Genomic DNA, 72,089 nt, shown 5'->3' on the forward strand with positions numbered 1-72,089 from the left:
CGTAGTATAAAAACCAACGGCTACGTCTTTTAATTTTAATGTCGACACTTTATACCGGGTGTACGCCTACACCGGGATGTCGATGGTCGTGGCCATTTCGTAAAATGATGCCAAGGATATCCGGGACAACGGTCATTAAACCCCCCAAAGGCTTATAAGCAACAAAACTGTTTAAATGAGCCGATCATATTTAATCAATTAACCACCTAAGCGATGGAATTATATAATGCTCAATCAAGCGGTATTAATATACCGTAACCCAAGCCCATATAGGGGAAATAAGTTAAAGTATTTACCTTTGCAAGTATTAATCCTTAATTTAGATCAAGTCACCGGTAGCTTTTACTGGGGCTCCTAATCTGGAACGAAGGTTTTAATTAACCTCTTAGAATCCTAACGGTCCTTGTATTAGCCGTAGCTTAAACCGGTTGATTCCGATATATAGATATGGTTAATTCGCATGAAAAGGCGAAAACCGAGAATGGAGTATGATTTGGACCCAACAAGTTCAGTGACTTGTTTTATATGGGTTTATAGTTCATACTCTGGATTTTGGGGTTCAAATAATATAATTTGACCCATATCGGCTATTGCACGAAAACTAGTTCCATGAGCCGTACCGTGTGCGCAAATAGGCGAAACGGTTAACTATGAGAGTCGTACGCTTATTTCCTAAGTCAATGTGCCTTAAAAGTATTTTGGTATCAGTAAGATACCTTCCGTGATGCCCGTAACGAGTTTAAGTTGGTAATATGCCCCGTAGGGGCTTTTCGGTCATTTTAAAGACTTTAAAAGGGCTTTTCGAGTTCTACAGGAAATCTGAGTTTCCCGAACAGCTTATAAAGCTTAAAATACTATATTTATTATTTAAAACCAGTGGCAACTGGAATCGGGTCAAAAGACCTTGTAGAACTCCCGTTTTGTCCAAAAAGGGCATATTCGGTATTTACCGAACCGTAGCCATAACCGCAGGTTATGAGCAAGGTAAAAATTATTAAAAATCTCTAAAATTCCCAAAATATTATTTTACCACAGTGGGTAAAAGTTTTGGTGATGAAAACTTGGGTTAGATGGGCGTTATGCTAATTGCGCCGTTAATTACAAAACTTTCTTAAAAGTGCGCCTTTTAGCATAACTCTCATTCTAGGCCTCGGATTGACGTGAAACTTTAAGGACATGCTTATAATTTAACAAGCAAGGTTTTGGTCCGTTCACGTGTCCGAAATACTCGTTTTAATTTTAAAAGGTCGTTACGGTCAACTTTTAGGCGAATGACGGAAATACGTAAAAGACTCGGATAACTCATGAACCGACCACAGAGGTTTATACCAACATGTGACCTGGTCCTAAGAGAGTCCAAAGGTATATTTATACCTCACTAAAACGGGTCAGAACTGAAGTCAAAGCAAAAGTCAAACTTTTGCGACTTTCGGCCCCGAACTGGTTCCATATAGTAAATGATCGATTCAAACGAGCGCAAACATGTTTATATACTTATTATCATGTTTTATGATTGTCAAAACAGGTTCCATAACATATATATTACAGATTATGCATAAATCGCTAAAATAGCTTTCTGTTGACTTTTTAACCGCACGTTTGACTCGACATTTGACATAGTTAGAGTGGTGATCAGGGGGAACCATTTTAGAGGTTTATTACCCACATAAATACCAACTCATAACCATTTTTGATTCGTCATATGACTGAACCATTACTGATTTATTGTAAAGTCAAACCGTAGTTACGACGGTTTGGTTTTTAGCTAAAAACTAAGCATAAACTGAACTATGGATGATCAAGGTAACTTACAGAAGTTAGTACTTGAATATGAAGCAGAGAAGAATGCTTGGAGCTTCTTAGAATGATCAGATAGTGTGTTTTTGTGTTGTGTGTATGTTATGAGCCAAGCATGCTATTTATAGTGGAAATAAGCCCTCTAGCTCACTAAATAACAACCTATACTGACCATGATGGTAAGTAGATGTCCCCTGAGTGATATGGGTCGAGTAGGGGGCTCCCATACCTCATTTATTGGGGTTGATCGTTCACTATGCTCAAAAGTCAAGAAAACACAAAGTTTCTGCATCTGGGCACTTCACGCGGCCCGCATGGGAGTTCCCATGCACTTTAACGCGGGTCGCTTGAGTTTAAGAAATCAGGCGCGTATTTGAGGTGGCTCGCGGCCCGCCTCAACTTACCCGTAACCTTCACGCGGGTCGCGAGAGGTTAAGATTTCAGGATTTTCAAATCCTTTTGTAATGATTGCAGAATCCAGCCATTAATAACGAAATCTTTCGTAATGATTTACCTGACCTTTCGGGTTTGAAGGGGTAACTTTACGGTTTGGCCCTCGGTTATTTACCGATAGGGGCCTCGTGTTATTTACCCGCATTATTAAGTCCCCGGTTTATTTATTAATTATATTGGAAAGCCTTAACTTTCACTGTTGACGCTTTTAACCCTTCTTCTACGAATTCGATCGTAACTTTTCTCGTTTCATATCGAAACTTCGCGAAATTCATATATATTATTTTAGTGAGGGTATAATACCGTTACAAAGTCTTTGGAACGTTAAAGGGTCACTCAGAGGTATTATTAAACATGTTGACACAGTTAACCCCTGTAGTTTGTAATCTCTCACTTTCTTCCGCGTTTTGTTTTTGTACGATCTATAGTTTATTCATTATTTAGGGATACTATACAGTATATTTACCCTTGTTGACATTTATAACCCTCGAATTTATATACTTTCAAGGTTTGTCAAAATTAGTCCTTTATTTATTATAGATGCCACGTGTGAATAAATGACACGTGTTAACACATCATTGGACACAAAATTTCGAGGTGTTACATCCTCACCCCCTTAAAATAAATCTCGACCCGAGATTTACTCAAATAAATAGGGGTATTTTTCTTTCATTGTAGCTTCGACTTCCCACATATATTCAGGACCTCTACGAGCATCCCATTTGACTTTTACAATCGGTACGTGCTTTCTGCGAAGCTTCTTCACCTGTCGATCTTCAATCGACAAAGGTTTTTCTATGAACCTTAAGCTCTCATCTATATGCACATCTGTGTGTGGAATCACCAACGACTCGTCGGCGAAGCACTTTTTGAGATTGCAGATGTGGAACACATTGTGAATTCCATTGAGCTCTTCAGGCAAGTTTAGTTTATAGGCAACTGATCCGACACGTTCAATGACCTCAAAAGGTCCTATGTATCTCGGACTCAGTTTGCCCTTCTTGCCGAAGCGCATCACCCCCTTCCAGGGTGATACCTTAAGTAATACTTTTTCACCCACTTCGAAGTGAAAATCCTTACGCTTTGGATCAGCGTAGCTCTTCTGCCTATCGCGGGCAGCCTTGAGACGTTCCCGGATCTGGACAATCTTGTCCGTCGTCTGGAAAACAATCTCTGGTCCCGATAATTGGACCTCTCCTACTTCCGCCCAACAAACAGGCGATCTGCATTTCCTACCATATGGCGCAGCCTTTATGCTGGTGTGGTAGCTATTATTGTAGGAGAATTCGATCAGGGGTAGGTTTTTATCCCAGTTACCACCTAAATCGATCGCACATGCACGAAGCATGTCTTCTAGCGTTTGGATAGTACGCTCACTTTGACCGTCCGTCTGTGGATGGTAAGCCGTACTAAAGTTTAAACGCGTGCCCAAAGATTGCTGGAAACTCTTCCAGAAGTGAGATGTGTATCTAGTATCCCTGTCGGAGATAATAGACACAGGTATGCCGTGTAAGGCTACAATCTTATCAACATATAGTTGGGCTAACATATCGGAGCTATACGTCTCCTTGATGGGTAGAAAATGAGCTGATTTAGTCAGCCTATCGACTATGACCCATATTGTATCGTTTCCTTTCCTGGTCTTGGGTAACTTGGTTATGAAGTCCATAGTTACGCATTCCCACTTCCACTCGGGAAGTTCAGGCTGTTGTAGCAAGCCAGACGGCTTTTGGTGCTCGGCTTTGACTTGAGCACAAGTCAAGCACTTTGCTACATGGGCGGCTACAGACTTTTTCAAGCCTATCCACCAATAATTTGCCTTTAAGTCTTGGTACATCTTATCAGCACCAGGATGGACTGAGTATTTGGAACTATGGGCTTCCTGGAGAACAACATCTCGTAGTCCCCCATAAATCGGAACCCATATACGTCCGTTCAATCTAAGGATTCCATCCTTGCTAAGAGTCAACTGCTCCTCAGTTACTCCCAGCTTTTCATTAGGATAATTAGCTTCCAACACAGCCTCACGCTGCGCAGCTAATATCCTTTCCATTAAATTATTCTTAACGTCAATGCTCTTGGCATTGATTCGAATGGGTTTTACCCTTTCTTTCCTGCTCAAGGCATCGGCGACTACATTCGCCTTGCCGGGATGGTACCTGATTTCGCAGTCATAATCATTCAGGGTTTCCATCCAGCGGCGTTGCCTCATGTTCAACTCTTTCTGGTTGAACAGATGCTGGAGACTTTTGTGATCAGAATAAATCACAAATTTAATACCATAAAGGTAATGTCTCCATAACTTTAGTGCAAATACAACGGCACCCAACTCCAAATCATGGGTGGTGTAATTCTTTTCATGCACCTTTAATTGCCTTGAAGCATAGGCAATCACCTTGCCCTTCTGCATAAGCACACACCACATGCCTGTGTGTGATGCATCGCAGTAAACTACGAATTCATCTGTACCCTCAGGTAAGGTTAACACAGGTGCGTTGCTTAGCTTCTGCTTCAGTATTTCAAAGGACTCTTGCTGCTTTGGGCCCCAAATGTACTTTTCTTTCTTCTTGGTCAAGGAAGTCAAGGGCGCAGCAATCCTTGAAAAATTTTCAATAAATCTCCGGTAGTATCCTGCTAACCCCAGGAAACTACGGATTTCGGTAGGCGTCTTTGGCTCTTGCCAGTTCATGACTGCCTCTACCTTAGCGGGATCCACTTGGATACCACGCTCACTCACAACGTGTCCTAGAAACTGAACTTCTCGTAGCCAGAATTCACATTTCGAGAATTTGGCGTAGAGTTTCTCACGCTGTAGTAATTCGAGAATGCAACGGAGGTGCTTCTCGTGGTCAGCTTGGTTTTTAGAATAGATCAGGATATCGTCTATGAAGACTATGACGAATTTATCTAAATACGGCTTGCACACGCGATTCATGAGGTCCATGAACGCAGCCGATGCATTTGTGAGCCCAAAAGGCATCACTAGGAACTCGTAATGACCATAGCGAGTCCTAAATGCAGTCTTGTGTACATCTTCATCTCTGACGCTTAGTTGATGATAACCCGACCTTAAGTCGATCTTGGAGAAGTAGCTCGCTCCTTGCAGCTGATCGAATAGATCATCGATCCTTGGTAAAGGATATCTATTCTTTATGGTAACTTTATTTAGCTCTCGGTAGTCGATGCACAACCGCATCGATCCGTCCTTCTTCTTTACAAATAGGACAGGAGCTCCCCAGGGAGATGAACTAGGTCTGATAAAACCTTTCGCCAGCAGTTCATCCAACTGGGTCCTCAGTTCTTTCATTTCCGTCGGAGCTAATCTGTAGGGTGCTCTTGCTATCGGAGCTGCTCCAGGAATGATGTCAATTCTGAACTCCACTTGTCTATCTGGTGGCAAACCAGGTAGTTCTTCAGGAAAAACCTCGGGGTATTCAGAAATGACAGGAAGATCCTCGATCTTCGGCTTTGGTTCTTCAATTAACACCTGAGCCATGTAAATTACACAGCCTCTGTTTAAACACCTTGAAGCTTTCAGCATAGATACGTCTTCGGGCAATCCGTAATGCGTATCCCCTCGAATGGTAAGAAATTCACCACTCGGAGTCTTTAAAACTATCTGTCTTTTGCCGCAAATGATTTGGGCCTGATTACGAGATAACCAGTCCATGCCTAGCACAACGTCAAAACCCGCCAGTTTGAAAGGAAGTAGAGATAAAGGAAAAGAATGGTTCCTAATGGACATTTCACATCCTTCTAGAACAGTAGAGACGGTTTCTATCGTGCCGTCTGCTAACTCTACTTCGTATTTCACGTCAAGGGTTTTGATTGGCATATTTAGTAGTTGGCAAAATTTCTGGTCTACAAAGGATTTATCAGCGCCAGAATCGAACAGTACTCTTGCAAATATATTATTTACGAGAAAAGTACCTGTAAGCACATTGTCGTCCTTAACCGCTTCCTTTGCATCCAAGCGAAAAACTCTCGCATTCGACTTCTTCGTCTCTTCCGCCTTCTTGGCATACTTCGGGCAATTACTCTTTATGTGCCCCTTTTCGTTACAATTAAAGCAGGTTGCATCCTTTATCTTTTTGCACTCCACTGTCTTATGATCCTTGGACTTGCATAGCCCACAGGATGGAGTCTTTTGTTGCGACTGTGAACCAGACGCAAACCTACACTTCCCGGAGTGAGGTTTCTTGCAGACCTTGCAGTGAGGTCTTCCATCAGCTTGCCCCTCCTTCTTTGCCTCCGACCCTTTCTTGCCTTCACCGTTTCCACGGTGCTTTTTCCCAGACTTTCGTGAGGTATCATCCTCACGTTTTCGCTTTTCAGCCTCCTTGCTCCTTTGTGCCCTCAGACGGACAGCATCAAGTGTAAGAGACAAGGAGAGGTCAGTAACTGACCTGAAGGTCGTCGGCCTAGAAGCCTTCACACTGGCCTTGATCGCCGGCTCTAAGCCCCCAATGAAACGGGCAATCCTTCTAGGTTCTGGTGTCACAAGATATGGCACCAGGCGTGACATAGTGTTAAAACTTGTCAGATATGCTTGACAATCCAGGTTTGTCATCACTAGTGAGACAAAATCTACCTCAATCTTCTCAACCTCGTGCTGAGGGCAGTAGTTCTCTTTAATGAGGGTAATAAACTCCCCCCATGACATTTTGTATAAGGCAGACTTACCTGAAGCCTGCACCAGAGCTCTCCACCACGCCAGGGCCTCGCCCTTGAACGACTGGGACACAAACTTAACCACGTCCCTCTCAGCGCACCCGCTGATGTCCACAATCGTGTCCATCTCGTCCAGCCAGGTGATACAATCAACTGCACCTTTCTCCCCTGTAAATTCACGGGGCTTACATGATACAAAGTATTTGTAGGTGCAACCCTTAGCACTGGACGCATCAGTATATTCTCTATCGCGATGAACGCTGTGCTCAGTAGACGAATGTTTGTCGTCATCTTTCTTGGGTTCAGAGGGTGGTTTGGAGTGTGTCTTTGGTTTAGAGGGTGGTTTTGACACAGTTCTGCCTTGAGACTCAGTATGTTGACGATCAATAGCTGCCTGGACAGCATTGTCAATCAGAGCCTTCAGTTGTGCGCCTGTCAAATGCACTGACGCATTGTCATAGTCATCTTCGTTTGTGTGGCTGTTCTCTCCATTGGGATCCACCATTGTAACTTGAATCTGTTACAGAAGATAACAAAATTTTAATTTAGAAGATTATTATATGATTGTCTTTTATGACAATTTGTCAACCATGGTACAGAGACCATATTTGGTTAACTTTTTATTTCATTAAATATTAGGATTTGAATATATCCTATTTTAACTATATAAATAGTATTGGCGGCATAAAGCCTAATCATGATGATGTTTTATAATGTTAGCCGAGATTTCAGAGAATCAAAGGCATAGAGAGTTGAACCGTAGTTCTTTTATCTCTTTCTGACAGAGAGTCATAGACTACCACTGCCTTTTGTCTTTATAAGACAATTATTATGGCCCATAGGCACTACACCTCTAATGGATGTCTTAATATGGTTGGCCCGTAGGCACTACATCACTAATGGATGTTTTAATAATATTGGCCCGTAGGCATTACATCACTAATGGATGTTTTAATAATACTGGCCCGTAGGCACTACATCACTAATGGATGTTTTAATAATTCTGGCCCGTAGGCACTGCATCACTAATGGATGTTTTAATAATTCTGGCCCGTAGGCACTGCATCGCTAACGGATGTTTTAATAATACTGGCCCGTAGGCATTGCATCACTAATGGATGTCTTTATAATACTGGCCCGTAGGCATTGCATCACTAATGGATGTCTTTATAATATTGATCACCTTCATTGGTGATTTAACCCACGATTTATATATCATTTAGTTGGGTTTTGAAATCCTTAAAGGATTATTGTATAAGAATGACGTGCGTGATTTTAACGAATCACATCTGCCATGAATGTTAACATGCGTACAGAGGTTAACAGGGAATCAGAATCTTTTCAGTTAGGTCATACCATCTTGACTAGATCTTAAAAGACCCCAAGCTAGGTTTCACCTTTTAAGATTCTTTATTTAGGCAGATCAATGTAAAAGGAATGGTTTTGATTTATCTTTATACATATTAAAACAAAACTCATAACATACATTCCAAAATCTCAAATACAATTACATATTGCCCTAAACGGGTCTTTCAAATAGTACATACCTCCAGAGAGGTTTTAAAATAAGTGACTAGTCCACGCAGGGACTAATACAAGATAGGTGTCCATGCAAGGACTAAATATAAGTCCACGTAGGGACTGAAATATGATAAGTTGTCCACACAGGGACTTATTTTAAAGTAGAAATTACATTAGTACAACTATTAAGGGCTAATGGTCACGTTTCTTCTTTTTGCCCTTTAGTAGGTTCGCCAAGCCCTTGAGAAATCCTCGGTGGCTTTTCTTCTCTTCCTCGAACTCTCTCTCTCTCCACACGATCTAGTCGATGGAGTATTTCTTCCTGTTCAGGAGGAGAGAAACGTGGTTGTGGCGCTTGATGCGGAACTGGAGGTCTGGGAGGTATTGGATACCCATGAGCTGAGTAGTCCGGTGGTCCCATGTTTCCATGTGCTCCGTCAGGGTAGCGCGCATTATATCTAGCCGACACCACATATGGGTCGCGCTCATAGCCATAGTTGTATTGTGCTTGTGACGGTTCGAACGGATTGTAAGCCGTTGGACCCGTATAAGCAGGTATGGGTTGGTCATACCCAAATGGTGGCGAATTTCGTGCAGTTGGTGCGGAGTTCGCCTCCTGTATAGGACTTGAAGGTCCTTCTTCTTGTAGCGGCGGATAGTGGCTACTACTAGAATGTCGAGGAGTGCTGAAGTGGATACCTCCTCCTCCTCGTGTAGATATACGAGCATTTGTCCTCCTACGCCTCGGCGGATCAGGTATTACTGGTTGTGCCGGTGGCGGAGGTGGTGGCGTAACTGCCTCAAAGCGTGAATCCTCAGAGGGATCCTGTGGATGTCTCGGTTGTTGAGATGTCTGTTGAGGTGGTGTGTAGTACCACTCATGTCGGTCAAACATCGCTTGGAAACTGTCAGGTCCTTGATAGGGCGTTCCATGGAAGGATGACCCATCAGAAACTTCTATCGGATGCGTGGGCGTACCACGAGCTGGTTCAGTAGGATCCTCATCTTCCTCCATGGGATCTTCAGAAAAATGGTCTTGTGGCCCTAGTGGAACAAAACCTGAAGGTTCCTGTATGTAGTCAGCCGGATTAAACTGACCTATGTAGTATGGAGTAGGGTCGTCGTAATTTCGGTGCGAAACCGAACGTTGTAGAGGTATGAAGGAAGGTTGTGGGTTATTGGGATCATTTTCTGAATCTGGCCCAAAGGAGTGCCGGTAGGATGGCGTCGAGCTGTGCGAAGTGGAATGCCTCGCGGGTTCGTAAAGATCTCTTCGTCGTTGTGGCTCTTCGCTCCTTGTCATCGAAGGATGTCTTGTACCAGATGGTCCAGCTTCGCTATCGTGATGTGTCACGATTTCTCCTCGGCCTCTTCGTCCCCTTCCTCTTCCTCGGAATATAACAGGTGGCATTTTCCTGCTCCAAAACTCATTAAAAATCAAATCGAAAATAAGGACAAAAAGGAGTAAAAATCCGAATTTGTCCTAAGTTATTGTCTAGACTCAAGTATGTGCAATTGTGTCACTGAGATTAAACACAATAGGATAGTGTTTAATTCACTCAATGTTGGCTCTGATACCAACCTGTCACACCCCAATTTCCACGTGTCTCACCGGTGGGCCCGGTGGGGGATTACCGTGACGATGTTGGCAACAATATAGTCAAACCACACAATTATATAATGCACAGCGGAAGCATAAGATAAATATATAAATTTCAACCTCTGATTGTAATATCAAAATGTATTACAGGGTTGAATATATCCACAGTGGATCGTAAATAAGCATAAAGTATTGTTCCATCAGATACTGCAATCAAGTTTGCGAGACTTATCCCGACGCTAGGGAGCTAATACCAGCCAATTACGTTTAGGTACCTGCACTTAATCTTTTTGGGGAAAATACGTCAGTTTACACTGGTAAATACATTCAACTGACACATTTAAAAATGTTTAGTAAAATTGATTTGAATGCACAAGGCACAAACTCTTTTATAACTTGGGAAAATTCATAATGATCTTGTGAACGTTTTACATGTTCTTTTATGCGTTCAGTAGCCCGGGTCGTGCCGGGTTAAAGATTTATAGACACACCACGTTTGCGTAAAACCGTAGTATAAAAACCAACGGCTACGTCTTTTAATTTTAATGTCGACACTTTATACCGGGTGTACGCCTACACCGGGATGTCGATGGTCGTGGCCATTTCGTAAAATGATGCCAAGGATATCCGGGACAACGGTCATTAAACCCCCCAAAGGCTTATAAGCAACAAAACTGTTTAAATGAGCCGATCATATTTAATCAATTAACCACCTAAGCGATGGAATTATATAATGCTCAATCAAGCGGTATTAATATACCGTAACCCAAGCCCATATAGGGGAAATAAGTTAAAGTATTTACCTTTGCAAGTATTAATCCTTAATTTAGATCAAGTCACCGATAGCTTTTACTGGGGCTCCTAATCTGGAACGAAGGTTTTAATTAACCTCTTAGAATCCTAACGGTCCTTGTATTAGCCGTAGCTTAAACCGGTTGATTCCGATATATAGATATGGTTAATTCGCATGAAAAGGCGAAAACCGAGAATGGAGTATGATTTGGACCCAACAAGTTCAGTGACTTGTTTTATATGGGTTTATAGTTCATACTCTGGATTTTGGGGTTCAAATAATATAATTTGACCCATATCGGCTATTGCACGAAAACTAGTTCCATGAGCCGTACCGTGTGCGCAAATAGGCGAAACGGTTAACTATGAGAGTCGTACGCTTATTTGCTAAGTCAATGTGCCTTAAAAGTATTTTGGTATCAGTAAGATACCTTCCGTGATGCCCGTAACGAGTTTAAGTTGGTAATATGCCCCGTAGGGGCTTTTCGGTCATTTTAAAGACTTTAAAAGGGCTTTTCGAGTTCTACAGGAAATCTGAGTTTCCCGAACAGCTTATAAAGCTTAAAATACTATATTTATTATTTAAAACCAGTGGCAACTGGAATCGGGTCAAAAGACCTTGTAGAACTCCCGTTTTGGCCAAAAAGGGCATATTCGGTATTTACCGAACCGTAGCCATAACCGCAGGTTATGAGCAAGGTAAAAATTATTAAAAATCTCTAAAATTCCCAAAATATTATTTTACCACAGTGGGTAAAAGTTTTGGTGACGAAAACTTGGGTTAGATGGGCGTTATGCTAATTGCGCCGTTAATTACAAAACTTTCTTAAAAGTGCGCCTTTTAGCATAACTCTCATTCTAGGCCTCGGATTGACGTGAAACTTTAAGGACATGCTTATAATTTAACAAGCAAGGTTTTGGTCCGTTCACGTGTCCGAAATACTCGTTTTAATTTTAAAAGGTCGTTACGGTCAACTTTTAGGCGAATGACGGAAATACGTAAAAGACTCGGATAACTCATGAACCGACCACAGAGGTTTATACCAACATGTGACCTGGTCCTAAGAGAGTCCTAAGGTATATTTATACCTCACTAAAACGGGTCAGAACTGAAGTCAAAGCAAAAGTCAAACTTTTGCGACTTTCGGCCCCGAACTGGTTCCATATAGTAAATGATCGATTCAAACGAGCGCAAACATGTTTATATACTTATTATCATGTTTTATGATTGTCAAAACAGGTTCCATAACATATATATTACAGATTATGCATAAATCGCTAAAATAGCTTTCTGTTGACTTTTTAACCACACGTTTGACTCGACATTTGACATAGTTAGAGTGGTGATCAGGGGGAACCATTTTAGAGGTTTATTACCCACATAAATACCAACTCATAACCATTTTGATTCGTCATACGACTGAACCATTACTGATTTATTGTAAAGTCAAACCGTAGTTACGACGGTTTGGTTTTTAGCTAAAAACTAAGCATAAACTGAACTATGGATGATCAAGGTAACTTACAGAAGTTAGTACTTGAATATGAAGCAGAGAAGAATGCTTGGAGCTTCTTAGAATGATCAGATAGTGTGTTTTTGTGTTGTGTGTATGTTATGAGCCAAGCATGCTATTTATAGTGGAAATAAGCCCTCTAGCTCACTAAATAACAACCTATACTGACCATGATGGTAAGTAGATGTCCCCTGAGTGATATGGGTCGAGTAGGGGGCTCCCATACCTCATTTATTGGGGTTGATCGTTCACTATGCTCAAAAGTCAAGAAAACACAAAGTTTCTGCATCTGGGCACTTCACGCGGCCCGCATGGGAGTTCCCATGCACTTTAACGCGGGTCGCTTGAGTTTAAGAAATCAGGCGCGTATTTGAGGTGGCTCGCGGCCCGCCTCAACTTACCCGTAACCTTCACGCGGGTCGCGAGAGGTTAAGATTTCAGGATTTTCAAATCCTTTTGTAATGATTGCAGAATCCAGCCATTAATAACGAAATCTTTCGTAATGATTTACCTGACCTTTCGGGTTTGAAGGGGTAACTTTGCGGGTTGGCCCTCGGTTATTTACCGATAGGGGCCTCGTGTTATTTACCCGCATTATTAAGTCCCCGGTTTATTTATTAATTATATTGGAAAGCCTTAACTTTCACTGTTGACGCTTTTAACCCTTCTTCTACGAATTCGATCGTAACTTTTCTCGTTTCATATCGAAACTTCGCGAAATTCATATATATTATTTTAGTGAGGGTATAATACCGTTACAAAGTCCTTGGAACGTTAAAGGGTCACTCAGAGGTATTATTAAACATGTTGACACAGTTAACCCCTGTAGTTTGTAATCTCTCACTTTCTTCCGCGTTTTGTTTTTGTACGATCTATAGTTTATTCGTTTGAAGGCTTAAGCATTATTTAGGGATACTATACAGTATATTTACCCTTGTTGACATTTATAACCCTCGAATTTATATACTTTCAAGGTTTGTCAAAATTAATCCTTTATTTATTATAGATGCCACGTGTGAATAAATGACACGTGTTAACACATCATTGGACACAAAATTTCGAGGTGTTACAAGAACACATTTCTTCCACTCTTGAGGGGCTAACACCAAATTAAGAGATTAATAGTAGTAGTTAGTGGGTTAATTCCCTTATACACAATTTTTACCTAACACGTTAACCGTTAAAAGGGTTAATTATTGCGTTGACGGATTTCTATTGTAGCTATCATGTTTGTAGTGGGTTTGATCCTGACATTGCGGAGCAGTCACCTGGTTGCTTTCTTCTAGTTGTGTTAGAGTATTTATGCCCTCAAAAGGGGTCGTACTACTTTATGGCGTTAACCCCCACATATTCGCTTTCCTCATAGAACGACTTTAGGCGGTTGTCATCAGGGGTGGCTTAGTGTGAAGTGGGGGGTGCACCCGCTCCCCAATGTTTCGGTTAGAAGTGTAAAATTTCCTATTTCTGTCCAAAAATTTTAAAATTATATAGGATCGTCCCCCCAATTATTTTGCCTAAATATTTATACAATATATAAATCGGGTCCCAAAACTTTCAGCCGCTCGAAACTTTTGGTCAAGTCCCGCCACTGGTTGTCATGTAAATTGCTTGTGGCAACTTTCCAAAGAGGTGTATGATTTGGTAACCTAACCTGGAGCCATTTCTATTTCTGTATACTGATCGTTGGAAAGTCCATAACTAAACAATTAGTGTTTTCATTAAGGGGGAGTCAAACCCAAGTGATTCTTCTTGTTAAAAATTTCTAAAAGCTATCTTTTTGCTTACCTTTTATTTATACTTTTTAATTTAAAATTTTCAAAAAAATAAAAGAAGAACTCTACTTTTTGTTCGACTAAATGTTAACCGCATTCCAGTACTAAAAGCCATTGTGTTCTTGGACGATATACTACACCAACCAACGATAGGTGCATTTTCTCTAACGTGTTGTAGTGAGTGATTATATCTTATCGTGTTTACAAATTTAAGACTTGATTTTGTGTAATAACCGGCTAAAATTGACTATAAGCTTTAATAGTGGTTGCTAGGGTTTGACAGAATGGAAGACTATCATAACACCTAAGCTTTGATAGTGCGGCTAGGGTTTAATAGGCAGATTGTTTCTACTATTGTTCGGTAGAACTTGACTCTGATACCAAGATAAACCATGGAATGTAATTGTATAATGGTTGTATACTAAATAGGCTTATACTAGGTCTATATACAGAACATATTTACACATAGATACCTAGTAACTTACCTAGTAACTATAATTCATATGTGTAAATAACTAGTCTAATAAAAACTGAATCCTCATGTACCTATATAAGTGATATACTGATAGTGAAATATTTTTGGAACGTTACAGTTCACACCTTTGTAAGAGCATACGTTGTGGACTTGTGGTCTTGTGAAGGCTATTCGTGGGCTGAGGTGGCACTCATGGCCACTAGTGGAACACGACCCCCTCACTAGTGGTTGTGAAGGGCATGGTGATTTCCACGAAGGCCACGATTGAGAGTGATGATAGAAAGAATCGTTGGGGTGGGACCTACAGTGATCTTTTTGGTTTAATTTTTTTTTTGTTTTAAATCAATTTAACCAGTGATGAACCACACCCATGGATAGTGGATGTGAGAGATGGTAGATGGGGATGGCGATGTGATGTGATGCTAAGGTAGAGGATGGTGACGATGGTTCGCTAGTGAACCACACCCATAGTCTAAAACAGCTTCCAATATGGTGACCATATCTTTTTACCTATATATGGAAATTAACAAAACTGAACAACCATTCAAATGGCTGGAATTATTATATAAGAAGTTTTACAATTTTCTTTTATTCAAGGGAAATACAAGCAGAGATCATAGATGAAATTAACTTCGATGGAAGAAAAGAGTCATGGGTAACAATGGAATTATACAAAAGTAACCCCAATCACTGCTCAGATGAGATAGGTGGAGAAATGTTGAAATCAAGTCCCCACAACTCAAATTTCCCATTAACAAAGTCATAATGCCCACCCTTGATTGCCAGTGTTTTGTTCAGCAGTCCAGTCCTTACAAACGGGTAAGTCAACAGGTTTGCAAGCGATACATTCACAGCCTCCTGCATTGTCAACTCATAATTAGCACTTCCTAACACATCATTATCACTACTTCACTAATCAAATAACGATTACCTTTTCGCATGATACGCATTGATCATCAAGCGATGCACTTGCATTCCCAGCTTTCACCTTTGACTTAGCAGGTGTGCAAATTTTGACCCAGTCCTCAATGAAATCACTGTGGTATCATACATACCAGGTAATAAGTTAACCGGGTCGGTCAGATCGAAAAGAAGTACATGAAAAGGGTACTTACGTTGATGTCGGTCCTTCATCTGGGAAAGTCATCAGACCCTTGATTCCACCACAACGACTATGCCCGATTACAACTATATTCTCCACCTGTATGTTTCAGTTAGATCGAGTTTACGAGTTTGAGTTATGTAATGTAGGTTACCTTGAGATGCAGAACTGCATACTCAAGAGCGGCTCCAACTCCAGCATATTTAACCTGTAGAGTTAAATTAACTGTGATTATTCATAATTAAGTTAATGACAATGGTGGTAACTGGCAGGGGCGGACCTACGGGTCGGGGTCCTCGGACCCCAATGTTTTTAAAAAAATTACTACGTAGGAGATTCGGTATATTAAATTGTACAAGGACCCCATAAATAGAATTAGGTGGACATCATAAAAAGATATGAAAGCCTGGTGTAGTGGTAAATCCCTCTTTTTGCCAACAAGAGGTCATGGGTTCAATTCTTGTAAAGCTTGTTTTTCCTGTTTTTTTTTTAAATCTCTGTTTTTTTTTTAAATCTAGTTCAAACCTCGCTATGACCCGACCCGAAAATTTTAATGTTTTGTTATGAAAATTTTGAACACCGAAAAAAATGGACCCTATTGAAAAAAATTTCTGGGTTCGCCACTGGTAACTGGTATGTATTAATTACAACTGTGAGTTAACCTTATCAAAGGGAGGGACCATGTTGGCTATATTACGGACCACAAACGCCTCACCGGGTTGGAAATCCAACACATGTGACGGGCAAACTCGAGAGTCGGAGCATGCGAAAACCATAAACTGCATGTTGGGTAAATGTATGTATTCATCAGAAATTAAAGTTATAATACATATGTATCAAATACTTGCTGAATATGTTCAAGGATATTGTACCTTTGGGCTCTGGCCTTTGGCAAGTTCATCGTACAAAGTTGGATTTGCCCTTCATACACAATTATTAAGTACATGATTATTTATTTTCAAAAAGATGTGAATTATATTTGTAATGAGTGAGGCTAAACATACCCCTTCTATCCTTGAAAAACTCCCCTTATAAAAAAAAAGTAGAGTGATGATATGACTGATTTATTAAGAGATGTGGTACATTCAGTAAAAACATAAGAGGATACATTTAGCACAACTCGTTTGTAATGTAAGTTAAGTGTATAACGTACAAAAACTTATTGGCCTTGAAATTGGCGAACCCTGCCATGATCCTAACATCAGGGCCAACGAATGCGGGACCAATGTCGGGTTTCTGGATGTCACCTATGATCTGGTTGATTTTTGCAGCAGCCGTGGTTGCCAACTCCTTCTTTTCACTATATAACAAGAAAATCATGAGGATATGACGGATAATTTATCAATCGCATTAATAACCAGATGACCTCTTGTATGTTTTAGAAAATGATTTACCAACTCTTCTAAAGGATATTGGTGTAATATCTCATGATATTTGGACTAAATATATTTACAACACATTCATATACATATATAAAGATTTTTTTTTGTAGCTTACTTCTAAAAGATATTGGTGTATATTTGAACTAAATATATTTACAACACCTTCATATACATATATAAAGACTTTTTTTTTGTAGCTTAAAAGATTTACAAGCTTTAATTTGTCAACTATTCTATAAAGATATTAATGTTTCATTTCTAGGCAAATAAACTTAATACCCAAATATTTAATTCTTTTTTTTTTCATTCGTTTTTCTTTGTTTTTTCCTAAGAAACCAATACATTTCTTTTAGTTTTTAAATAAAAATAACATAAAAATATTGTTGTATAAAACTTTTAATACAATCAAGGATTTAAATTTCATGTAATATTTGAATATCTTAAAATTGTTTACGCCGTCATCTAGTTCTTGTTTCTGGTTCGACCAGTAAACCAGTAATTGACGTCGTTGTTTGATCCAGTTACGAAAGTAAAACCAATTAGCCACAAAGCTTTTTGTGGACTGTTTTTAACTATCACATACACTTATAGACCACATATACCAAATACGACCATGCAAAATAGAACAACAAGCCAGTTTTGGTTACCTTAAAAGCTTCTTGAGTGAAGCAATTGCCTTGTCGATTTCGCTTCCCATGTCTCCTCTCTACAAAAGATCATATTAACCAACTTAAATCATGACGAGATGAAATAATTGCCACGATGCCATTGTTTTCACATCCACATATCTATGTTGTCTCGAATTTTAAAAGCAAGTTTGGTGACTGTTTTTCCATCAAGACAAACCGAAGAAATAGAATAACAAACCAGTTTTGGTTACCTTAAAAACAGGCTGATTACGGATGAGGGTTGGTAGTAGAGTGGTGGACTGTGAGTTCTGTTTGTGGTTTTATACTAATAATAATTCCACTTCTCTGGCTTGTGCATGGATTATCTCGGAAGATCAGGTTTGGACGTACAAGGTGACTCCACGTACGTGTCAACCCTTCAAGCATTTTAACTTGTAGTTTATATATATCACCATCGTTATCCATCTAAAATCATGTATTTTCATATATGCATTCTTTGTACAATAACTCGTTGGTTAATTAAATAAATTAACAATGTAATTTAATAGATAAACAATATATTAACATATTGCATATATCCATTGACCCTTCAATCCGCCTAGTTTTCCGAGTACTCCCCAAATATTCGCTACAAGGTAGGCTGCCGAGGCCTGAGTACTGTTCTCCCAGGCCAATTACTCTCCCGAGTAATCTCCGCCTAGGCCGAGTACTCCCAAATCCGACTAGGGAGCGCCTATCGACTTTTGCAACCATGCTATAGAGTATAGCTAATCAAAAAGAAAAATGCTTTAACATATCGAGAGATAGGATTTAGACTTTTTTCTAAAATAGTTGTGACTCATATATAGCTAGGGTAAGAGTTATTACAGAACACTAAACGATTTTGATATGTTAATTTTTTTTTATCAATTGTTCATATGCCTTAATATTAATGTTTCTTAAATACACGTGAGCAGGGGCGGACCTACCTTGGGTTGTGGGTGGGTGGGCGCCCCCGTTGACTGTTTTTTTAGTTCTATTGGTTGTGGGTGGGTGGGCACCCCGTTGACTGTTTCTTACATACACGTGAGCCGGGGCGGACTTACCTATTGTTCAGAACAGAAGCGACTCAATGAAGAAGATGGAGACGTGTAGTTTATGTATACAAAAACACATCAACCTAATTTCTTCATTTATGTTTTAATTTAATACCGTTTACCTACACATATCTAGGTAATGTTAGATGCACATATGCAGGTTACTTTCTTAAATGAACAATCAGACTATTCGTTCACAATTATTCTTTTAATCTTAGGAGAATGAAGTGAGAAACAATAAGAAGGCCGGAGGATGTGGAGGGCGCCACCCCTGCCACCTCACCTCTGATAGCGCCATAGGGGCGTCACCGCCCATACCCCGCCGTTTAACAAGGGGTGCCATTGAAGGGGCTTCACCATGGTAACGAGGAAGAATGTGAGTTGCAGATGGGGCCCACATCATTTTATCTAATAATTTTTTTTTTATTTTGTTTAACAAGGGGCGTTATCACACACCCTACAAGTTAAGAGAAGGCGTGATAAAGCCCCCTGGCTGCCGTGGCGTGATAAAGCCCATAGCCTAACTATAACATTTATGATGTTTTCTTTTATTTTTAACTTTTATATAAATGAAAAATTAATAGTTTGCGATAATATAAATACCCTCGTTTTTATAACTTTCACTCTGCGAAAATATAAACACCCTCGTTTTTATATATAAGTGAAATCACATAAATGGATGAAAATGAAATGGGTGATAATGGGAGGGATAAGGTGTTATCTATAGGACATGGTGGTGGTATAATAATCTTCGATTTGACGTTGTTTCTACCATCCTGTATTTCTAGCCTCATCCTCTCTTCTTTGACAATAAATATTGATTTTCAACTGTTTTGTTGGTTACGTTAGAAACGAACTGCCATTTTCATATACATACATAATCAAGTTATGCCGTTATTTCTAGCCTCATCTTCTCGTTTTTCGGAAAACAAATATTGATTTTAAATTGTTTATTGGTTACATTATAAACGAAATTGCATTTTCATATACATAAACAATTAGATTTATTGCAAACAGAACATTACAATTTACCAAAATAAAAGCTTTAAAATATGACTAACTTTTGATACCTGCTCGGCGCATATTTACAGTTGTCTCGATCTATGTGTCTATTACTTGCACATATTACTGCCGCTATCTCCATAATGATCATCTCCGTCTCCACGGTCATTCCACACAAGTGTGTTTGGAGATGGTGACAGTGGAGGCGGTGGTGATCGTTATAAAGATAGTGCATGTTGGCAGTAAATAAATCCTCACTTCAAAACACCAGTAAGCTCAATGCCCGAAAATAAGATTCTCACGGCAAATACAGGCAAAAGACGATATGCATATTAAGGATGCTCAACATACCACCGAGGTCAAGATTCATATCTAGAACCTTGACCATTGTGATTTTGATAAGTTGTATGATTGAGAAAATCGTAGAATATGGTATTTATGGTTGTATCATGTTATTAGGCCTTGTAATAACAAAAGTTCTTATAGCATGTTGTGCCATAGCCCATAGACAACATGTCGACACTCTGATGTCATTTTAACTACATAATATACTTTTCTTTTCTGTTGTATTATTAATTTTATCCTAAATAATATTTAAATAATGCCAGATCCAAATTGTATTGTACGTATATTACCTATAACTACATGATTAATAATCATGAGAGAGAATACTGTTAGGCACTGCCATACATCTTCTTATTGGTCATTTATTTTTGTATTTAACTTTTAAACATTCAGTTTTGCTAATATACGTATTTAGCGCATCTGTTTTTTAAAAAAAGTTTTTTTTTATTGCTTAACTTTGTTTCTATGCGTGTTTATTCCTTCTGCTTTAACTTTGGTTGTGTACAAGTCCCTCTACTTTTATTCTTTTAAGTAATTAATTGTCGCTTTTCGTATTTTACTTTTAAACCTTCAACTTCACTAATATACGTATTTATCCCCTCTATTTTTAGAAAAAAAGCTTGCTTTTTATTGGTTAACTTTGTTTATATACGTGTTTAGTCCCTCTGCTTTAACTTTGGTAGTGTACATGTTCACTTACTCTCCTTTTTTTTTTTTTTTTTTTTGGTTTTAAAATGTCAATAATTGTATACCTTTTATTAATATAACCAGAAAACTTGTTAAGTTACATCAAAACAGAAGGTAGACGGGCAACAAGCTGCGCCGCCAACCCTTTCTGAATTGCAAACCCCAACCTCCCGAACACAAACCCCTGCCCCCTTGGGGTCGAACAATTGCTGTGGATAACCCGTTGAACCCTCGTCAAGAAGTTGATGGCTTCTGGCGCTAGGGAGCCAAAAGTATCAAAGGCAAAAGGGATAAAGACATGTTGGTTCTCTGCGCAAGCTTTAGCGTGCTTATCCACTTTCTTTGATTCTGCCTTTCTTGCTGCTAGTCCAGCTACAAACCCGTTTTCCCTTAAACCAACCAAAGGGGAAACCCCCGTGAGGTCTACACAAGCATGTTTCCCCCCAGCCCAGCCAAAGACGAGCAGATCCGCTGGTCGCAAAGTAGATCTCCCTTCCATAGGGTCCGTGAGGAAATTCACAGGGGCCTCTTTCTTAGCAGAAATCCCAGCTCTTCTTAAGATGTCCCCCAAAACATCTCGCACCCAATCATGCCGATATTTAAACCCAGGGAGCTCTTTACAGTGAACTGCGTGCTCCCCATATTTATCCATACAAGCTTTACGACATATCGGGCAGGTTTCATCTTCTGGGTACATAGGGATCATTAGCCGGTATTTGAGAATGGTTCTATATTCTACTGCCGACATGCATTGTCCTAACCCCTCAATCGGGATAACGGTCAAAAATTCCTGAGCATGGGGACCCTTCAGACACTCAAACACCGCCTTCTGGCGGGGTGACAAATCAAAAGCTTCTCCCAGGCTTTGAACGATTTTGCTAAAAAGTGCATTCGCCAAAGTTTTTTGCGGCTTCGAGGGGGCGGTGTCCTTGTTAGAGAAACCGCCAATATCCAAGTCTGGGAGAGAGACATTTAAGCGTTCGAGCGCTTGTTGATAGTCTGGGTCAAGCCCGACGACCCCACCGTTTCGAAGGATATGATCCTGTAGTTCCCAAGACTGAGCTCTAGACGCCACAAAGGCATAAGCCCCAACATCTCGGGCTGAGAAGAGGCCCAAACCACCTAGACGCATTGGCAAAGATGCTAGACGCCACTGAAGGTCACCAAAGAAGGGGCCGCCACCCACTACTATGTCTTCTATGGCCTTTCTAAGGCCATCATCGAACCGAGATATCGCATCCTCCATCAAATGGGGTTGACAAGTCCGCAACCCAAAAAGCAACTTAGCAACACCCATGCACGACCTTAGCAGTAAGAGTTCACATTGGGGATCCCTCAGGCAGGGTAAGAGTTTCATAAGGTCAACCGCCCCCGAGGCCCGCCGCCCTGCCAACTCATCATTTAGTCTTTTCCCCTTGTTACCGTAACGAATCAACCTGGGGGAATAGTGACCGTTAGCTATTGATGGACAACCGCTACTACTCTTAGACTTTAATAAAGTTACTTTATAATTCCTAAACTTTATTAAAACAAAAATTCTTTGACACGCGTATTTTTATCTATGTCTCGATGTAATTTTTATTGAAATCGTGTTATGAGTAGTATGTACAAGTAACCGAAACACAGACATGCATGTTATTAAACTGAGAAATATTTCGCTTATCGTCCCAGGGCATAAACTAGTAACAAACAAAAAGCAATGTCGGTGACGGCCTGTCAGAGGGTACAACCATGGGCGGATCTTAGAAGGCCTGTGCCAGGGCCACGGCCCTGGCAAGTTTTCCGGCCGTAGTGCTAATTTTCCGCAGTTCGATCGAAATTTTTTATATATACTATGTTTAGTCCGGGCATTTTTTAGTGCCCGTGTCTTTCGGCCCTGGGACGTTCAACGGGCAAGATCCGCAGCCCATGCAAAGCAGTCCATGGCCCGCCCAAAAGTGAGATCCGAATCGGAGAATCCTAGCTTGTTTCAAGCAGTAAAGAGATGTCCAAATCAAAGGCTTATTTTTAGCATGCATCCATGATTAGTTAATTACCATGATCATCTTCATGCACGTTCCATCATCATTATGCACGTTTATTTCCATTGCAAGTTTCCGCATTTGCATCTTGTATGTAACATGCATTTCACCCCAAGTAAACAGTTTGAAAGCGGGGTAGTGAAAACTCATGTAGTATATAAGCACAACAATCACAAGAGACGCATGTATTAAGGCTCTATCACCTCAATCTTGGTATTAGATCGTGTTTGGTTAATTAACGAATACAGCTTTCAAATCGGTAATTGCAATAACTCGGTTTCAGATAAGAATAATCATCTGAAAATCGACCTATAGCACAACACTAGAGCTGTGGGTATTATCTTAGTGTCAGATTTCAGTTTGGCTTTCGGGCACCGTTTTACGTGCTGGTCAAAGTTGTTTTTTAGATGTTTGGAAAGTGGTATGATCATATGGAATGTACTAATGAGTTGTCTAATAGAAATGATTAACTTTATATTAAGGGAGTTCGCGAAGTTCAGGATAAAGTGCGCCAATTTATTGAGCTTAATAAATCACTCAACATCCCTATAATTGTTGGTGATTTATTGAGCTCGTTTCGTGTTTTCGCAATTCCTTTAAAATAGATAAAACTTCACCAAAAATTCAAAAACTTCTAAAATTTTACAGAGAATCTATTTTCAACCCATATGATCACCATACCAATTTTCAAGTTCAATGAATACCCACGGACAAAGTTATGCTATATATAAATCTCTATGCCTTAATTTCAGTTTTCAGAAGTTATACCTAGCGAAACTTGCGTTTTTACGCAACCCTTGTGTGTCTAGAAACAAGATAAGCTTATATTCAGTACCTATACACCATAAACAACACAAATTTGCAAAAACCCATATCATCAAACCTTACATTCATTCTTTTTCGATTAGGGTTTGTTATATTCGTTTCTTGTCGAATACTTTGTGTTTTGGTATCATAATCCGACTTTTTATACCATGAATCAACATATATCAGTAAGTTACATGTTACTTAGTGTATAATCAGATTAGGGTGTCAAGAACCCTAAGAATTCATGGTTAAATAAGATTCTTTTTCTTGGAATCATAGTTTTTATCATGTAAAGAACATAAAAAGCAATTGAATTAAGGTTTATACCTTGATTTTTTGATGGAACTTGATGATAAATTTTGTGGATGGGCGGATGTGTGTGAAGAAAAGGTGTAAAGGGTGTGAGAAATGAATAAAAAAAAGAAAAATGACATTTTAAAGCCTTAAAAAGGCCTATTGGATTCTAGACCCCTTTTGAAGAGAAACTCAGATACTATAGGCAAATAACTACCTAGGTCTAGAATCCTATCTGCAATTCAGAACTCTCGGAATTGGACAATGGAATGGCTACAGGGTTCCTAAAAATACGCTTAACTCAAGACAACCCTAAAGAATGCTAGATCACCTCCTGGTCTCACTAACACCTCTCAGATAATCCTAAGGGACGTGTAAATCACCACTTACTAGTTTGGATCACCTCCCGGTCTCACCTCACTACGGAATGTTAAGGTACTCAAATGACTCGCTCACCTCCCAATCTCGCTAATCACAGCACACCCTAGAGTATGAAGGAGTTATCTATGATTGTTGATAATAACTCAGGTTTGCTAGGGAACTAAGGTAACTAAGTTAGGATCTCCTCCAGGTCTCCCCTTTACCCAAAACCTTAGAGCAAGACAAACCGACACTCTATTTCCTTCAGGTCTCAAGAGTGGCAAAACACTAATTTCAAAAGCTTACAAGGTTACTTATAGGGTTATCTAAGACAATACACTTCTAGATTATACCACTAACACAAAGTCTATGAAAAATCACGTAGAACCCTAGATCTGAAACTACCAAACTAACAAACTTAGAGAAAACACAAATCAACAATCATGCATGCAAACCGATTACAAAAAGCATTTATACGCATCATCATCAACAACACAAAGATATTTACCAAAACATTAAGCCAAAATTATATTATCCAAAAACCGAAAACTATAAGTCACAAAATATTTATCAATACAACCTAGGTAGTATAAATGTTTAGTTACGTTGACAAACGAAACAAAAAATAAATCCAAAACAAATAATTTAGAAAACATGGTCCATAATATTCAAGTTTACAAAACCGAATTAAAATAAATAAGTCTAACCGAATAAAGCAATGAACTCTTATCACGTTCCTTTTTTGTTAATCACAAGCTTCCTTAACCTTTTCAAAACTCCAATGCGTCTCTCGATGCTTTCTGCCGTCGAACAAGTTGTTCTCTCTCTCTCTCTCTCTTTTTTTTTTTTTTTTTTTTTTTTTGAGTTAAATGCCATTTTAGTCCCTGTGATTTGAGTCATTTTGCCAGTTTAGTCCAAAGGTTTCATTTTTAACCTATGGGTTCAAAAAGGTTTCACAGTTGCCATTTTAGTCCACTTGGTTAACTTCGTCCATTTTTTCTGTTAACGAGAGGGCCAATTTGGTCATTTTGTATGTAATTCTGTTAACTAAAAGGGCAATTCAGCCATATAAAATGACCGAATTGGCCTTTTCGTTAACAGAAAAAATGGATGAAGTTAATCCAGTGGACTAAAATGGCAACTGTGAAACCTTTTTGGACCCACAGGTTAAAAATAAAACCTTTGGACTAAACTGGCAAAATGGTCCAAACCACAGGAACTAAAATGGCATTTAACTCTTTTTTTTTCTTTGATCCGTAGGATTGTGAGTGATATATATCAATCAAAAATCCCCTTACACGGTGCAAGAGTATTCTATTTATGATACCTCGTGGTGCACAAAAAACCCGAATCCGGACCCGGACCTGAAAAAAAACCCGGAACCGGGTATTATAAAAACCGGGTTTTCTATACCCGAACCCGAACCCGACCCTACCCATAGGGTAGGGACCGGGTATGCATATTTGATCTAAAACCCGAACCCGGAACCGGGTTTTTTTATACCCGGTTTATACCCGAAACCCGGTTTTTATAATACCCGAAACACGGTTTTTATACCCGAATATATAGCTGACATGCAAAATGCATAACACAATTTTATTAATTTGATTAGTAGTGGCTTCAGTCAACCGAATTTAATGCACAACTAATGTTATGGTTCGATGATACACACACCTATTATTTACTGCAGAATTGTTTCACCAAGTTTTGAAGACATTTAATGTTGTGGTTGAATATTTACTGCACAACTAATATACACAACAACTAAAAAGAATTGGTTATATTATTGTTTCTATCCAGCAAGAACTTGAACGAACCAACAAACAAAACAATCAGAAAACACAACTCAAAAATGGCATCGCAAAGTGCTACGTCTTCCCTTGGCCTGGCTTCTACGGCTACCAAAGCAAGCGCCGTGGAGGTTATTCCTACAACTCGAAACCAAGAAGTTTGGGTTCATTACGAGTTATGTAAAATGTCGTTTGGACCAAATAAAGCTCGATGCGTTCATTGTGGAGCTATGTTGAAATCTGATTCGAACACGACGTTAATTATTTAGGTTTCTAATGATATTTGCCACCGCTACTTAATTATTTAGTATATTTCATTACAAGTGGAACCAAATATGCCAATATATGTTGGTCCTTCTATTTTCTTTGTTTGTTTAATATCATTATTAGTTTTTGTATTTAATAAATTGTGCCTTTGTTTCTAAAGTTCAAGAATAACCACATTGTGCCTCTGTTTATAAATTGTGCCTTTGTTTATCAATAGATTTGATGTCTATGTGTGAGAGTTATGTTTGATACATTTTATAAGCATAGTTCCGGTTGGGTTTTTTTAATACCCGTTGCGGGTTTTTTCCCAACCCGATGCATACCCGAACCCTACCCGATGAATACCCGAACCGGATCCGAACCCGGAAATAGGGTATTATAATACCCGGGTTTTATAAAACCCGACCCGAACCCTACTCGAACCCCGGTATATAGGGTATACATTTTTGGTAGAAAACCCGGACCCGGACCCGACCCGATTTTTAAAAAAACCCGATTTTGTAAAACCCGGTCCTACCTGAACCCGGTTCCATATCCGGAACCGGTTTTTGAAAAGACCCGATTTGTGCACCACTAATGATACCCTCCAATTCTCGAACTGGGCTATGTTTTAATTGGATCGTGAAAGTCAAAGTGGGCCATGCCATGTGAATTGCTAACGGGCCAATACAAAGAAATGAAGGAACGCGATGGCAGATTGTTGTAATTAGTCTTGGTCAAAGGATTCTTGTTCGGTCAACAACAAAAGAAAGAACTGATGACATGATTGTAATAACACAAGAATCAATTCAAAGCTATACCAATTCTCGTGCCTCATGTTCTTTATTAATTGTTCCTTTTTACTTGTTGCATATATTGTTGTTTTAGATGCTCCTATAAAAAACAAAGTTGAACAAAATAAAGGGTGGAGATACAATAGGAAGTTTATTTGGCTAGAAAGGCTAGGAAGTGATCTTGACCATCCATTAAGTTAATCAAGGGCTAAGATTAAATCAGGGAAATTGAAAGGAAGAAAAGAGGCGCGTGAGTTTGTTCAAGGGCATTCTAGTCAATCCAAGCCAATAGTTTCTCTCTCCTCCAATTCCCCCCATTTTTTGAACGTTAATAACTCTTTCATACGACATTATTTTTTTATAAAAATTGCACCAAAAAACGAGCGTTTTTTTATCTTTAAAACGAGTATACTATTGTTATATTTTAAAACCCAGTTGCGTAAAACGCAATAGAAAAACCACCAGTTAAGTAAAATGCAATAAAAAAAAACCTAAAAATGATATTTTTCTAAAACGCAATGCACCAAAAACACAAAGAAATGACTTATTTGTAAAACGCAATGACCAGAAAACACATAAAAATGTGTTTTACCTAAAACGCAATGCACAAAAAACACATAAAAATGTGTTTTTACCTAAAACGCAATGCACCAAAAACACAAAGAAATGTCTTATTTGTAAAACGCAATGGCCAGAAAACACTTAAAATGTCTGTTTTCTAAAACGCAATGAACTGAAAACACATAAAAAAGTGTTTTACCTAAAACGCAATGCACCAAAAACAGAAAGAAATATCTTATTTGTAAAACGCAATGGCCAGAAAATACTTAAAAATGACTCATTCTAAAATGCAATGAACTGAAAACACCTAAAAAATGTGTTTTACCTAAAATGCAATGACTAAAAACACTTAAAAATGTGTTTTTTTTTTCTAAAACGCAATAGCCAGAAACCACATATAACTCTCTTATTTTTAAAACGCAGTGGACACATAAAACTGTCTGTCACTGTGAACTGTCTGAATTGTCTACGAATTACTGTCTTCGAAATGAGCCAATTTCTAGAAAATTAATTTTTCTGATGCATTTTTAGTACAGCAATTTAATCGAATTTTTTTTTCCGAGCCAGGGGCTGCCGCCCCTAGGACCCCGCTACTAGGGGCTGCCGCCCCCGGACCCCGCCAAGATCGTAAAACGCAATGACTAAATAAAAAACCCAGATCGTGAAAATGAAATTAAGGAATTTCTCACATGGATCGAAGCCGATTTCTTCATCAATTGACTAAATTTGAATGATAGAAACACTTATCAACGCTCGAATCGAACGAATCGAGTGATTATCTCCAAAATCACCGGAAAAAACGAGATTTTTTTATGAAATTAAACTGGGTTTTCTTCAAAAAAAAAAAGCTGAAGAACACGTTGATCGGGTTTTGAATCATTGATTGGTGATGAAAATCGCACTATAATGTAGTGATTATTGAGATAGAAAGTGAAGAAATGGTTGAAGATGGTGGGTTTTGAAAATGGTGGGTTTTGAAGTTACTGGGTTTTGAAAAAGGAAGAAGGAGTTGGATTGACTAAAATACCATTTTTCTTTATTTTAAATGTTACCACATATCATAATCCTATAGCTTCCTATCCTTCCTAGCCAAAATTAACTTTCTATTTTATGTTTTCCACAAAATAAATTGTTCCTTTTTACTTGTTGCATATAATTGTTGTTTTAGATGCTCCTATCAAAAACAAAGTTGAACAAAATAAGTACCTATTAATAACAAACATTAAGTTACAATAGTTAATTGTTCCAATTAAAATTAAATATCAATATATTATATTTCATGCAATCCATCGAGAATTCAAGTTTTTCTACTTTTCTTTATTTGATTTTTTCTATTATTTATTCTAATTATTTACATCTAACTCAATTTAGATAAAATAATAATAATATTATTATGCGATTTGATGCGTATTAATCATTTTGGCTCGTTTTCATTTAAGATTATTGAACTTCAGCTATGAACAACGAATGAGTAGATTATAGTAAAAATAATCCTAAAACTACTCAAAAGTTTAGGAAAATATTATATAAAAAGGTGTATAATTTAGATCATATCAGTAATATAATAATAATATGTAAAATCATTTTATTTAATTATTAAAATGGTTTTGGTAAATAAAGAAGTAAAAAGACCAATATGCCCCTCACTTAACAGTTAAAATTAACTGAGTTAGAGCCAAAGGACAAATCGTGTAAGATATTGAAACATCAAGTACGAAGCTCATCAATTTTAAAGATAAAGGACACATATTGAAATTTTGTACAAAGATAAAGGACACAATTTTCAATTTACTCTTGATAATACTATATGTGTTTAAAGCTCAAAACGTACAAAGATAAATCAAGAGTAAACAGATATAGTATTATCAAGACATATGGTATTATCAAGAGTAAATCAAGAAGTAATAATAGAGGGGAAGTTTTGTTCTCGGTTGGGGCTGTTAACGTTGGGCCGAACAACTTGGGTTTCCAAGTCAAGTTGAACTCCAATGGGCCTAAGAAAGGTTTAAAGATTTTTAGAAAGCCCGATAACAAGAAAAATATGGTGGATGATACAAGTGGGATCTCTGTCTCTAGGAAGAGGACAAGCTTGACAAAACGATCCATTCGACCTAAATGAAATAATAGGCATACAAGAGGATAGCGTTTCTCCGAAGAATCGGAAAATATAGGCGCAAGCAATGGAGGATGTGCTGAGAGTAGTAAGAAAGAGATAAACGAGGATAGAGAAGAGCACGTAGAAGGAAACAGGAATGGAATTTTGACAGAAGATTTGAATATGCAACCCAATGAGGAGTATGACTTAGAGACACATATTACGACAACATTGGGGGGTGTTAACCTTCAAAAATATGAGCATATGATCAGAGAAGCCATAAGGGAAGAAGGGATCCAAAAAGTTCCTAGATGAATTTTGTTTTCTTGAACATTAGAGGGATAGGAGAGGGGGGGGGGGAAATAAAGCAGGATGTGTTAAAGATTTAAAAAAAGAGAACGGGATTGATTTTATTGTTTTACAAGAAATTCAGTTTAATGACATTTCAGGTATTGAATTCGAGAAATTCTGGGGAGCAAGCAAATTCGATATGGACCACGTGCCAGCAGGTGGGAGATCTGGAGGGGTTGTTAGCTTATAGGATCCAAATGTTTTCAAGGTATGTGATTCTTTCAAACATCCAAATTTTCTTTTAACAATGGGGGTTTTGAAAGGAAGCAATAAAGCTATAATATTATTAATGTTTACGCTCCGCAAAAAGTTCCCCAAAAGAAAGCTTTGTGGGATTACATGGGGGGATTTGGGGTAACGTCGCGGGATGGTGGGTTATTATGAGAGATTTTAATGTGGTTCGTTGTTTGGAAGAAAGGAGGAACTCAAAATTTAATAAAATATGTGCTACCAATTTTATTAACTCTATTAATGATAATGGATTAAGAAAATTCGAGATGAAAGGTAGGAAATTTACTTACCATAATGATAATGGTAACAAACAAAGCAAGATAGATAAGGTTCTGGTTTTTCAGGATTTTTTTCGGAATGGCCAGTGGCCTGTCTGAGGTCGTTACCTAGGGGTAAGTCGGATCATTGCCCTATTGTCCTAATTTGTTCGAACAAAAACTTTGGGCACAAACCATTTAGATTCTTCAATTCTTGGTTAGATCGAAAGGATTTTGATGAGGTGGTTTTAAAGGCGAGTGAAAATTTTGTCGAAATCAAAGACTCAGATGTGCGTTTAATGGAGAAATTTAAAAGGATTAGGGTGGACGTTATATATGGAAAAAATGAGGTTTTATCCAAGGAAGGGGAAAAGGAGAGGATTTTAAAGGAGGAGCTCGACAAAATGGACAAATGGTCAGAAGGTAGAGAATTATCTGAAGAGGAGGAATGGATCAAAGTGGAATGTATTAAAGAGTTAAACGAAATGGAAAATTCAAATAAAAAGATCTCAAGCAAAGAGCCAGAATCAGATGGGAAGTAGATGGTGATGAGAATTCGGTTTTTTTTTCACGGGTACATTAATAGTAGACGGGCTTCAAACAATATTCCTGGCCTATTGATTAATGGTGTTTGGACGGCTAAACCTTCCTTAGTCAAAAAAGAGATTATTGGTTTCTTCAATTTGGCATTTAAGAAAAAAAAATTCTATAACAGACCATATCTAACTTGCCATAATATTAAAAGACTTTCGGAGGAGAACGCGGCGTCTCTAATAACCCCTTTTAAGAACGAGGAGATAAAGAAAGCTGTGTTCGAGTGCGGGGCCGACAAAGCTCTTGGGCCAGACGGTTTCAATTTCAACTTCATAAAAAGGTATTGAAATTTATTTGAGTTTGATTTTTATAACTTACTGGCTGATTTTTCACAGCAAAGGCTCTGTCGCAAAAGGATGCAGTTCATCTTTCATAACTCTTATCCCTAAAAACAAGGATCCGGTGGGAATGAAAGATTATCGGCCGATAAATCTTATTGGGGTGATTAGTAAAACTATTTCTATGGTTCTTGCTAATCGCCTCAAAAAGGTCATTGGTTCCATAATTTCAGAAAACCAAACCGCTTTCCTTAGAGGCAGGTACATCCTTGACAGCCCGTTTATGTTGAATGAACTTGTATCCTGGATTAAAAAAGTTAATAAAAAGGCTTTCATGTTAAAAATCGATTTTGAAAAGGCTTATGATAACATTTGCTAGAGTTTTTTACTTGATATAATGGGGCAGATGGGGTTCCCTATTCTTTGGTGTAAATGGGTCGAAAGGGTTTTAAACTCGATGAGATCGGCAGTGTTAGTGAACGGGTAGCCCACTTTTGAATTTAATTGTTCCAAAGGGATCAGGCAAGGAGACCCGCTTTCTCCGTTTCTGTTTCTTTTGGTTATGGAAGCCCAGTCTAGCATTTTTTGCAAAGCAGGGCTTGAAGGGTTTTTCAAAGGCATTCAAACTCCTAATAATGGGCTGGTTATCTCACATCTTTTTTATGTTGATGACGCTCTCATTTTGAGGGATTGGGATAGGGGTAATTTCTCGAATGTGGCTAGATGTCTTAGAATTTTTTACGTATGCTCGGGCCTTAAAATAAACCTTCACAAAACTAACTTATATGGGTTGGGTGTGGATAACTGTGATATTAAAGATACGGCTAATGTGATTGCGTGTAACGTTGATAACATCCCGCTTTCTTACTTGGGTATCATGGTGGGGCCCAGTATGAATAGAATCAAAAATTGGGAGTCAATTGTTGAGATTTTCGATAAAACGTTATCGGTTTGGAAAGCTAAAACTTTATCTATAGGGGGGAGACTTACATTGATTAATTCGGTTTTAGAGAGTATTCCTATTTACTAATTTTCCTTATACAAAGCCCCAATCGGTATAATAAAGATTCTTGAAGGAAAAATGAGAAAGTTTTTATAGGGGGGGGGGTCTTGTAACAACCCGACTTTTTAAAGTCAAAGTCAAAGGAAGAAAAGATTGCTAATTCAATCTGTCATTCCTTGCTTAATTATTACTTGCACTCTTTGACTCGATGATCGATACTTTAAATTTGTGTTACTTTAGTTGTATTATGTGGAGTAAATGCAATAATTGCAGTTATCGCTAATCTACTTAACGCTATCGCATCGCAATACGAATTATGAGTTCTGGATATTGTTTTACGTGTATGTGCTATTTTTGTGTTACTTGTGCATGTTTATTTATGATTAAGGTGATCATTCGCAAACGCAATCACAACTCTATCGCAACGCAATCTCATCGCGAACTCGAAATATAAGGTTTACTTTTATGGTTATTAGTGGTTATGTTATTTGTGTAACTATAGTTAATACTATCGCATCGCTTACTCGCAACGCATCGCAATGCTCAACGCACGAAACGAAAGTCGGAAACCAACCCACTCGAACCATCCGATCGAAGGACCATTCGATCGAATGGTTATCCGTCCGTTCACCTATAAATAACACCTGTCACATCACTGTTCACGTGATGTGACAGCTCTCCTCCGACCCTTCGACTTCTCAGCCACTTTTCTCACGATTCCTCGCGATTCTTGTAATTTTTCATCTCAAATCTTGTACTTCTATCATCTACACACACTTTCTCATCATCAGTTTCACCATCAAATCCCAACTTTTCACCATGAAATCCATTGATTTGGGTTGTTCAAGGATGATGTCATCATGAAGTTCTTATGAACATTGAAGTGTGCCCTCATTCCAGCAAGAATAACTCAGATCTAACAGATTTCTACAATGTTTAAACACTGATTTCACCTAAATCTAAACATCCTTCAAGCGTTTCAAACTTTTCTTCAATATTCTCAACTTTTTACTCAAAACCGATAGAATCAGAGCTCGTTCAGGCCTTCTACTTATTCTATAGTGAAGTGTTGGACTGAGAATGGATTTCTATCGGAGAAGACGACCGATTCACGGGTCAAACATGAAGTACTGTCAAGAACGGTTAACTGATCAGACGGGGTGATTCCCATCCGATCGGACGACTTAGACTTGGTTGAGTTTACGTTGTTTGACACGTTCTCATACTGTCTCGGTTTAACTGCGAAACTTTACAACTTAGCAAATTTTACAACTTTTCAACTCGAACAAGTCGCTCGATCGAACAGCCATCCGAACGGATAGCCATCCGATTGAACGACTATCCGATCAGGTGACTGGTATGTTCAAGCACTTATCAATTTTCACAACACTTAGAAGAAGGTCAGTTTCAACGAATTGCCATCCGACCGAACAGCCATCCGGCCGGATGACCTGATTTGTAGAAGCACTTCCTAATTTTCAAAATGCTACAACGAAAACTTCAAAGTCACATCATACACAAACACATCCATCCCAGACGGAAGACCCTCCGACCGAATGGCCATCCGACCGGATGACCATCCGTCCGGACGGTCATCCGACCGGATCACCACCCGTCACTTGATCCACTCGACATCGTTTTTACGCACCGTTCAACACTTATACTGTCGTACTGTGTTCAGGCTAATCTCTTAGCGCTCCCTTCAATCCAAGTCTGTGTTTATTCATTAAACACAATCTGTGAGTATACTCGAACCCTTTTTGCTTCACGCACTTTTGGGTGTTACATACATTACTTATATCAAATAACATCGATCACACAACGCAAACACTTTTTATACGCTAACCGTCCTGCATGTTATACGTGTTACTCAATGAATGCTTGTATGTTGTGTTTACACAGTGATTGTTGCCTGACACCTTAGCAACGATAGTACTATAGTTTGGACTCAGCACCTGTCGTGGACAGGGGTTGTTAAGGGTATTTCTTCACGTGTCACAGTGGTGATATATGTTGCGCATTCTACAACTCGCAGTCATGTCTGTGCATATTTCATTGTCGATAACTTGCTAGCTTCACCTTTCAACATGTTACATGCTGGTTATGCGTAAATCGCTTTCGCTACTATTATACTATTAAACTTGTATGCTCACCTTTACACTATGTGTATTGACCTGTTTTAACGTATGTGACAGGTGTTTAGGATGCTTGCTTTAATTGCCGGATGTCATGGAATCAAGCTAGGAGAGTCTAGAAACAAACTAAATAAAATCTGAGTTGTCGGAATGGATTATTTGTCTTTAAGAACTACGTCTGTAATAACTGTTTTTATCTTATATGTTTGTGGTATGGGACACGAACCTTAAATATAGTATAATTAATAGTTGTTATGGATTCTCCTGGATAATCTGTTTCGCTCAGTGCCGCGCCCCGATGATTCCGCCATCGGTTGGGGTGTGACAGATCTAGTGTAACAAAAAAAATGAGCTGGGTGGCTTGGGACTGGGTTACGTGGCCCAAGAAAAAAAGGGGTCTGGGTATTAACAGACTGAAAGAAGTCAATGAGACGCTTCTCTACAAGTGGGGTTGGACATATAGAGTAGAAAACCAAAACCTTTGGAGGAAAGTGGTGGAAGCTTACCACAGAAAAAATAATCAAAGAAGTTTTCTCCCTGTAAATAGTAATTCGACAGGTTGCTGGAGTAACATCGTGAAATTAATTTCCAAAATGAAACTTAGCGGGAAAGGCTTAAATCGGTTGATATTGGGTAAAGTGGGAAACGGGGTAGAGATTCGTTTTTGGTTAGACACCTGGGTGGGCGATCTTCCTTTCATGGAAAGATGGTCACATTTGTTTGTTTTGGATTCGTGTAAATCTTGCAGGGTTGCAGATAAAATGGGCACGGGACAAGGAAATGGAGGCTTTTTGTGGAACTGGGTTAGACAACCCACGTCAGACACAGAGCTTAGGGAATGGAACGAATTCCAAGAGGTTATCAATATGGTTAGATTGTCAAATAAAAAGGATTCGTGGTTTTGGAATGTTGACAACAAGGAAGAATTCTCGGTGAACTCAATAAAAAAGGCGTTAATTTACGATAGGGGAAGCAGCCAACTCCCTAACTTCGAATGGTGTAAATGGGTGCCAATCAAATGTAATATTATGGCCTAGAGGGGTAATTTGGATAGGCTTGCATCTAGAGTTAATTTAAGGAAAAGGAACATGGATATTTCTTCGGTTATGTGCCATTTTTGCGATGAGTATGAGGAAACGGTGGACGACCTTTTCACTACTTGTTCGATGGTAAATCGAGTGTGGGCATCTATCAGCGCTTGGTGTAACATTCCCCCAATCTTCGCTTTCGAATTCAAAGATATTATGGATATTCATAATTCTATCCAGGGTGGTAAGAAAATGAAAAAGATGATCATGGGGCTGGTAATTATTTCTTGTTGGTGTATGTGGAAAGGCAAGAACGAGTTTGTTTTTAGTCAGATCAGGAGAAGTCGGCAAGAGATTGTGATAGAGATTAAGTCGAAAGGTTTTGGGTGGGCTAAAAATAGATCGTTATGTAAATATATTAGTTGCAAGGAGTGGTGTAAATATTCGATGTATATTTGTAGTTTTTTCCCTTTGCCCGTTTGGGTCGGGGGGGTTATTTTGTATTGGCCTTTTCCCGTTTGGGTCGGAGGTGTGTTTTTAATGAAGTTTTATTTTCAAAAAAAAAAAAAATATCCAAATATTATTTTGACTTATTGTGTTGAAAAAAAACCAATAAGTTAATAATTATATAATACTCTAATTTTTAACATTCTTGTGCAATAAGAGTTGTAAGTTGTGCTTATTTGGTGTTTTTGATTTGTGTAGTTGTACAACATGCTTTATTGGTGTATGGGTTTATTTGGTACACACACGTCTCTTTTCATTCCTCACCTTCAAAGAAGACAGCGAAAGAGAGAGTACATTAACAGAGAAAAAGGTTGCACGTGAAGACGGTGGCGGCTCAAGGGTCGGCGACCACCGTCCGGACTTCTTCGGCGACATCATCTTGTTAGCCGGCACGTCACAAATAGGTATCTTTTTGCCGTCTCTCCCTAGCGACCACCGCCGGCATCATCATCATGGATCGCTAGATACTCATACGAGAAGCATTTCACCCTCATCTTCCCTTCTACTTTACTTATCAAATCGGAGCGGATAGGGAGAGGAAGAGAGAGAGAGAGAGAGAGAGAGAGAGAGGGGGGGGGAGACTAGGGTTTATGACTCACAGAAAAGGCCTTCGTTAGCCTCCGGTAAGTTATCCGGGTCGTGCTACATATCAGTACAGAGGAGGGCGCTCCTCATGGTGGTGTTTGTTTCCCTGATTGTAAAGCCGTGTTGGTTTAATCGACATCGTAGGGCGCAACATATAGGCAATTGGTGGAATCGACGGTGATTTGGGGATTCTTGGAGTGGATCTTGCGGCGGCTGTGACTGCGGCGACGAGTTTTTGGGGTGTAGTTCTTGGAGTAAAATTACGTTCGAGTAAGTTTATTAAAAGACCTGTTACAATTTTTGTTTGTTTGTTAATTTTTCAGTAAAACTCAAGCGTGGGTTGGTGTTGATATGAAACCTAAGCTTGATTATTTCTAAAGGTAGGCAGTTTTGTGCTTTGATTTGCAATTTTTGCCTGGTATTTGATCAATTGTTTTTACTGATTTGAAGTACATATAGCAAGTCAAAGTTCTTCAAATCGTTAAGTAGCTTCATTCTCCTTCTTTGCTGAATGATTTTGCCCTATCATCTGCAGCAGTTAATTTGTGTTTTTAATCCTACTCTTTGAAATGGAAGTTTTTTGTTTGTCATTGAGTATGATTCTATCAAACTCTAGCTGCCTGGACAAAATGATCTAGAATTTAAATACTTGATGTATTGATCATCTGTAGTGGATAGTGCATGTGCTCATGGATAATTCATTTTGAGAGACAAAAAGCCCTAAATCAACTCATTGCTTCATTTGAATAATTGTATTGGAAGTTATGTAAATAAATATTAGTAGTTGAAGGCCATTGTCCTCATAGGTTTATTTGATCGGGGGAAGGGATTTTTTTTATTTATTTTGTTTTTAGTTTGCATCATCTTATAAAGCATTGCTCTATGTACAACCGAATAACTTTATTTACATCCGGAAGTCGTGTCTGATGGTAAAAATTGCTATGAGTTAGGGTTTTGAGTTTACTATTATGATATAATAACTAATGCTTTATGTTAAGTTACTCATTATATTGATTTGTTGAGATTATATTGATTTTTTGAGATTATCTTTATTTGTTGAGATGATTGTATGTATATAACTGTTACAAGATAATCAGGACTTTAACTCACCTACATGTGCCTTTTTTGGTTCACAGGGGTTCGCAACATCATAATACCATATGCCTGGTGTCCACTACCATTACCATGGTTGACGATTACGACAAGTTGGCAGCGCTATTCGACCACAATCTGGCCATTCCGTTTTTTCGTCACCAATGCTCTTGTTTCGACTTCTTCAGAGATAATCATGACCAAGTGTTGTGTGTTATTGGAGGGTGCGTGAGTTATGGTTTTTTTTTTTTGCTAATTGAATGAATTTTACGTAGGGTTATAGAGAGGTTATGCATAGACGTTGCCGTGAATGGAAGATCAAGGAGGAACAATGCATCGTAGCTTATCAGTGTTCGTTTTCTCCTCCTATTGTGGAGGTGCAGGTGCCGGTGAAGACTTTGTGTATAACTTATTACTTAATAAATGTGAGTAAACCTTAAAAGTCATTTTTCTTTACTTGCTAAAATACAATTAACTTATAAATACCCATATACTATATATATATATATATATATATATATATATATATATATATATATATATATATATATATATATATATTACGGAGTTCCTTCAACTATAATGCTATTAAAGGCCTGTTCGTTTTATTAGTTGTGGTGGGTGTTGATTGGTGTAGTTAATAGGATTTCCTTTCTTTGAATCACAAGCAAAATGGATTGCTCAGTTGTTGTCTGGCAACCATCAAAAGATGAAATCCATTGAAGATTTCTATAAATTTAGAGAGTCTGCTTTATGTAATTCCTAGGCATAATACGCACGATATAGCCGATTTTTAGGTAACCAAGTTCGTACTTCATATGCATACGAAGAGATGAATTTTTCTAATAAGTATGTCACAGATTGGGTTTTTTAGTAATACCAAAAAATACATTATTATTATTATTATTATTTTATTTTATTTTATTTTTAATAAGGTCATTTAAACTGATGCTGAACCTTTTGGTATATGTGGGAGACTCGTAACGGTTTACTTTTTCATAAGAATGAGCCGATCTGTCGATAACATTGTGGATGACATCTTGGCTCAGTTATTTTAATTTTAAACAATCAAAAACAGAACGAAACATCAAACTTTATCTAGGATACTTGGAGAAATTCCCCCAATAGTTGTTTTTTGTAGGTTGTATGTCTGGTTGTCTATTTGTTTTGATTTTTGCCTCTTTAGCTTGTATGTTTCCAGCTGCGCGCTCGCTGTTTTAATGTGATTATTTGCTGCTGGCGAAAAAAATTGACACCGAACCTTGAAATGGTTATAAAACCTCTTTTGAATTATATGCAGAGAGGTGCTTCAATTTAACTCAGATTACCCATTTAAAATACAATTGCTCTATAACTCTACACGACTCTGAGGTAGCCTTGCTATTATGGTAGGTCAAAATGTTACATGTGTATTAATGACAAGTTTTGAAAGCTCATCGTATAAAGCTATGTTTGATAGATCAACATACTTCGAGACAATTTCGTGGCCCGTAGTGCAACGTACGCGGATCCGTTTTCTAGTTTGGTTCGAAAAGCTAAGCCAAACACCCCGTAACAGTGTTGCAAAAGTCGGATTCCTCGGCCGAGTACTCGGTCCTCGGACCTCCACCTTGGCGACTTCCTCCTAGGCGGTCTCAACTAGTCGGCCTCGGGAGTACTCGGTCCTAGTCGGCGCCTAGTCGGCCTAGTCGGAGCCTAGTCGGCCTAGTCGGTCTAGGCGGTCAACGTGGTTTGTTGACTTATAATCGGTCAAACTCGGTCAAAATCGGCCTACTCGGCCTTGTACTCGGACTACTCGGCCTTGTACTCGGACTTGTACTCAGAATAGTCGGACTTGTATTCAGAATATTTGAACTTTAAACATGTTTCATTTTAAATTATATCCAGTTGACATGAATTATGCTTATTTTAACACATAAATAATATATAAAAATTAATTTTATTTATATTTACCATGTCCGCGTACTCCCCGAGTACTCTCCGAGTACTCCGATTACTCCCAACTCCCCAGTCGATCGACTAGAGACCGCCTAGCGACTTTTACAACACTGCCCCGTAATCGATAAAGTACATAACAGTCCGCCTAGATAACTTTCCCGTGCCTATAGTCTATTAGTAATCCACCAACGGCTTACTAACGAGAATCCTAGTTTTTGGTTTTCTTGTAAATACCGCCATTGTTGCGTCGATGTTACCTAGAGATATATTTTTATATTCATGAGATAATTATATTATTAGATGCTCATTCCACAATTCTTTTTCGTAATCAAACAACACTATATTTGGTAAATTGCTTAAATAATCTATCTCCACCTTTCGTACGTGACCAGTAGTCGGTAATAAAATACCAACGGCATCTTTCTTACGATATATTTGTTTATATAAATTCCAAAGTAATAACAAGTGTGTAAATCCTTAAAAAACACTTCTTTATCATATATAATAATAATAATTCAATAGCGTGGAATCATTCTTAACATTTTCTGTAATTTCAATAATAATAATTCAATAGCGTGGAATCATTCTTAGCATTTTCTGTAATTTCAATAATAATAATAATTCAATAGCGTGGAATCATTCTTAAGATTTTCTGTAATTTTCAATTGCATAGTCGGTACGCGTTGACATTCTGTAAACGAAGACCAGATGGAGATCATCGATCAATAATGAACCAAAAATGCAAACATACATGAAGATCTGAGTAAAAGATATACACGAATACATTAATGAAATTATATAAATATCTAAACATTATGAGTATTATAGATACGGAGTATTTTGGATCAAAAGAGGATGACAATACCACGTTGATTATTCAGGGGTCTAAAATACAATCTAATCCCACATAATTTTCATACTACCCTTTGAGTTTGCATGCACGTTTACGTCATAGCCCCTACTTTTAAAAGGGTAATTTCTTATTTGCGTTTCCCTTGATATGAACTTTAAACCCTAGAATTTCCTGCCTGTAAGGTAGATACGATTTCACCTTACCTCCATTCCGTTCCGCTCTCTTCTGCACGTAAAACAATTCGTGAACTGACGGCGACGACGCAGTTTTCACCTTTCCAGCGGCCTTAGAAGAAGCTCCACCAGGCTTAACTAGCCCTTTTTTACACAAAGCTTCAAATCTCTTAGGACACAAGAAGAACATCGTCTCCTCGCCAGAACTATTGCTCCGCCGAAAAATATCCTTAATCTTCCACCTCCTCGATTCAGATTCTTCAGATCCAGTGGACCTGCTCTTCTTAACCTGACCGGGACCCGGCGATCTGGGTTCGGACTTGCCCCACGTCACACGGAATGTTCCGGTATCTTCCATTTCAGATGCTTCTGATGATGAGGAATACGTATCAGTTTCTTCACTGTCGCTAGCAAGCAGGTTCTCTAACGGAATGACGTCGTCATGATCAATCTCATCTTTTGTCGCCAGATCGGTGTTGAAAATGGGTACAAGTATCCGGCCTTCGAAAGCGAGGTCTTTTATTGAAAACTTCTCGCCGGAGAACTCCAAGGAGAACTCGAAGTCCTCTTCTTCGATGTCACTGAATTCACGGCTGACTTTGGCGGCAGCTATGGAGGTGGGATTATCGGTGGAGTAGCTGTTAAAGCTAGGAGCAAACCATGTGTCGTCGGAATGTTGCATTTTGTTTTCTTTGCGAGTTTGAGAGAAATAGGGTGGGTTTGAAGGGAAGAAGGGGGTGTCGGGGGTATTTATTTAGGGAAATTCACTAAAATATTAATTTTATCGAGAAAGTTAACAAAGTTCTTAAAACTTACCGATAGGGATGTTGGGATGGCAATTAACCCGAGACGGATGGTTTAAATGCTGTAGGGTATGTTTGGCAAAATTAACTGTTGGTTAGTGGTTTGAAGCTGGTAGCTGATAGCTGAAAGCTGTTTGTTAGCTGGTAATTGTAGCGGGTAGCTAGTAGCTGTAGTTTTTTAGATATATTTGGTGTTTGGCAGAGTAGCTAGAGCTTTTAATAAAATATATAAAATGAGCAAAGTGGACATAACTAAAAATTTAAAAAGTTTTTTCATTAAAAAGTTCATTATCTTTAGAGGTTAAAAAAGTCATTTTTTTTTCCTAAAAACTTGTAGCTCCTTCTAAACACTACTAGTAGAAGCGTTCAACCAAAAGTTTCAAGCTCCTAACCTGAAAGCTTCAAGCCCCTTCAACCAAACAAGGCTTTTTATTGAATAGGAGTGTTTTCTTAAAAGCTTAAATCTAGAAGCTTTTAAAAACTCCTAAAAGCTCATTGCCAAAAATGTATATGTGTTCTTATAACTATTAGAATATTTACAAAACAATATTTTGTAACTTTTTTTTAAATTGTCAATTTTTTTAAATATATATATATATATATATATATATATATATATATATATATATATATATATATATATATATATATAAGATTAGGTTCAAGAGTGAACATTAGTGTAGCTTGCGAACTGAGTGAACTAATCCTGGCCATACACTTGTGTAGATCAATGGCCAGGATTTGATGTTGAAATACACTAGTGTATTTTACGATTTGATGATGAGATCCTGACCATACACGCGTGTAGATCAATGGCCAGGATTTGTTCACTCAGTTCGCAAATACACTAGTGTTCACTCTAGAACCCCACCATATATATATATATATATATATATATATATATATATATATATATATATATATATATATATATATATATATATATAGGGGGCTGCTAGAATGAGAACCACCCCGAGTTGTAAGAACCGCGAGAACTACACCCCACGGAGCGCCGTTCGCCATGATTTTTTTTTACAAGTAGATGTGTGTATTATAAACACAGCCGTAAAAAATCATGGCGAACGGCGCTCCGTAGGGTGTAGTTTTTTACACCACAAGTTTGGTGAAAGAAAAAAGAAAAAAAATTAAAAAACACCAAACTTGTGGTGTAAAAAACTACACCCCACGGAGCGCCGTTCGCCATGATTTTTTACGCCTGTGTTTATAATATACACATCTACTTGTAAAAAAAAATCATGGCGAACGGCGCTCCGTGGGGTGTAGTTCTCGCGGTTCTTACAACTCGGGGTGGTTCTCATTCTAGCAGCTCCCTATATATATATATATATATATATATATATATATATATATATATATATATATATATATAGTGGAGGGTTCAAATGAGAAGAAATTTTTTGTAAGAATAAAAAAGAACGTAAGAATCTATATATAATCTAAAATTTAGTTACATCTTCTATTTTAAAGCCTAATTTATGATGTTTTAAATGCAATTTTTAAAATAAAATTGATTACAATAATATAATACAAAAACAATATCACCCTCCATCCCCGTTATCCCCTTTAATTAGGGTTATCTCAATCTCTGAAGATGGAGAATCCATCTTCCACAACCAAATCCCTCCTCGACGAATTTTAAGGGAAATCCCCAAACTGGCATCACACACTTCGACTTTTGAAGATGGAGAATCCATCTTCCGCAACCAAACCCCTGCTCGACGAATTCTAAGGGAAATCCTCAATCTGGCGTCATCTGTCTTTCTCACGGTTCGAGTTTTTGAAACCCTAATCTCCGTTTGCCTCAATCACTATCGCGATATTCCTTAATCTCCGACGGCAATGAAGTCGCCGATGTGTGCGAAGGCAGTACTCGACGGTAGTGATGGGCGCTTGAATGTGGCGACACTGAACCCTAAACCACTGACGATGGTGCGTTTCGTTTAAAAATGGTACTTTCTGAATTCGTTTGATCTTACATGTTCACTTCAAATTTTAGTTTTGGTCTTTTGAATATGTAGTGAAGAAATTAGTTAGGTTAATTTGAGGGTTTTATATTTGGTTTGATTTAGGTTGAAGGTAGTGTTTCACTGCCTTAATCTCCGACGGCAATGAAGTCGCTGATGTGTGCGAAGGCGGTACTCGACGGTAGTGATGGGCGCTTGAATGTGGCGACACTGAACCCTAAACCACTGACGATGGTGCGTTTCGTTTAAAAATGGTACTTTCTGAATTCGTTTGATCTTACATGTTCACTTCAAATTTTAGTTTTGGCCTTTTGAATATGTAGTGAAGAAATTAGCTGGGTTAATTTGAGGGTTTTATATTTGGTTTGATTTAGGTTGAAGGTAGTGTTTCACTGCCTTAATCTCCGACGGCAATGAAGTCGCTGATGTGTGCGAAGGCGGTACTCGACGGCAGTGATGGGCGCTTGAATGTGGCGACACTGAACCCTAAACCATTGACGATGGTGCGTTTCGTTTAAAAATGGTACTTTCTGAATTCGTTTGATCTTACATGTTCACTTCAAATTTTAGTTTTGGTCTTTTGAATATGTAGTGAAGAAATTAGTTGGGTTAATTTGAGGGTTTTATATTTGGTTTGATTTAGGTTGAAGGTAGTGTTTCACTGCGTAAGATAGTTTAAATGATCTGATATTTGTTAATTGGTGTTAGTTTTAATAAAGAATCAGCCTAATATAGTATGATGTTGATCAGGTTGGGGATTTTGGTCTTTCAAAATTGAAGCATTCAACCTTTTTGCCTGCTATATCCGGGGGGTGGACGGTAAGAACATTCTCTTTGGGTATTTTCATGAGGTGTGAAGACTGGGCAAAAAAAAATTGATTTTAGTTATGTCTTTTGCAGCCTCAATGGATAGCACATGAAGTGCTTCGTAACGAACCTTCAAACGAACAGTAAGATTTAGTTAGCATCTTGAAATTAGTCAATTCAGAATATGAGTTCCAAGATAATATAAACTTTTACTGCATACACTGTTTAAATGATCTGATAATTGTTAATTGGTGTTAGTTTTAATAAAGAATCAACCTAATATAGTATGATGTTGATCAGGTTGGGGATATCGGCCTTTCAAAATTGAAGCATTCAACCTTTTTTCTTGGTGTTGCAAGCGTACGGCATTGTTGGATATTTGATTGTTCGCCAATCTTCGGGTGATCATTTCCATTTTTACCCTTCTCAAAGTTTTTTTTTTTTTTGGCTTATCATTTAAATCTGCCGTGATATTCACCAGGTTGGGTGCTTCGGTGTTTTAAAGTTGAGGCATACAGCCCTTTTATCTGCTGCCTTCGGCGAGGGATAGTAAGAACATTTTCTTTCGTTATTTCCTTGGTTAAGTGTCAAAATTGGCAAAAAAAATATTGGTTATGGTTATGCCTTTGACACCCTCGATAGATGGCACCTGAAGTTCTTCGTAAGGAACCCTCAAGGTTGCTAAATGTGTCAAAATTGGCAAAAAAAATATTGGTTAGGGTTTTAGCTAGGGATATTGATTAATGAGGCCTTTTATATACCACAGTTCCATGACCATTCAATGGGCCGATTTAGGGTAGGTTTTAATTGCATTGATAATAATTACCCAATTTCTTCCTAGGAAGGTGAATGGTCTTACTTTCTATTATATGACCTCCACCCTCCCTATTGTTGTTCACCCATATTCAGAGTTGTTAAACTACTGTCATGTCTAGCTCTCTGAATGTTAATACATCAGGAATTGGTGTTGACAACCAATTGGTCCTTGCTGACCTCCGTGAGGGGACTACCGGCCCCATCACGGTGATGGTTTGTAGAAAGTGGGACGTCACAAGTGTCAATGGCCGCTTCATGAGCACTGATTATGTCGTCAGTGATATAAAGGTAACTATCACCCTTTTACCCCCATACCCTTTCCCTTTTACGAGTTTCATCGTTATTGAAAGTCTACTGTTTGGTTTACGCAGGGAGGTGTCATGCATTGTACCGCCCGGAATAACATTGCACATTACTTCTTTGACAAGCTAAAAGAGGGTGGGGTATATTTACTCAAGGGTTTTGTAGTCCAACGCACCGATCAATACCGGATTCTGAAAGACAACCCTTTTGTTATCGGGTTAAATGGCTCCACGGTAGTTAAAAAGGTTGACGATGCCGGTAGTTCATTTACGCGCTACCCGTTCTTACTTACGCCGTTTGAGGAACTCGAACCAACAGAGGGCAAGTACTTTGTAGGTATGTTTACTCTCCTGATGCTGGTGTAACGGTTTTGCGGGGGAAATCAGGCTCAAAAACCAGTACTAACCCCACATAGTATGAAACTGATCTTTTATTTAGTTTGTAGTCTGCTATAACGGGCTAAGAGAAATAAAAAGGGGATCCACATAGAGTGTATAACATTGAAAAATAGTAAAAGTCGGGTGTTCCATTGGTGTTAGTGAGGGTTTGATGTCTGTCCAAACAAACTGGTAGGAACCACCTATTTCTACTACTAGATTATCCTTCGACCCATCCGACAGGGCTCACCTGGGTAGAAAAACATTTTACTCTTAAAATCTACAAAACCTACTACTTGAATGTAAAACATGCGCATAGTAAACGGGGCAAGTAATGGGTCAAATGGGTTGGAAATTTAAACGTAAGAACCATTTTGCTTTACGAATCTACAAAGAGTAACGACTATCTGGTGTAGAATACCATCTACTATGTCGTGTACGTACGAGAAATAACCGAACGAATGGTGAATCCGGTTTTCAGTTCAGCCCCTAGCCGTGTTTCAGTATAAATTCAGAATCCGGGTTCCGCGAATATGACCAATATAGCGATAAATATGTCTCCTGTTGGTTCGAGTTCCTAAAAAGCCGTAAACTAATTTATTCGGATTTGGTTAAATATACATGTCAAATATACATACTAAACCGAATAAATTAGTTAACTCAGCCGAATTTATATGTATATTATATCAAAAATACCCTGTTATATATGCTATTTTACATGTATATTAAACCAACTGAGTAAACTAATTGGTTAGCTACACCGAATAAACGTTGGATTCTAGGTTTTGGTTAAATATACATGTAAGATAGCATATAAATTCAGAATCCGGGGACCCCGAATGGTTCGATCAGCTACCTAAACCGAATTAATTAGTTTACTCCGACGAATTTAGCTCCACATTGGCTCGGTTAGGCTATTGGACATATTTATAATTCAGGCGAATTTTCGTTACACTACAGATGTTATCGGATATGTTACTGAGGTGGGGCCGCAGTCTGTGAAATCATCGGGTGCTCGCGCGGTTGAGTTCAATCTAAACAACGAACGGTATGTACCTAATCCTTATCCCCTGTTTGTTCTTTCTTTTTCCCTAACCTAACCCTTTAACTTTTTGACCTTTTCAAAATTCTCCCAGCAATCGCCGAGTTAGAGTGACACTGTGGGGTGATCTCGGTGATGTTATGCTTAAGAAGAAGGACGAAAACCCGGCTGTCTACTGTCTAATCCTGACTTCCATGAGCGCAAAGTTTTACCTGGGTACGTTTGTTTTCCGACACGTAAATTATGATGCGCATTACTTAAAAAAACTTCACCTACCTTAAGATATTGCAGGTGTCCTTGGTTTGTCCAGTTCATCGTCAACTATTCTTATTGATTCCTCCGAGGTTCCCGCACTGCAGACTTTTAAGTCGTCTGTGAGGTACTGTTACAGCCTTTGTCGCACACACTTTAATTATCTATTTTTTCCCCGTTTATTGCTCTTGCTGAATATGAAGCTATGCTTCCCAGCTGTGTTCCTATTGGAGATACTAGCGATCCAGTCACCGAGGAAGTTGTAAGTGTTGGAACTCTACAAGAGCTTGTGGACAGAGTTCGTGCTGACAAATCCAAAAAAAAGGTATTCACTCCAACTGACTGTTTGCATACGTCTCTCCCCTTATACCGCTTCAACCAGTAACACAGTACTTTACCCAACACACTCCTCAAACCCTTTTCTAAAAAAAATGCCTTCGGCAGCTACCAAGAAACTAAAATAAATGATTAACCGACTTTATGAGCTTTAACCCACCGTAATGTTTGGTTGAAAGTTACAAATTAAATTAAACAAGACGTTTTCCATAGGTTCAGAAATATATGTTTGAGGAAGGGTATGTTGATGTTATGGTAACGACAAACTGGTGGTTCTCGCTTTGGTTGTTCGGGGGAATGATTACTAAACTACTACACACACTCTGCATTAAAACCATTCATGCATACTAGATTTTGTTAAATGTAATTTAATAAACACCCATATCCTGCTTTGTTTTTTAAAATCTTTTACTGTTTTAAAAGTTAGTATAAGATAATGAATAAATCATTCTACGTTCGCCATTCTTAGATTAAAACATAAGAAAATGACTAGTGCCCAGAGTATGTGCAGGCAACCATTATTCTGTTTAAAATTAAAAAAAACATACTTAACGTATGCTTTAGAGTCCGAGAATTACCACCACCGCAACCGCTGGCGCCACCCCACCACCATTGTGACCCACCACCGTTGGGATGATACCGATCTCATTTCTTCAGCTTTTTGTCACAAAAAAAAATAAAAAAAAAAGAAAAACACCTAGGGTTCTTATTTTTTTTACTAATCTCCTACTAAACAGAACTGCCTAATCTATCAATTGTATGGAAATAGGGATTACCCTCGCCAACACAACCTGTCCATCTGCCTACTTGTGTTTTTGTTCGTTGTAGGCCGTTCTTTTCCGGAACGTTGTAGAGATTACGTCTATTAGAACCAAGAACAGCTGGTATCTTTTCGTGTGTTCCGGTAGCCAATGTCGTAGGGGACTAACAAGAGAGGGCGGTTACTTCATTTGCAAAGCGTGCAAATCGAAGGTTGACTATCCAAGGACGAGGTATACACTTGAACATCTCATGCCTAACTTCATGACTTTGTTCCCCTACCAATATGATGCGATGATTCTTTGTTGTCCAGGGTGATTTGATACCCTTCTACCTTCGCCACCAAACAATTTTGTCCCCATGCTACCATTATTATTGATCTACTTTAACCTGCTAGGTTTCGGATTCAAGCGGATGTAACTGATGGAACGATGAGCACCGTTGTCACCCTCTTTGATGAGGTTGCTGAGCAGTTGGTCAAGAGGACCGCAAAATCCTTAGTAGAAGAGCAGCTAAATGTATGCGCACTCCTCATTACAAGATGATTTTGAAGCATGTGGGAAATTGTTGCGATAACTTTTCTGGTTTGTATTTGGTATGCAGGATACTTCTCTAGATGCTCCTATATTACCCTCCGCCCTCGAATCCCTAATTGGAACAAAACACACTTTTGAGATAAAGAGCCACACATACTACCGTTATGGAGAATATGAGAGCTTCAATTGTGCGAAGATTGTTGGCCCTGGTTTGGATGATACAGATGGGAACTTTAAGTGTGTGACGTCGGATTTGGGTGCCATGCCATCTGACTCCCCAAAGCGTGGTTCGAGCCTCCCGCCTCCGACACCCGGAACTGGACGCAAACTTAGAAAGCTGTAAGTTACACCTGCCAATTGTCCCCTGTTTCGAATGTTTACGTGTTGCAGCTTTGCGCCAATACATACGTTTCCATCTTTCTTTGCAGCTACCTTGAAGAATCGGATGACGATGATGAGGGGGTGTCCGTTGATCGTGCACATGTTACCGGTGTGGTTGACAATAGTGGGGATGCTAAGAAGGGCTCTCACTGATATGGCGGTGGTCATTTCTCATTTTCTTCAATTGTTTGCGCTCTTGTGACTTTTCCTTTTATGGATTCAAATAATGTTGCAAAATATATGACTTGTGCCCACGCGAAAACTGTGTTGCTTTACTATTGTGCAATATATGTAATTTTCACGCCTTACCAGCCTCTCTGAAATTCTTAAAACAATACAACCACGCATTTACATCGCATCAAGATACTCCGCTTAAAAAGGGATGGTATAGTCCAAATAGGATCATGATATGCCACCTCGGAACACACGCTCCCAAATACGTTTACCCAACCCTTTTGTTACATCTTTAAAGTCACAAATAACTTCCAACCACTGTAAAAGGGTTCTATAAATGTTTGTTCGGAATCATGCATATTCCAATAGAATAATACCAATGAACAACGTAAAAACAGTTTTGGAATCGTATAAGACATACATGAATTTTTATCTAATTTGTTGAATAACCGATATAGATAAATGCAAATATACAAGCGATGACCGTGTCACTATACAACCTTCATGAGCACTTACGTAGAAGACTGCATTACAAACAAGAACGAAATAATCAAGTCATGACTTGAGCTACACAAAGACCTAACCACATATGACCTTTTCTGACCGACTGTGGCTGCATACGTTATTTTGGAAAAAAAAAACAGGCACGCGGCCAACAATAAATATGATATTTACACCAGCTTTAGCATGCATTCTTTAATACTTATTTTGTTGTAGATACTATGCCTTTTCCTTACCTGCAATTTACTTTGTTTTACCCCCCCCCCCCCCCCCCCCCGGGGCGGGGACGTATATGAATGCTTCATTTTGGATGATGTGTCATGTAACATTGTATGCAAAATACAGATGGCTGTGCGCCCCTTTGTGCTGCTCGAAGCCTCTTTCGCCTTTCATGCGTATTCACGTCGTTTGCTTAACGGGTTGGTCCAATACGTTTGTGGGTTAAAACTGATTGAGCAGGCTGGAACAAACAGAGGTATGTCACTTTTAATTGCAGTGTTATCCCCGACCCCGCATATAGGGTTTTAAATACTAAATTCTAACCCTTCCTGTTCCCTCCTAAAAGACGAGGTTTGTAGGTTATGGCCTACTGCTCCTGATGTGGTTAGTAATTCGATACAAGCCCGCCGTTGTTCCCATACGTTGCCTGATGGAAAGATTCAAACATATTTTGGCCTTGCATTGATTAACAGCTGCAACGATTCTAGCATCGTGGGTACCAAACATTCTATCCATATACAAAATCGTAATTATGTGGGTCTTAGTGGGAAGGTCGTGACATACTGTGGGCCTACCCTAACTACCATAGATGCAACTACTTCCTCTGCTGACCCCAACGCAGGTTAGTTACACTCTTCATAAAAACGGAACCTTTTAGCCAAATGTCCACTTACTGACATGCGTGCCCGCTCAAATTACAACTCTAACTAGGCTGCAAACAATTTAACCACTCCAATGTTGACGTCGCCACTGTAAAGCCACACGCATTGGAGTGGAATTTACTTTCTTAGCCAGTTATTTATAAGTTTCCTACCTACTATGTTGCGTTTATCCTATCTGCATGATTTGTACCTCTTGCAGTTTGTACTCAAATACAACCGCCAACTGTTACAGTGACCACTGGGCCTGGCGCTAAAGTGTGCTCAAGAGAATCAATTAAAGGTCGTCCCCATATTTCCTCATGAACGTCCCTCTGGGGCGCAGTACGCCTATTTATACTTTCTGGATTGCACGCTTACATCATCGCTCAGCCCACTACGAGCACTACATAATAGTTGTCTTAAAACATATGTTACAGGTAAAAACGCCATGCAGAGCGATACAGCGCATATGCAACCTGCTTTATGTCCACCAACAACATATTCTCCCTCCGTATCTGCCCAAGGTCTGCAACGTTATCTACAATGTTTAGTACTATCCTTTTATCAATCCCGTAACTATTACGTTTTTCCAGACAATATTTCCTGCACTACACGGCATTCTCATCAAAGTTTAGCGGGCCCATCACGCCTGCGCTCTTCTCGGCCTAAAAAAACAGAAGGTAAACGACCATAACTGCCCTGTACCTGACTAACCTTCGCCCTGCTTATCATGCAACATAGGAATAACATTGCCATATTTTAATATGTTACCAGGTATTCGTGTTCGCACCCCACGAAGGGCAGCGTTTGCATCAACAGGTATTTTCCGACCCTGTTTCTTGCCATGCATGTTTTGCTCCCTTTTGCATCTGGCTTCGCTATGCTGTTTGAAACGCTTCTCTAAATCGTGCGTTGTGCTAAGCTTTCCTGTTACAAATATCATAGGTGCGCATGTTAGGTACCAGAACCTTGGTCGTCCAACCTTCACGTGCCATAATTGTGCGGCGATCATGTGGTATGAAGAGAGGAATAAAAATGCGAAGTCGTCTGATGGGACGACTTTCTCTTCGTGCTGCCAGGATGGTAAGGTTTTGCTTGCTCGCCTTCTTGATCCGCCTGAACCATTAAGATCATTACTTGATTATAACGACCCGTCGACACTTAAATTCAGAGAACAGATTAGAGTTTACAATAGCATGTTCTGTTTCACATCATTTGGGGGAAAGATTGATCATGCTATAAACAGTGGTCGAAGCCTATACACCTTCCGAATAAGTGGGCAGAACTACCATCGAATAGGCTCCATGTTGCCAGTTGAAGGTGAGCAACCAAGATATGCCCAGCTGTATTTCTACGACACGCAAAACAAAGTTAAAAACCGTATAACTGCTTTGTTTGGCCAGACCCATTGTCACGACACATGTGACGAAGCAATTGTTGCGTCCCTGATCAGAATGTTAGACACCCACAGTCCTTTGGCTAACGCCTTCCGCATGGCACGTGACTGGTGCACTCAAAATGAAAGAAACAATTGTCAACTACGCTTACTTGGCCAAATAATAAACAATCCACAATACAACCGCCCTAATGTGTCTGAAGTTGCTGTTCTTATCACAAACGACTTTGGGGACAACACTGAACCACGTGATGTTATCGTTAGCACAAAGCACGGCGCGCTTCAACGCATATCGGAATTACATCAGCTTTACATGGCTTTGCAATATCCGTTGTTGTTTCCATACGGAGAGACCGGGTTCCACGAACGAATACACTACCATGACAACACAGGACGTCGGGCGACTAAACGACAATGTGTCACAATGCGGGAATACTACTGCTACAGAATCCATTATCGCAATACCGAAGGCACCACCCTGTTAAGAGGCGGTCGTTTATTCCAACAGTATTTAGTTGACTCATACGCAGCTATCGAAGAACAAAGATTGCGCTGGATGAGGAATAACCAAAATGAACTGCGGGTTGAACTCTATCATAATGTTTGTGACGCTGTGACGCGTGGGGATACAAATGCCAAGGCTATCGGTCAACGTATAGTTTTACCGGCAACCTTTACGGGCAGTCCAAGATATATGATCCAAAATTACCAAGACGCCATGGCTCTGTGCCGCACTTTTGGGAACCCCGACCTGTTTGTAACGTTTACAGCTAACCCAAAATGGCCTGAAATCGATGACATGGTATCTCTCATACCCGGCCAAAAGTCTCATGACCGTGCAGATGTTGTATCACGCGTTTTTAAGCTAAAGCTTACCTCCTTGATTGAAGATATTATGAAGAAACAAATCTTTGGTAGCTGCCAAGCAGGTACAGTTTGTAATACCTCGCCTCTTTCTTTTGGTATCAATTCTCCCACAAATACTAACCTTTTTAAACTTTCTAATTTTCCCCTTTTCCCCTTGCTGACTTCAATCTTTGTTCCCTTGGTTCTATACAGCTGTTTATACAATTGAGTTTCAGAAACGAGGCCTACCGCACGCGCACCTTTTGTTGTGGCTTGAACATTCTGCCGAGTCACGCACACCGGCTGGCATAGATGATTTGATTTCTGCAGAGATCCCATCGGAAATGGACGATCCATCCGGCTATAAGGCCGTAACAGATTACATGTTGCACGGCCCATGTGGAAACGATGCGCGCAGTGCTCCGTGTACAACAGATGGAAAATGCATGAAACACTTTCCGAAACCATTTTACCGAGAAACAACAATTGACGAAGACGGTTACCCGGTTTATCGCCGACGAGATACCAAGATCTTCTTTAAGAAGGGCAAAACGAAGCTTGACAACCGGTTTGTCGTCCCATACAACCGCTACCTCCTCTTAAAGTACGAATCTCACATCAATGTTGAATGGTGCACCCAATCCCGAGCGATAAAATACCTGTTTAAATACTTAAACAAGGGGCCAGACAGGGCTACAATGGTTGTTCAGGAAAACATTGGCAATAACGGTGAACAGCGTACACAACAGATTGTTAAGGTTGATGAGATTAAAAACTATCTGGATTGCCGGTACTTATCACCATGTGAAGCTGTGTGGAGAATGCTTGCATTTCCTATACATTACTCATTCCTATCCGTCATGAAACTAACGTTCCATACACCTGATCAACATCTGCTCACGTTACGTGATTCAGACAGCTTACCGGCATTGTTAAACCGGGACGGGATACGAGACACGATGTTCACCCAATGGTTTGCGCTAAACAACAGAGATGAAGCGGCAAGAGAGTTAACGTACGCCGAGATACCAACAAGGTATGTGTGGCAAGAGGATAACAAGGTTTGGAAAACGCGGTTGGAACGGACAGCCATTGGGCGGATTGTGTATTGCAATCCAGCAGCTGGGCCAAAGTATTATCTAAGAATGTTGTTGGGAATTGTGAGAGGGCCTCGAAGTTTTGAAGAAATAAAAACGGTCGACGGAGTCGTATATGCAACATTCAAAGAAGCCTGCTATGCGTATGGCTTGCTTAATGATGACAAGGAGTGGAATGACGCCCTGTCAGAGGCTAAATTATGGGCGTCCGGTTCCCAACTACGGGAATTGTTTGTTACCATGTTGTTGTTTTGCGAAGTGAATCGCCCGGCGCAACTCTGGGCAGAAAATTGGGAGATACTATCTGATGATATTTTGTACCTAAAACGTAGGCTCTTCATGTTCCCAGGGTTACATTTATCTGACGACCAGCTTAAGAACTACTGCCTGATCGAACTAAATGAACTATTGGAGAAAAATGGAAAATCGTTATCGGATTTCACAGATATGCCCCAGCCGGATACGTCGCTCCTCGATAAGATGGATAATCGTCTAATTAGGGAAGAGTTGAGTTACAATAAAAAAAAGATAACAGACGAACACGATCGATTATATGCATCACTGAACACGGAACAGACGGCCATATACGACACAGTCATTGAATCTGTTACCACTCGAAAAGGCGGGTTCTATTTCGTGTATGGTCCGGGTGGGACAGGCAAGACGTTCCTGTACAAAGCCATTCTGTCACGCTTAAGATCTATGGGCATGATTGCCCTTGCGGTTGCATCTTCAGGTAAAAAAATAATTCTGGAATGTTGTATTATTATTCTTATGCAACATAATGTATGTGGTCACGTACGCAACTCCATTTTTTACTCACTTTACCTATCTCTGCACATCAGGTATCGCGTCCCTTCTATTACCCGGTGGTCGGACAGCTCATAGCCGCTTCGCTATCCCTTTAGAATTACTTCAAAATAGCACGTGTGCCATCAAACAAAATACCCAGTTGGCACACCTATTACAAGAGATAAGGTTAATCATCTGGGACGAAGCACCAATGATGCAAAAATATGCTTTTGAAGCGCTTGATAAAACACTTAGAGATATCTTGGGGTTTCCTGCCCACGCAAACAGGGAACGCGTGTTTGGTGGCATGCCTGTTTTACTTGGTGGTGATTTCAGAAAAATCCTGCCCGTCATCCCAAAAGGAAAAAGAGAAGATGTTGTTCAGGCATGCATAAATAAATCGTATCTGTGGAAAAGTTGTAAACTCTTCAGACTCCACCGTAGTATGCGTGTCAACGAATACACCTCAGCAGGTGTGCTAGACATGGATAGGCAACTTTTCAACAAATGGTTGTTAGAAATCGGCGATGGAATTGTTCCTTCAAAGACCAAAGAAGGTGAGGATGAGCCTACCTGGATCGAGATACCCACCAGGTTCATCGTAGATGGTTGTGGCCTTCCTGTGGAATCGATTGTTAACGCTGTCTTCCCGTCATTTACAGAAAGGCAGGTTGATGACGATTATTTGTGTGAAAGAGCAATACTAACCCCGCGCAATATAGATGCGGACGAAATCAATGATTACATGTTTGCACAACTGAGACGAACCACAAAGACCTACAAGAGTTCTGATGAGATATGTCGCGCGTCCACGGATGTATTAGAACAGGAACAACTCTATCCGTCTGAATTTCTAAACTCTTTGACATTCCCAGGTAACCCCCCCCTCCCCCTTACCCGGCACCAAAAAATTAGTTACAGACCAAAAAAATGTGCCCAGTTAAATTCTTTAATTATTTGATATTGTCAGGTATGCCGCCGCACGCTTTGCATTTAAAAGAAGGCCTCCCTATCATGCTTTTAAGAAATGTGAACCCCTCGCAAGGATTATGTAATGGCACCCGCCTTATTATAACAGACCTTGGGAAATTTGTTATCAAGGCTAGAATACTTACTGGGTCTAATCGTGGAGATACTGCATTAATACCGAGAATAACCCTTTCATCGACGAAATCAAAATGGCCATTTATTATGAAAAGACGCCAGTTCCCAGTAAAACCATGCTATGCAATGACCATTAATAAAAGTCAAGGCCAATCATTAAAAGTCGTTGGTCTGTATTTGCCTCGCCCTGTGTTTAGCCATGGTCAGCTATATGTCGCGCTTTCAAGGGTTACGACACCTGAAGGTTTAAAGATTGTCATCGTCGGGGATGGCAACGGTAGCATGAAAAACCATACCAGAAACATCGTTTATAAAGAGACGTTTAACAATTTGGCGACATCAGATGAGACACAATAAACAATACTTGCCATACCGTAATCTTTTAGACCACCAAGAAACTTTTATCGCCTTTATTGCTGTTAATCCAACATAATAATTTATGCACACCCTAAACCCATATTTTCTGTTTGTTCTGCCCCAGCCACAACAACTATGTACGTACCACGTTGAGTATTATGCATCTGCCCTCCAACGACCAACTATCCCCGTATTCTGCCAGTAACGCCACCGCAACAACTATTCATGCGCCACAGGTCGTGGGAATGTAATTCTTTATAGCTTCCAATAAATTTTGAAAACTAATAGTCTTTTAAATTTCTTAGTTTTTTGTTTGTTGATCTTATTCCGATACATGTGCTGATTGGCTTTTTTGTATATTTTAGGTGGAAAAGGCACCGATGATTCAAAAACTGTTGTTTGTTGCTGGTTTGGACACATTTACACAAACGCATATTGGGCCACGGTTGCCAGCTGTCATTGGGGGGGGGGGCATACGCTTTCGTGCCCGCAACTATTTCAATCATTTTGGGTGGTCAATATAGCGACATCGTTGACCCTCTAGGTTGCTAAAATGTGTTGAGGTTGGATTGTATGAGCTTGATTTGCCCTTGATATGCATATATAAATATGTGCGTCTATATATATATATTATCTGCATATAGGGGATATGTATATAGATTGCTGCTAATTATGCCTAAAAAGATTTGTTCTACATACTTCCTTAAGATTCTGCAGGGTACTATATGTGTTGACATTGGCTTGCCTCAGATTATGGCAAGCAGCTTTTAACATCTTTATTGCCGTTAATCCAACATAATAAGTAATGCATGTCCTAAACACTTTTTTTTTGCTCCGCTCCAAACACACCAGCTGACAACTACCTATCTACATAGCCTGCCAATAACGATAGCGGACCAGCTACTTTTGTGCCACAAGTGGTGGGAATGTAAGTGTTTACAGCTTCCACTAAATTTTGAAAACTCATATTCTTTGATATTTCTTAGCTTATCTTAATTTTATTCAGGGACATGGGATGGTTGGTTTATTTGTCTATTTTAGGCTGGAAAAACAACGCTGATCCAAAAACTGTTGTTTGTAGCTGGTTTGAACACATTAACATAAACACGTATTTCGAGACGGTTGCCATCTGTCGTTTTGTGGATGGGGGGCGTCATAGTCTTTCGTGCCTGCTACTGTTTAAATCATTATGACTGGTCAATATAGCGACACCGTGGAACCTCAAGAAGTGGTTACATCCTTGCACATCAACCTTTTATAAAACTTATAGTGTTTCGCTCAATATTACATCCAATTGACTCCCACATGTTGATGCTTATATAGAAAATTTAGAGGATTATGAGAGGGGCTTAAGGAACTACTGTTATTGTTGCTTCAACTCTACAAATTGTGGTTCGTTTTACTTGGCTTTGGCGTAATGGCACACGGTTAGTTTTGAATCATCTTTCATATTCTATCTTTTACAATTAAGAATTTAATTGGCTGGAAATGTTTCAGTTTTAATGGATTCAGATTCATGCGACCACTGCCTACAGTTTCATTGGCAGCTCTAAACGGTTATACATCATAAGAGCTTGGTTTTACCTTGGTATGCATATCTAAATATGTGAGTGTATGTATATATATTCTCTTCATACAGGGGATATGTATATACATTGATATAAATTTATAGCTTTATATATATTTAATAATGTTCATTTATAAATGTATGCGCTCCTCATACTCAACTGCCATAACATCAACTTATTAGTATTGACACAAACACGTATTTTGACACGGTTGCCATCTGTCGTTTTGTAGGGGGAGGGGGGGTCATACGCTTTCGTGCCTACTATTGTTTCAATCAGATTGGCTGGTCAACATAGTGACACTGTGGAACCTCAAAAGGTCGTTACACACTTCCACATCAGCCTTTTATAAAACTTATAGTGCTTAGTTCAATATTACCACCAATTGACTTCCACATGCTGAAGATTATATATAGAATTGACAGGATTATGACAGGGACTCAAGGAGCTGCTGCTATTGTTACTTCAACTCTTCGAATTGTGCTTCGTCTTAGTAGACTTTGGCGTATTTTCACACGGTCAGTTTTGAATCATCTTATGCATCCTTTCTTTTCCCGTTCAGAATTTAATTGGTTGGAAATGTTTCGGTTCTTATGATTTCAGATTCATCAGACCATTATCTACAGTTTGTTGGGTCGCTCCAGCCGGTTATATACATACGAGCTTGGTGTTAGTATGGTATGCATATCTAATTATGTGCGTGTATATATATGTATATATCTATATATATTATCTGCATATAGGGTATATTTATATCGACTAATATAGATTTATAGATTTATATAGATTTAATAATATAGTTTTATATATGTATAGACTCCTCATATTCAACTTCCATAACATCAAATTATTATTAATGGTTATCATTTCAGATATTGTAACATCTTTGCTTTTTAACTTCCATTCAAATGAAAACTGCCATAGGTCATCCCAAGAGGCTGCTTATCATGTTTCTATAAATTCACAACCATATTCAAGCATCCTACCTTTCATTATACAACCTGTGGCTGAATATCCAAAAGACCCCTGCAAACATGAAGAAAACTACTACTGTTGCTAACTGTCCAGCAAGTCTGGTAACTGTTGAAGAAATATTAAACCATGGTCGAGAAAATAAGAAACACGCGGTATAAACACTTTCTATAATGTCGAATGTTTCCCCCAGCATTATTATTATCCATACATTGAACGTGTTTCTTCTAATCCATGCAGAATGCTGAGTTCAACTGCCGTGTTGTGATTAAAGGCATACGTAATAGCGAAGAGTGGTTCAAACTTATGTGTGGAGGAGGGAAATGCATGAAAGGTGTATCGCATGAACACGGGGAGTTGTGGTATGAAGGCTGTGAAAACCCAATTATGTTTCCTCGAGCAAGGTTCGTCTTTGGTATTCTATAGTTATGTACATTGGCAAACCTCTTTACACATTTTCACATCTGAATAAAAAAATATTACCAACAGATTACATCTTCAACTTGATGTGGTCGATTCCACGGCTAATGTGGTCATCGTGTGCTTCGATGACACTGCACAACTTCTAACAAGCACCACTGCCCAGTCTATACTCAATGTGGAATCGGGTCTCTCGCACATCTACACCGTTTCTTCCGCAATCAACCAGGACAGCTTCACACCAGTCATGATACGGACCTGTAACGGTAACATCTCAACGCTCCCAAACTGCTTACATTCACTTATAGGCACCGCCCGAACCATCCAAGTTGATACATCCACATACTACCATCATGGGGCCTTTGAGAGTTTCAACTGCAAACGTGTGCTCCCAGACGAAACCAACTATCAATCTGTTGGATCTACCACTCCTGCTCCCATGACTACGAAGGGTAAAGGGGTGATGACAATTCCAACACCGGTTAAGCTCAAAGAAACAGTCAACAAGTACATGTAAGTTTCTATACATACTTTTGAATTACGAAATTCCATGAACCACGTAACTACCTGTCCATTTGTATTGTGCTTTAGAAACTGTTCAAAATTGAATTATATGCTACAAACATCATGTTTATTTCTTTATGGCTACAGTGACACCACCGTTTTTTGATATGTGCTTTCCGACTTGATATGTTTATTTCGTTTGGATACTTAAGTTAAATCGTTAGATTATGTTCTTCCCCCTGTTTTTACATACCAAATAGCTAAATGGAATTAATTGATTTTCAATGAGTTTGAACTGTAGTTCATAAATGGAGATTTACTTGAACATAGTTACATTCTTTCAATTTTTGAGTGCAAAATAATGGAAATACATAGATGGTCGAAATTAAGGTTCAGCCTAACATTTCCCTTCTTTTTCACAGCCCTATTTATGAAGATTCTGATTCAGATGGTTCGGTGGGTAGCTAAGGGGAACGACGGTTGCCTGGTCATGCATTAGCAACAGAAGATTTAGTTGAACATTGAATAAAAATGGAGGCTTTATGAACTACTTTGAGTTTTTCCCTGTAATGTGTTTTTTTAGACTTGCCAATTTTCTTGTGCTATGCACGTCTTAAATTTTGTGAGGCCAGTTTATGGTGCAAACTCTTATCACGTTTTGTATGGTTTCTCTTACATTGTCTTTTGGCTAATTATGTTTTACCCATACATAAACACTTTTCCTAAATACACAACACAACGAATGACGCTTAAATGACGATCATGCCGTGCATCGCACGGGCCTTCCCTCTAGTAAAAAAGAATAAACTTCAACCAATAAGAATGCTTTATTTTACTTCATTTAATTTTTGTATTTAATATAGGTGTAAGGGTATATTGGTAAAATTAGATAGATCATTAATTGTTAGTCTTCCTTTTTAATAGCTAACTAAATTAAATTTGTAACGTATTTTCAAAAAAAAATATATATATCTTTTCAAAGAAGAAAAAAATTAATTTAAGGTGTAGGATAAATTATGAGATGTGTAGGATGAATTACGAGTTGTGTAGGATAAATTTCAATATGTGTAGGATAAATTTAAAAAACGTGTAGAATAAATTTGATGTGTCTAGGCAAAAATTTTAGTGTGGAGGATGATAATCTTTATGACTAATTAATTAGTCAAAAAGAATAATAAATGAGATGAGAGAAAACCATTTAATGTTTTACAACTGTACCCTTTGTTCTTTTTCTTCTCAATTTAATTTTCTTCTCAAATGAACCCCCCCCTATATATATATAGGAAGTGTAGAATACAATCCCCTAACCATACATTACGTACGCGATCATAATAGCCCTACACGTGTCCCTGATTTAGTTTTCCGACATAAGGGTATATCAGACAATCCATTCAATCAGCAGAGGGCAAATTAGACAATTCCTTCAATAAGCAGATCTCGAGTTCGTTACACCACTATCCGGGTAATTATGCATCGTATCAGTTTAATTGGTTGTTTTCAATGGATCCATAGAGCAACACCGGACGAAACACAAATGTTGATTTTGAAGACGTTGAATTCATCAGTAAGCATTCCAATAGAAATTAATTTCGCATGTTATATAATTTAGCATGTTATACAGTGTAGCATATTATACAATTTAACATGTTATACAATATACAATTTAGCATGTTATACAATTTAGCATGTTAAACAATTTAGCATGTTAAACAATTTAGCATGTTATACAATTTACCATGTTATACAATTTCATGTTATACATTTTCGCATGTTGTTCGCACGTTATACAATTTCGCATGTTGTTATGGAAACCTAAATTCGCACGTTAGTTACAAGTATTCGCATGTTATTTACAAATTCGTATGTTATAGATTTTGTACGTTAGTTACAAGTATTCGTATAACAACTCTCCCAAAATCCTTAAAATACCCCTATACGTCTTAAAATACAACCCGTATATGAAAAACGGGCCCGATATACCTTTATATTATTAAAATTCAAGAAAAACAAATTTTGAGTATCGCTCGCGGGCCGCGACCCATATCACCGGGCCTGTCGCGGGGCGCGACGGCGTGACCCCAGGCCGCACCCGGTGCCGCCACGTGTCCAACACGTGTTGAAGCTAGGGGGTTGACTCGACAGGGCTAGGGCCTACCCTAGTGGCCTCGCGGGCCGCGAAGCCTTGTGCTCAATCTCTCGCGGGGCGCGAGCTGCCCCTGATCAGCCCCTATAAATGGAGAGTTCGAGTTCAGTAGAAACCGTTCAAAATTTTCTCTCTCTCAACTATTATAAGCTAAAACTCTCGGGAGTAATACCCCAAAAAAGCAAAGCTCTACCTCGTTGTAAGTATTATAACCCCCGGTTACGTATTAGTTACTCTGCCCGATTGATCTAGAGCTCCGTAACGCATGTCAAGGCTCTGCCTGACTCAGTCGTTGTAGTTTTGTCTCGGGGGTATAGCTAATGTAAATTGGGTTATCCTACTAACACGTGTGCATTGTTTATTTTAATAGATTATAACCAGGAAGTCACCAGAAAGCAGTAGTATTATCTAAAATAGCAATGTGAGTCATTCCCTTTTTCTGTAAACTGTTTTTACAAAACTTTAATTGTTTTAAAGTATATTTAGGAGTGATTTGAGTCTATGTAATCTACAATTACTGTCGGTATGTTGGCGTTTTGTATACATTACTTATTACTAGACTGTGAGTAGTAGCATGACCACAAGTCAGGATTAACAGTACCGTGGGTGGTAATTGGGTAGATAAAAACATTGTAATCGCTCTCAATACTGTAAAGATATAAAATCCTGTTTTGATTAAACTAGGATTCACTCGCCAGTATTTCTTGCTGATAAAACTTTTTAAAACGCGTTTCAGGTAACAAAATGTGAAAGCCAAATAGAAGCCAGCTGAAGAACACTAAAGGCTTGGAAAAGTGGCTATAAAAGTTACCTAAATAAGAAAGAAGTTTTATTTCAATAAATTAGGGTTTATCCCTATAAACATATTGTAATGGAAACTTGGGTTTTCCCATGTATTTATTATTTATAAAAATGTGGTGTTTTAACTCTGATAACCTATTTCCCAACTACGGTCCTGATGTTAAATTCCGCTGCCAAATTAATAAACACCAATACCACTGATACAGTCCTCGCGGCCGCCTGCTCCCGGGGTAGGGATCGGGGGTTGCGACAGAGTGTGGTATCAGAGCTACAGCCACTGGTTTAAGCCACAGAAGTGTTCTGCTGACACCAAAATTTTATCAGTTGTGTTAGGAAATAATCTAAGTGATTATGTGTATACATGTATATTATTATTTTGTGTTATTTGACAATCTGTTAGTTTACAGTATGAGTGAGCAAGGTACGTCTGACGCCTATCGTCACCTAGCTAGTTCTACTAAAAGTGAAGGAACTTCATCACAGCCTACTCCTTCGGGGTATTTTGCTGACACTGAAGAAGGAATATTCATTTTTAAGGCGCAATCCGAGGAACCATTCCCTTCGAAAAAGAGAGGATGGTTCAGTCGGGGAGCACATGAGATGAGAAAACGAATGAGAAAGTTACAATAACAAAGAGTGTTAGCAGCAGCCAATAGGGAAGTAAATGCCCAGACTGACGTGATGTCGTGGTCACAATCAAATTTAATCCAATTACTACTAAATAGTTAGCGGTAAGTGGGTATCGAACACAGGGAGTTTGTGGAATATGTGTTATTTAAAGGTTTATCTAAGTTAACTAGAATTAAACTAATGGCAATGAAAGTAAAATTCAAGAGAGTTGATTTGAGTGAATTGGTTTCAAAACTAAAATTACTATTATGATTGCAAAATGTAAGTGTTAGTTGTAAACAAGTTGGAGAATAATGACCACCTTTAGTTTCCGGGTTGCTTCAACAATTGTGCTATCATTTACTAGAAAGAACTACATAGACATAGTTCATGTGCAATTACTTGTTGTGATAAAAGGGAACTAAGTACTCAGATTCCTAGAACGTGAGGTTGTTACCCGATGACCAATTGACCCTTACCCAATCCTAATTCTACCCATGATATCTCGATTGCCAACGACACCAAGAACGTATGGTTTCAAAGAAGAATAATCATAAGCATCAACAATTTACAAACAAACAAGAACACACCATGACAAACAAAACATAAGTTCAATTTACCATTCTAGAAATATAAAAACAAGCACAATAGTCTCCACAAACCTTCAACTAAAGATGACCATAAAGTACCTAGCCACTCATGGCTTGAACAAATATGATCACAAGAGTATTATTGTTCATCCAAATCAAAGCAACAAAAACTAAGGTTAAAGATAGTGTTCTTCACCCCAAAATTCTCCAAAAATCGTCTCCCAATGTTGTGTAACCGAAAACCCATGATAGGAGAGCATAAAACATCATCAAGTGGCCCATTAATGCATGAGTTACAATTTTAGAACAGTCGGCGCCGTAAGCTACAGTGGCCACCGTAGCTTACGGTGGCTTGGAATGGCTTACGGTGGCTTTAAACTGTCATACGGTGACAAAAAGTGCCAGTCAGCGCTGTAAGTTACGGCCCTTGCCGTAGCTTACAGCAGGCTTCAACATGAAAACTTGTTTTCAGCATAACTTTTTCGTTTCAACTCCCTGTTCTTCACCGTTTTCGCCTACGTTCTCGTTATTTCGTCCTCTATCATGCTATCCTCTTTATTCTTCAATTCCAAAAATTTATTTTTTCATTGATGCTCCAAATTACTTCCCTTTTAAGCTCCATTCGCACCTGCACGTCCAAACAACTAGTAGTTACCAAGTTCAAACAATTAAACGTGTAAAGCATGGGATTTTAATCTTTTTAAGGCACTTAAGGGTTGTCCTACGGACCACCCGTCACATCCCCACACTTACCCATTGCTTGTCCCAAGCAACTCATTCACTAACCATTTCAAAACCACAAGCGATCAACATGCAAACCAAGCTAAAATGTACCGTCCTTTTACAAACTTTTTATCATACCACAAGACACACCCCTCACAACAACTCTCGGTGACAAGTAATATTAGCAACATTAGGCTAACACGCTCAATGCAAGTGTGTGATTGTACGACAATAAGCTTGTATATAAATCAAGTTTCCTCCTATCAAATACCTAGCATGCTTATGAATCAAAAGGACATTCGGGTTGTAACGGGGCTATGTGTAAAGGTAGGAAAATGGTGGAATATATATGCAAGTAGCTAATTGATTTGACCCGGTTTTTATTTCTACCACTAAACAACGCAAACATCAACTATATACAAAACATCATGAACTTCTCAACTTCTATTGCAACCAAATACTTCTTTTTGTATTTTTCTCATATTTTTCTCTTTTTCTTTTCTTTTTTTTTCTCTTTTTTTTAACAAAGATAAGACATAAAAGCTCAACAATATATACAAGGACATCAACATTACATACTAAATCTCCTAAACCGGGTCATCTCAATAGGTAAAGTTTTTTGTAAGAAGTAGGTTTGGGTCACAACCGAATGGTATAAAGCTCAAACATGGCTTTCTAAAGACCAAACCCCCACCCCTCACAATACCAAGCTCATATATGTAATGTATGAGGTCCAACCCCCAATTCCCACACTCTCACACATTTAGACGAAGCTACCTAAAAGTCCCCTATCATTTTCACAAGCATGCTAACTCTAGGATTTAACAAGATTTCGTACACAAGTTCTATTAACACAATAAACACACCGCCACTCAAAACAAAGAAAGCATCATTAATAATCATATGTGGCTCAAACTCTCACCAATAAAGGACTAGAAATGGGTGTCGGTGTGTCAAGTGGAACAATATCAAGTTTTCAAATTTTGACAATTTTCGCTTGGCTTCACAAAAATTTTTAAAATTCTCAAAAATTCCCACCATCATCCCCACACTTGGGATACATTGTCCCAATGTATGGTTTTGAGGAAAATATCGCTTTTAACCAACAACATTAGCTTTCGTTAATACTCTCAAATCCCAAATTTCTTTTTATTTTCTTTTTATTTCTTTTATATTCTAATTATTAGGAACACCACCAATCCTTCACAACCCATAAACTAAACACATCAAAACACCACCCATCCGCCCAACCATGAACAAAAACATGAATATATACAAAGGTGCACACAATGAGAAAAAGACACGACCTGATCTGTAAATCAGTAGTGTTGGTAATGATGCAGCTGTAGTAATCGGACAGGAACATAAACATCTCTTGGATTCGCTGATATCTCAACGGTGATGTTGCCAAACATCCCCACACTTGAATCATTGCATCCGCGAGGATTGAAACATAGTAACCTGCAAAAACACAAACACAACACCAAATCAAAACAAAACAAAATACAAAACACGAATAGAATACTATGCATCCTCGGGTTGCCTCCCGAGAGCGCTAAGTTTAAAGGTCTTCAGCCAGACCATACTTGGTATGTGTTATGGTGGTCTCAATGCACACTTACCCAAAACATTTCCAACGAATGCTCGGAAATTTACATGCCATCTCCATAGATTTGTCAGTATAATTGGCATGTTAAGACTGCACCTGCGGGTTTCACTAATCCACTTCATGATGTATACCCTGATGTCTTGTGGTTTCACCCTTCTCATCTTCTTCCTCGAACCCTCTTCCCCACACTTGTTATTTTGAATGATTGATATGGGAAGAGGTTCGGTACACATATTCATCTCCTCAGACTGTTCTGCCTCATCATCTGCACATACCATCTGATCCACCAGTGACTCTTCATCAGATAAAGGACTCATTGGTGTGGTGTTATCCTCCACAACCTCCTCCTTCATGTGAGAATAATCTCTAATATCATCAGGTAATAGTGAGAGGCGTTGTTCTATCTCTATCTTCATTTTTAAATTATGACACTTAGAAACTAAATAGCTGATTCGATCTTCATCGGACAGGTTGGGTGTTGCTAAATATTGCTCGAGTTTAGACAAAGTCACTTCCAATATAGCAAGCTCTTTCTCCTCCTCGGTCTGATAAGTATAAACACCTTCGGGCTCAGAATACTCTTCGGGATGATATTGTCGATATCCCTGATACGGTCTTAAGATGCGCGCATCCATCATTTTTATATTCCAATACTTTGGGTTTTCTGAATACACCGTGCACACATCATAATCATAAGTGTGATCGCGACCGCAACAAAAACATAGACTATCCGTCCTTGTCTCATAGTAAACATCCTCGTCCCGATCATATCCATCCGAGTAATAATCATCCTCCATTTCTGATTCATAATGATCAACGTATGATGGAGGTGGAAGCTGTGAAACATAAGACCCATGTGCCCTCCTGTAGTGGGCCTCATGGCAACCAATACACGGATGACGTGGACCCCGCATAGGCTACACGTAGAGAAGCTGAAATCTGTGTAATGCACTGACATCCTGCACAACACCACTCAACTACCAAGTGTAAATCATGAACATCAAAGAAAATCTTTTTGGGATTTTTTTAATTTTTTTTATTTTATTTTTTTAACTAGTACACAAGATAACACACATTGCGCACTACTCCCCGGCAACGGCACCAAAATTTGACGTGATGTCGTGGTCACAATCAAATTTAATCCAATTACTACTAAATAGTTAGCGGTAAGTGGGTATCGAACACAGGGAGTTTGTGGAATATGTGTTATTTAAAGGTTTATCTAAGTTAACTAGAATTAAACTAATGGCAATTAAAGTAAAATTCAAGAGAGTTGATTTGAGTGAATTGGTTTCAAAACTAAAATTACTATTATGATTGCAAAATGTAAATGTTGGTTGTAAACAAGTTGGAGAATAATGACCACCTTTAGTTTCCGGGTTGCTTCAACAATTGTGCTATCATTTACTAGAAAGAACTACATAGACATAGTTCATGTGCAATTACTTGTTGTGATAAAAGGGAACTAAGTACTCAGATTCCTAGAATGTGAGGTTGTTACCCGATGACCAATTGACCCTTACCCAATCCTAATTCTACCCATGATATCTCGATTGCCAACGCCACCAAGAACGTATGGTTTCAAAGAAGAATAATCATAAGCATCAACAATTTACAAACAAACAAGAACACACCATGATAAACAAAACATAAGTTCAATTTACCATTCTAGAAGTATAAAAACAAGCACAATAGTCTCCACAAACCTTCAACTAAAGATGACCATAAAGTACCTAGCCACTCATGGCTTGAACAAACATGATCACAAGAGTATTATTGTTCATCCAAATCAAAGCAACAAAAACTAAGGTTAAAGATAGTGTTCTTCACACAAAATTCTCCAAAAATCGTCTCCCAATGTTGTGTAACCGAAAACCCATGATAGGAGAGCATAAAACATCATCAAGTGGCCCATTAATGCATGAGTTACAATTTTAGAACAGTCGGCGCCGTAAGCTACGGTGGCCACCGTAGCTTACGGTGGCTTGGAATGGCTTACGGTGGCTTTAAACTGTCATACGGTGACAAAAAGTGCCAGTCAGCGCTGTAAGCTACGGCCCTTGTCGTAGCTTACGGCAGGCTTCAACATGAAAACTTGTTTTCAGCATAACTTTTTCGTTTCAACTCCGTTTTCTTCACGGTTTTCGCCTACGTTCTCGTAATTTCGTCCTCTATCATGTTATCCTTTTTATTCTTCAATTCCAAAAATTGATTTTTTCATTGATGCTCCAAATTAGTTCCCTTTTAAGCTCCATTTGCACCTGCACGTCCAAAAAACTAGTAGTTACCAAGTTCAAACAATTAAACATGTAAAGCATGGGATTTTAATCTTTTTAAGGCACTTAAGGGTTGTCCTACGGACCACCCGTCACAGACCCAAGAGGCAGTTAATAGACGGTTGGCAAACTTTCATATACTAGCCACCACTGCAGCAGATCCAAACCTAGATCAGATAATTGCACCACTACCACTACCACTATTCCCAACCCAACCAATGGAGATAGAACTTACCCAAGGAAACCAAATTCCCATACCAGCATTTGACCCTAACGAGATACCTAGAATCCTAGCACCTAATCCTTTGGTATATGATCCATGGGAAGATGACCATAGGGATTACCTGAAACTCTATCCACAGGGAGAACCGATACCAAACCCCATAGCACAATATACCAACCTTAATCCTTTAGATCCATATTGGAATGCCGATCGGTATGTTCAGGAGATGTTAGATAACCCGTACCCATATGGAGAACCTATACCTCAGTACCCTGACCCAGTACTCGCACCACTGTCATCCATGAGTGAAGAGAATGTGTAGGAACTCCGCACATTTAGTGAGGAATTAGTGGAAGAAGGAGAGAGGATAAAACAGATAGGAGAAAAGCTCGTGTGGAAATATGACGGGCGAGAATTACAGTTTTGGATGAATAACCCGTAATATATATATATATATATATATATATATATATATATAAATGTGTGTAGTTTGAAAAAAAATTAAATTAACTACAATAGATAACATAATACCTATCGATGTAACACCCAACTTTAACTAACAGGATTAATGATAAGTAACTTGCATTTAGTATAAAAATTTAGAGTTTACAAAAGACTTTGTGTTTTCAAGACCATATATGATCCTAATATTCAACTTAAAATTCTACAATCAAACATTCATAACACAACTAAAAGTGTTTACATAATCATAAAACAAAATAGATCAAGTGCGGAAGCGTTGATTGGTGTGTTCGGTTCGATTGCTTTTGCTTGATCATCATCCCCCATACATGTATTACCTAGAAACTGAAATTTTAGATAAACGTTAGTATTAAAGTCCTTGGATATTAACATAATCGAAACCATGTTCAAAAACAAATTCAAGTAACCGAAAAATATAAAAATTCAGCTTTTGTGACTGGGCGCTACCGTAACTTACGGTAGCCACCGTAAGTTACGGTGGCCCCTGGGTAGCTGTGGTCTGCCGTAACTTAGTAGGAACCCACCGTAATGTTTTACTCGCTACCGTAAATTACGGTAGCCACCGTAAATTACGGTAGCCACCGTAATTTACGGTAGCTGCTGTACTTTTTTTCTTGTTTTTGCAGTTTTGCCGATTCCTCTCCTATGTCACCTTAATTTAATTTCGGACACGTTTATCACATAACTAAGGCTAATTACTCATGTCTATATCTTTACCAACTATGACATTCGCTTCCCTCTCAAGGGATTGCTTACGCCATAATCCACATGCTTGTTTTCAAGATATCGAGCTTGCCTTTTTATACTACTTGACATGCTTAAAATTTAGAACTTAACTCCTGTATTAGGGGTTAAATTTCTCAACTAGTTCAGCGTGTCCGCTACACGGCTTACGCATTATTTATAACCATACATCAAGTAATGGTATCTAGCTTCAAAGTATACTACACGACTTATTTTGACCCGTTTTACTTGTTTAAGACACTTAGTCACATCCATGACATATTGGTCTATCTTGTTTATCATGTTTCAAAATAACGACATAAGACTAACAATAAACTTAATGAAACGAAACGGTAAATTTCGTACCTTTAAAGCGCACCCTTCAAGCGTGTATCACCTCCGGCTTGTCCACTTGACGATCCGGATTCTTTACCTAAAGAGTTCCATTCACAATCAATTTAGAACTCTTTTATAACCAACGACGGACAATTCATTATGATATTCAAATCTGCGTTTTTGTCCGATCTTTAACTTTTTATTCCTCACTTAGGCGTTTTAACAAACACCTAGCGGGAATGATTTTTACATAATCATTACTAGGTTCTTGACATGTTATTTTTAACCTCATTCACCTTAATTAGGCATTTTACATTAAATTTCAACATCAAAAATACTGAATTTGATACATGAATTCAGTTTTCACTAGAATGGTAATCACAATCCTAGTATTTATCTAGTCTCTACAAACCCAATAATCACCTACAATGATGATTATGATCTCTACAATTATCATACTAAGTTTTAACAAGAATTCATCTAGGGTTTTATCCCTAGACATCATGTTACCCCTAATTTCATCCATGTATCATATAATCAAGTTAAATTTTTGTTTTACACATTTAACCTAGATTTCGAGATGTATCAAAATACCACAATTTTGCATACCTTATGATCCCTTTGTCGAGGTGATCACTAATATATAACCAGAATTCGATTCAGACTTGATTTTGGCTTCCAATTTGAGCTTTTTGTGAAGAACTAGGGTTTGAAGGGAATCCCCTGGTCGCCCTTCTTTCTGTTCGATCCAAGCACACACACCAGTGTGTGTTTGGTGTGTTTGTTTACTAATTCAGCAATTAAGTTTCAAATTTGACTAGTTTGGTCCCTCAACTTTGATTTAACCTCAATTTTAAGTGTTTTAACCCTATTATGAGTTATTTCAAAACTTGTAGCTAGGTGGGTTATAGGTTCCTAGTTGGTTGATTCTTGCTTGATTAATACTTTATAATAAAATATAAAGTTTTATATTTTTGGGGTGTTACAAGTCCACCCCCCTTAAAAAGGGTTTCGTCCCCGAAACTGAATTACGTACCAAATAAAGTAGGGTAGAGCCGTTGCATCTCCTCTTCGGATTCCTATGTGGTATCCGCACCCTTCCTGTGTTCCCATTTGACCTTTACTTGATTGATCTCTTTATTCCTTAAGGTTTTCACCTTACGATCCAAAATCGCAATGGGCCTTACCACATAGTTTAGTCTGTCATCCACCTTGATGTCATCGTAGTGGATATAAGTTGTCTCATCCGCTAGACATTTCCGAAGATGTGACACATGAAACGTGCTATGAATTCCGCTTAGTTCCTCCGGTAGTTCAAGGCGGTAAGCTACCTTTGCTACCCGTTCAACAATCGAAAACGGCCCGATAAATCTCGGGCTCAACTTCCCTCTCTTTCTAAACCGGATAACGACCTTCCATGGGGATACTTTGAGCATGACTTTATCGCCAACCTGGAAGTCGATCGGTCTCCTTCTTTTGTCAGCATACGACTTTTTTCTATCTTGAGCCGCTTTCAAGTGAGCCCGAACCACATCAATCTTTTCATTAGTGGCTCGTACTATATCTTGGTGGGCAAGTTCACGTGGGCCCACTTCACCCCAACATACCGGGGTTCGGCATTTCCTACCATAGAGCATTTCGTACGATGCCATCCTAATACTAACATGGTAGCCGTTGTTATAAGAAAACTCGACCAAGGGTAGATAGACATCCCAACTGCCTCCAAAGTCGATTATACATGCCCATAGCATGTCTTCTAACGTTTGTATTGTTC

At 38.8% G+C, this 72,089-nt stretch overlaps 4 protein-coding genes and 1 long non-coding RNA gene across 5 annotated transcripts; 3 read left to right on the forward strand and 2 right to left on the reverse strand.

Moving 5' to 3' along the window:
* Positions 1-15,118: 15,118 nt before the first annotated feature.
* Positions 15,119-20,227, reverse strand: LOC110879292 (carbonic anhydrase 2). The gene is made up of 9 exons (XM_022127715.2): positions 17,960-20,227; positions 17,727-17,785; positions 16,851-16,997; positions 16,570-16,618; positions 16,360-16,476; positions 15,852-15,905; positions 15,711-15,796; positions 15,527-15,632; positions 15,119-15,453 (listed from the first exon to the last, which is right to left on the reverse strand). The coding sequence occupies exons 2-9, from the start codon at positions 17,774-17,776 to the stop codon at positions 15,283-15,285; spliced, it is 780 nt and encodes a 259-aa protein (XP_021983407.1). The 5' UTR covers positions 17,777-17,785; positions 17,960-20,227; the 3' UTR covers positions 15,119-15,282.
* A 10,940-nt stretch (positions 20,228-31,167) lies between these two features.
* LOC110876640 lies at positions 31,168-32,527 on the forward strand. The gene is made up of 3 exons (XM_022124804.1): positions 31,168-31,499; positions 31,555-31,758; positions 32,020-32,527. The coding sequence occupies exons 1-3, from the start codon at positions 31,168-31,170 to the stop codon at positions 32,525-32,527; spliced, it is 1,044 nt and encodes a 347-aa protein (XP_021980496.1).
* Positions 32,528-40,749: 8,222 nt separating this feature from the next.
* LOC110876639 lies at positions 40,750-41,493 on the reverse strand. Its single transcript, XM_022124803.1, has one exon. The coding sequence runs from the start codon at positions 41,491-41,493 to the stop codon at positions 40,750-40,752; it is 744 nt and encodes a 247-aa protein (XP_021980495.1).
* Positions 41,494-48,438: 6,945 nt separating this feature from the next.
* LOC110874864 lies at positions 48,439-48,914 on the forward strand. Its single transcript, XR_002556281.2, has 3 exons — positions 48,439-48,524; positions 48,689-48,809; positions 48,895-48,914. It is a non-coding gene; the product is annotated as an uncharacterized LOC110874864 (long non-coding RNA).
* Positions 48,915-50,228: 1,314 nt separating this feature from the next.
* On the forward strand, positions 50,229-56,335 carry LOC110876638. The gene is made up of 8 exons (XM_022124802.2): positions 50,229-50,358; positions 51,181-51,267; positions 51,337-51,423; positions 51,518-51,562; positions 51,689-53,068; positions 53,199-54,818; positions 54,928-55,749; positions 55,845-56,335. Exons 1-8 carry the CDS (start codon positions 50,229-50,231, stop codon positions 56,333-56,335), a joined length of 4,662 nt encoding a protein of 1,553 aa, XP_021980494.2.
* The last annotated feature ends 15,754 nt before the right edge of the window (positions 56,336-72,089 follow it).

Source organism: Helianthus annuus, chromosome 9 (assembly GCF_002127325.2).
Source record: "Helianthus annuus cultivar XRQ/B chromosome 9, HanXRQr2.0-SUNRISE, whole genome shotgun sequence".
NCBI classification, from domain to species: domain Eukaryota; kingdom Viridiplantae; phylum Streptophyta; class Magnoliopsida; order Asterales; family Asteraceae; genus Helianthus; species Helianthus annuus.

Excerpts from the sequence above, each read along its gene's own strand:
- LOC110879292 (XM_022127715.2), bottom strand. The coding sequence starts at position 17,776 with ATGGGAAGCGAAATCGACAAGGCAATTGCTTCACTCAAGAAGCTTTTA. Across the intron at positions 16,477-16,569 it reads CCAAAGGCCAGAGCCCAAAG|TTTATGGTTTTCGCATGCTC; the intron begins GTACAATATCCT and ends CCCAACATGCAG. Across the intron at positions 15,633-15,710 it reads GATGAAGGACCGACATCAAC|TGATTTCATTGAGGACTGGG; the intron begins GTAAGTACCCTT and ends ATGATACCACAG.
- LOC110876640 (XM_022124804.1), top strand. The coding sequence starts at position 31,168 with ATGGTGATGAGAATTCGGTTTTTTTTTCACGGGTACATTAATAGTAGA. Across the intron at positions 31,500-31,554 it reads AATTTCAACTTCATAAAAAG|CAAAGGCTCTGTCGCAAAAG; the intron begins GTATTGAAATTT and ends GATTTTTCACAG. Across the intron at positions 31,759-32,019 it reads ACCGCTTTCCTTAGAGGCAG|GCAAGGAGACCCGCTTTCTC; the intron begins GTACATCCTTGA and ends CAAAGGGATCAG.
- LOC110876639 (XM_022124803.1), bottom strand. The coding sequence starts at position 41,493 with ATGCAACATTCCGACGACACATGGTTTGCTCCTAGCTTTAACAGCTAC.
- LOC110876638 (XM_022124802.2), top strand. The coding sequence starts at position 50,229 with ATGGCTGTGCGCCCCTTTGTGCTGCTCGAAGCCTCTTTCGCCTTTCAT. Across the intron at positions 50,359-51,180 it reads GCAGGCTGGAACAAACAGAG|GTAAAAACGCCATGCAGAGC; the intron begins GTATGTCACTTT and ends CATATGTTACAG. Across the intron at positions 51,563-51,688 it reads GGCAGCGTTTGCATCAACAG|GTGCGCATGTTAGGTACCAG; the intron begins GTATTTTCCGAC and ends CAAATATCATAG.